The sequence below is a fragment of the Cannabis sativa genome, chromosome X, assembly GCF_029168945.1.
Source record: "Cannabis sativa cultivar Pink pepper isolate KNU-18-1 chromosome X, ASM2916894v1, whole genome shotgun sequence".
Lineage (NCBI taxonomy): Eukaryota > Viridiplantae > Streptophyta > Magnoliopsida > Rosales > Cannabaceae > Cannabis > Cannabis sativa.
In genome coordinates this window covers 30,538,255-30,610,343 of record NC_083610.1, presented here as the reverse complement: position 1 = coordinate 30,610,343, position 72,089 = coordinate 30,538,255, and the positions used below count along the sequence as shown (strand labels likewise).

General features: G+C 35.4%; 2 protein-coding genes across 2 annotated transcripts; both read left to right on the top strand.

Annotated features, from left to right (window-relative positions):
- Nucleotides 1-6,119: 6,119 nt before the first annotated feature.
- LOC115721998 (uncharacterized) lies at nucleotides 6,120-7,048 on the top strand. Its single transcript, XM_030651119.1, has 2 exons — nucleotides 6,120-6,302; nucleotides 6,362-7,048. Exons 1-2 carry the CDS (start codon nucleotides 6,120-6,122, stop codon nucleotides 7,046-7,048), a joined length of 870 nt encoding a protein of 289 aa, XP_030506979.1.
- Nucleotides 7,049-55,984: 48,936 nt separating this feature from the next.
- Nucleotides 55,985-59,434, top strand: LOC115702312 (uncharacterized). The gene is made up of 4 exons (XM_030629760.2): nucleotides 55,985-56,900; nucleotides 57,028-57,073; nucleotides 58,796-58,900; nucleotides 58,993-59,434. Exons 1-4 carry the CDS (start codon nucleotides 56,831-56,833, stop codon nucleotides 59,111-59,113), a joined length of 342 nt encoding a protein of 113 aa, XP_030485620.1. The 5' UTR covers nucleotides 55,985-56,830; the 3' UTR covers nucleotides 59,114-59,434.
- The last annotated feature ends 12,655 nt before the right edge of the window (nucleotides 59,435-72,089 follow it).

The following is a 72,089-nucleotide window of genomic DNA, read 5'->3' as shown; positions in this document are numbered from 1 at the left end:
TATTAATTCTACTTTAATACTAGGAAAATATTCTAAACTTAGATTGTACCAAAATTAATTTAAGAAACAATTAATTTCACAATCAATGATATTTTCTTATTTAATATTAGAAATAATAATTAGTACTAGAAATAACTATCTAGAATATATCATTAACTAAGTGTTTTTCTAAAATTAACTTTAAAATATTACAATAGAAAATAAATTTCATATATTTTAAAAGTTAATTATGTTGCTAATTCAATTTTAATTAGGTTAGACTAATATAATTAACCTAATACAATTATTTAAATAAGGCAAATGGGCCTTCACAATTGGGGTAGTTCATGTGAGGGGGAGCTGGGTTCAGTATGTCGTACCCACTTCTATGGCCCCCAACTCTCACACAAGGCCCAAAAGAGAGGAATTTAACTTTTAAATAAATAATTGTTATTCATTGAATAAGCCCAAATCTAATTGGACCTAAATAAATTTACTTATGTCAAAATTTATTTTAGCAACCTAGTCCATTTACTTAGTAAAAACTTAAATGGGCTTCCTATATGCATCTAAGCCCAAAAGCAAACATATGGGCTCACACAGGTCAAATGATTTGGATGGGCCCTATCATGTTACTAGGTTTACACAGATGAAAGAAGTAAAAAATTTACCTGTTACAAATTATTTATAAGATCTATCGTCAATTGGACTATGATTAAAATCAGATCATAGGATCTGTCAACAAGTTAATCATAGCAATTTAGATCAGATAAATAATAGGTTTGTTAAAAAAGTTTTTTGAATAAACAATATAAACAAACATTGTCCATGTAAGAGATGTGAAATAAGATATTAATATAATTAGATGATTATTCTTAAACTAACCAAATAAAAGAAACTAATTTTAAAATATCTAGGTTTATTTGAATCAAATTAAATTAAATATCTAATAAGATCAATGATTTGAAATGAAAGAATCTTCAATATCACTTTCAGATCTTATAATTTAATAAAATAAACCAATTTTAAAAATAGATTTGGTTAGATAATTATTATTTTAGAAATAAAATAATAAATGAATAATAATTTAAGATATGATTTATAAATTTCTAATAAGGAAAAAATGATATATATAGAAAAAAATATCATTTTTAAACTTATAATTTATAAATAATTAAATATTTAACAAAATAACAAATTTTGAATTTAAAAATATTATGGTAAGGATATCTATAAAAATATCTATGTTAATTTCAAATTTATTAATTATTTAATTTTCCATATAAGATAATTTTAATATAATATTTTAAATAAAAAGACAAAGTTATCTTTTAATTTAAAATATCTTAAATATCAAAATATATAATCTTATAATTAAATAATAAATAAATATTAAAGAACTTAACAAATTTTTAAATCTGACCATAATAGGAAATATTTAAAATTGGAAACATTCCAAAATAGAAATATTTAAAAATTGGAAAAATTCCAAATTGAAAATATTTAAAATTGGAAATATTTCAATTTAGAAATATTTAAAATTAGAAAAATGAATTTTGGGAAACAATCCCATGAAAAGATTGGATTTTTGGGGAAAAACCCACAAAATTCGCAATTTGTAGGGAACACCATTGAACCCTGATTTTCCAAAAATCATAACTCTTTCAATTTTTATCGGAATCGAGTTCCGTAAAAACAAAAATTGCTCAATTTTTCACAAGGAATCCAAATAAAATATTTTCAAAAATCGAAAAAATATGTTTCATGGAAAAACTTCGTACAACATTAACATTCATCACATAAGCACATAAACCAACATGAAACCATCCAAATCAATACAGAAACATACAAATCATCGTTTTAATTCATATTACATGAAAGTAAATCATTACCATGGCTCTGGTGCCAGTTGTTGGAAATTATTTTACCAGGATCTAGATTTACTAACAAGTATGTTGGATTAACAACCTAATATGAATTTTAAAACAATTAAAATAAACACATATAAAGTTAGAAAACCTTACAGTGGGTGCAGCGGAATAATATGACTCCTTCCGTTCAGATCTCTAGCACTTGATTCCTTTCTGTAGCAGAGCATCAACAAGATCTGAACCTGGATCTTCTTTTCTCCTTCTTTGATGCAGAAATTCCATAGTCTTACATACTATGACTGAGGTACCACTTGATGTGTGTGGGCACTACTCATCTCACAAGGATTTAAAAATTTTCTCTCTTTTTCTCTCTTGAATTTCGTGGCTTTTAGCATACATAAGCATACAAGAGAAGAGAACAAGGGTTGCTTTATATAGGGAAAAGGGAGAGCACAACTTTCCAAATAAAACAGTTTCCTCTTTTACTGTGTAATTGATTAACTGCCTTATTTAGTGTGATCCACCACTTTCTTATTTTAGCTAGGCTTTGATTAGCAATTACATGGAAATTAAAATTAAAAATAATAATTGGGAAACAAGCAAACCATGTGGCCGGCCATAGGGTGATATGGGCCTCACTTGGATTTTGCAGTTTCCTCAATTTTATTTCTATTTCTCCAAAAATGCCACTTTTTCAATTCTAATCATTTAAATGCCAAAACTAATTATTTAATAACTAAAATAGATTATTAAATAATATTGTCATTTAAAATAATTATTAATTAGACATACAAAGTCTCTTAATTAATAATTAAACCTAGAAACCCTTTTATTTACGATTTCATCCTTACTTAGTGATAATTCATAAAGTAGACATAGTCTAACTTTTAGAATTATAATTGATTAATTAAAATCAATTAACTGAGTCTGACAAGCAGTATGGTCTCAACTAGTATGGGGACCATGGGTCTATATAACCGAGCTTCCAATAAGTCGAACCGAATTTACCAAGTAAATTCCCTAACTTATTAATTCCTCATTGAATCCAGACTTAGAACTTAGAATTGCACTCTCAGTCATATATAACGCTCTATATGTTCCACGATATAGACACGTCATTAGTTATCCATTGTTATAACCCTAATGTGATCAATGATCCTCTATATAGATGATTTACATTGAAAAGGCACTACTGTTACCGCTACACCTTCAATGTATTTTATCCTTAAAACACTTAACCCTGTATAAATGATATTTCAACTAAGTGAAATGAGATCTCCACCATTTATCTTCGTTTGGTTAAGCTCGAAGGAAATCATCCTTTACTTCTATTTGCCAAATAGAAGCTATAGATTCCATATTTATGTTAGCGCTCCCACTCAATTGCACTACCGTGTTCCCAAAATGTCTGTATCACCCTGACCCAAAAGTAGGCTTAACTTAACAAATCAAAGAACACGAATAACACTCTTGAGATTGAGCCTAACCATATCAGGATTGAGATAATTTGATCTAGGATCAACAGGTGATATTGAATTGAATAGATTTTACGATAAGTTTTAATATATCTAATCAAAGTTCAATATCGGTCCCTTCCGATGTATACTCCATACATCCGATACTGGTAAACTTTGCCAATGTCCTGGAAAGGACATAACACTTTTCCAAGGTGTAAGAATACCTATCGCTGATTATACCATGTCAGTCTAAATCCAGTGTTCTGACAAATCAGGGAATAAACTTTTGAACATATAATAAAGATTATATTCCACTGTGCTGACAACACTGTAATCTTTAACAAACTCATATGTTCTGGACTTAAAAAGAATTCATACATTATAGACATATAATCATGAAATAAATCATGTGAACCATGCAACAAAAAATGTTATTTCTGATCTTTATTAATAAGTAAATCTGATTATATTGAAATGAGTTTTATTTAGGGCATAAAACCCAACACTTTTCTATTTTGAAAAAGTCTCTTGGGCCTTCCATATCCTCCAAAATTAGAGAAATTCAACACAATCTTAAGCAGGTGCACAATTGTGCTTTTCCTACAGATTCTCAGCTTCAACGTGGACGTCAGCTGGAACTCGAGCTTGATAATCTTTTATATGAGGAGGAATATTGGAAGCAACGATCTCGTATACAGTGGCTTAAACTGGGAGATAAAAATATGAGATATTTTCATCACTTTGCTTCCTCAAGACGAGCGTAAAACAAAATCACATCCCTTTCATGTCCTGACGGATCTCTAGTCACGGAAACTGAAGCCCTTGTGCGGATGATTGAACATCATTTTGAACAACTTTTCACCAGTCAAAATCCTGAGCAAGAGATCATTAACAGTGTCCTCTCTGGACTCACTAATCGCCTCTCTGAACCCGAATTTAATTCTCTTAGTATCCCTTATACTGATTCAGAAATCAAGAGAGCAGCTTTCCAACTTGCCAGTGACAAAGCCCCTGGGTCTGATGGCTACAAGGGTTCTTTCTTCCAAAAAAAATTGACATATTGTTAGGAATGATGTCCTAGAGGCTGCCAAAGGTTTTTTAAATGGGGATGCTAACATTGAGGCCATTAACCACACGGTCATAGTGCTAATTCCCAAACTTTCCCACCCTCAACTAGTGACTGATTATCGGCCCATCAGCCTCTGTTCGACTCTATAGAAAATCATCTCTAGAGTCCTTGTCAACCGTCTTAAACCTATCCTTAGCTGCATTATATCCCCTGCCAAAGTGCTTTCGTCCCTGACCGCTTAATTTCAGACAACATTATCATCGGGCAAGAAGTCTTTCATGCTTTATCACATCGGACATCTGGGCGATAAGGTTGGATGGCCATCAAATTGGATATGGCTAAAGCCTTCGATCGAGTTGAATGGAATTTTATCAATCAGATCATGGCAAAATTCAACTTCCGTCCTCGATTCATCAATTTGGTAATGGCCTGCATCTCAACAGTTTCTTTCTCTTTTTCTATTAATCAGCAGGTTCTAGGCAGTGTCACTCCTTCTAGAGGCATCCATCAAGGTGACCCTCTTTCACCCTATCTCTTCCTTCTCTGCTCGGAAGGCCTTTCATCCCTCATCTCCCAGAAGACTTTAGCCAATAATCCTCGCAACAATGGTCTTGGTCTCAAGATTGCTCGTACTGCCCCAATTATATCCCATCTATTCTTCGCGGACGACAGTCTCCTTTTCAGTCCAGCCTCTTCTAGCTCCGCCAATATTATCAAGGAAGTTCTGCATGATTATAGTTCTGCATCGGGGCAGATGGTTAATTATAATAAATCATCTCTCTTTTTCTCTCCCAATACTGATGAGAACACAAAATGTCATATCACTTCTGTCTCGGGCATCCCTGTTCGAAATTCCTTTGAGAAATACCTAGGGCTTCCCCAAACTTTAGGGAGAACTAAGAAAGAGATATTCAACTACCTTTCAGATCGTGCCTGGTCTCATCTGAACAAATGGAATTCAAAGCACTTCTCTAAAGGTGGAAAAGAAATTCTCTTGAAATCTGTGGTGCAGGCAATCCCATCCTATGCCATGTCCTGTTTTAAATTGCCTGTTTCCTTCCATTCAAAGATCGAATCCATGATGGCGCGGTTTTGGTGGGGAGGAACTGAATGTAGCAGGAAGATTCATTGGAAAAAATGGTCCTCTCTCAGTCGATCCAAGTTCCATGGGGGGCTTGGCTTTCGATCAATGAAGGCCTTCAATCAAGCGATGTTGGCAAAGCAAGATTGGCGTATTCTTCAGGCACCCTATTCTCTTGTTGCCACTTTACTCAAAGCCCGTTATTTCCCGCGAAACACCTTTCTCGAGGCTGCAAAAGGGCCCTGACCTTCATTTATTTGGACCAGCATCTCCTGGGGAAAAGAACTTCTAGTTTCAGGGCTTAGGAAATCTATAGGCAATGGTGCAAATACTTAAATATACCATGACGCTTGGATCCCTGGTTTTAACAAAGTCAATTACCTCAAACACCTCTCAGATGGTTGCTCAAATGTATCTGATTTAATCACCCCTGATCATCAACGGGATACCAATCGTATTAGAGCCATTTTCCCTGCTGATATTAGTAAAGCCATTGAAACTATCCCACTACTGCCCCCCAGTACCCCGACACCTATTATTGGCCTTACACAACACATGGAAACTACATAGTCAACTCAGGTTACCATAGAGCCCATGCACTATTATGTAAGAATGATCCCTCCTCTTCGGATACCTTGGTACAACAAACTTGGTGGAAAAAGATGTGGACTCAAGCCATACCACCGAAAGTTAAACACTTCATTTGGAGATCCTATCATGACATTCTTCCCACTAGCCACAATATGCACACAAGGAAAATCATTCCTTCTCCTAGTTACTGTCGTTGTCATCACCACATTGAGACCCTAGAGCATGCTGTTTTCAGGTGTTCAACTATCCAGAAGGTATGGAAATTAACTCAATTCTCCTCTTTCATTTTAAAATATATGGAACTAACTTGCAGGGAAATCTACATGCTGCTGCTTCCTCATTCACGGATAGAGATTATCAACTTTTCCTTTGTTTGGTTTGGAAGAGTTGGCATTGCAGGAATGAGTTTCTCCACCACCAGAAAAGAATCATCCCTGCTCTTATGATACAAACTACCTCTGACTACTTGGATTTATACAAACAAAACAACACGAAGTTGGCTACATCGGGGTCCCATCCTTCATCCTTAGCTGCTGCTTCTCATGAAAATATGCCCACCTTCAATCTAAAACTGTCAGTAGATGCAGCCCAGAACATAAATTCCAATATGACAGGTTTTGGTATGGCTCTATTCAACAACAAAGGCGATATGTTGCTGTCAGTTGCTACACCATGGACAGGCACTCATTTGGCTCTTCTAATGGAAGCTCATGCTCTCACCTATGCTCTGTCGTGGTGCCACCAGCGGAACATTCAACCAGATCTCATTGTTTCAGATTGCAAAGTGCTTGTGGATTACATCTGTAGTGAGGCATCACACCACCTGCTGCTAAACAAATTTGCCAAAGACATTACAAACTTCCTCTCTTACATTCCTAATGCTAAACTTATTCACATTTCCAGGGAGCAAAATGAAATGGCTCACACACTTGCAAAGTTTGCATTAGGCCTAGTTCATGAAGTTTATTGGAAAGACCATAATTTTATTTGTAACCTGTGATTTGTACCTCAAACTTTCTATTTTGAATGGAATTCAGGTTTTTTCAAAAAAAAAAAACATAATTTTTTTTAATTTTTTTTATTAACAATCTAATTATATTTTTTTTATTCATATATATATATATATATTATTGGGTAATTCTATAACACACCCCCTTAAAAGGGATGTATTGATTCACGTTTTACTTGTTTCAGCATCCAGAAGAATTTTTTAGTCTAATTTTTTTTTCATATTCATGTACGTTATAGCTATTTAAGATATCCTACAAAATTTTGAGAAATTCGAAAAAATTTACAATATAAAAAATAATGTTTAAACAATCTATTTTATACGCATATAAATAAAATAGTCACGCGTACAACACATTGTTTGAACGTAGTTTTTGGCGTGTTAAACTTTTCCGAATTTTTTAAAATTTTGCAGGATGTCTTAAATAACTATAATTTACATGACCATGAGAAAAAATTAGACTAAAAAATTATTTCGGATACTAAAACAAATAGAGAACCCCCTGGAATAACAACTGGCTCAACTCCAGTTCTACGCTGGAGAGACAGGCCCGGGAGTGGGCGAGCCAATAATTGGCAAGCCCCACCTAGACCTAGGACAAGATCTTGAGTTGGATAGACTCAGGGAGTTGTAGGCCGTGGAAGCGTAACTGAAGAACCACGTGCTACTGATTGCGATGTTTTTTGCTCAGCAAAATTAGATTACTGAAACTGAGAGGCCAGCGATCTAATAAGACAATTCAATTAGAGAACCGATAGAAGAGGCGAGGATCTCCTTAGGGATCAACTTCAAGGAGGACTGCCACCAAGTTCCTCAGGAACTAGGACAGATCTTCCCCTACCAGAGGGAGGACAAACCTTTCCAAAAAGGTCAAATCACAAGAACAGCCAGATCTCAGTAACCAGCGGCATGGGGGCCAGCCAGGGATCTCTGGCTCAGCAACACCCCTCATTGTGCAGCCATTAGCCAGCTATAAGGAGCTTTAAATTATGAGCTTTATTATAAGGATACTCGATCTCCATTGTTGGTTCTACATAGTTCTTATTTTAGTGAGATTCATCCCCAATAGATGGACATTCATTAGCAATTTAACACCGTTGAATCTTGAGAGAAAAGTATTATTGTAAGTGTTTTATTCTTAGTAACGTCCATCTAAATAGTGGCTGCTAAGAGTAGGACTTACAAAGTATGAAACAATGGTAGAAGCTCATCAAATAAGAATTACCTTGACTCTCGACTAAAACGAAGCAACGTAGGATTCTCTTTTTGATCGAGTATAAGGTTGCTAGAATGGTGTTCATTTTAGATGAGTTGATTGCTATATTCAATGAATAATATCTTTGACTCTCGCCTAATACGCAGCACTATATCAATTTGTTTGAAACCTTGTAAATTATTTAGGATTGTTTGTTTTTGTATTTTGACTAGTCATTCCTACTTGCTAAGTGCTTAATAATTTTTGAATGTTTATGATTTTGTATTTAACCTTACTTGATTTCTATTTATTGATATTTGTAGTACCCAATATGACTATGAACAACCCCATTGTCTCACTGTTAACTGACAACAAGCTCTTTGGAGCTAACTTTGTCAAATGGAAAGAGAACATTAATATTGCTCTCATAAGTGAAAATGCACTGTTTGTGTTTACTAAAGAAGCTCCTGAGCAGCCAGGTGAGAATGCAACCAAGGCAATTAAGGAAAAGTTTGAGCATTGGCAGAATGCTAACAACAAAGCTTGATACTTTATGCTGTCTAGCATGGTTGACACCTTGAAGACAAGGTTTGCTAATACTCTCATGGCTGTAGAGGTCATGAACCAGTTGACTAAACTGTTTGGGATGGCGTCAGATCAAGCTCGTTTTGAGGCGACCAAGAATTTTATCAATGCACGGATGAAACCTCATCAAACTTGAGTGATCACCTACTCCAAATGGCAAGTTACTTCTAGGAAGTTGAGAATCATTGAGCTATTATAGATCATGAAACTTAAGTGAGTTTGATCTTAAATAGTTTGACTCTAGCTTTTCTGCCCTTTACATCAAATTATGCCATGAACAAGTTGACTTTTGACTTCCATGAGTTAATCAACAACCTTCAGACATTGAAAATTTGATTAGAGATCCACATAAAAGAGGAAGCAAAGCTCCTAGTTCTAGTAATGCTACTAATGGTACGACCAAACTTGAGGAAAATATTGCCTCTACTTCAAAACCCAGCAAAAAGAATGAATGGAAGAATAGCAAGAAGCCTCTTAAAGTTGTTAACACAGCTAATAAGAAAAAGGTTGCTAATTCCAAGTCAAATGAAAAAGAAAAGTGCATCTATTGCAACAAAAAAGGCCACTAAAAACTCCAGTGTCCTAAGTTTTTGGCAAAGAAATAAGGTATTTCTAACTTTATTATAAATTCATGTGTTTTAGAGAATTATTATCCCCTTGGGTTATTAATTCTTGATCTACTAACCATGTTTATTTTCTTCTTATTTCAACTCTAGCTGCTTAAACTTGGATTGCTATCCTACCGTGTTGAGTCAGATGGTTGGATAGAAGGGTGGAGATTGTCCAAGTTGAAATTAAAGCTCGTCTTTTCTTTAATTTTTGAATTAATTGTTTTTAGTTAGTGAACAATTTAGTTTCAATTATTAGTTTGAGATTTTATTCTCTATTTCATATTTTGCAGACAATTTATTATAACATTTTTGAGAATATTAATAAATTTTTTCTCTTTAAGAGGATTTCATTATGAATTGCTTTTATAAAATTGAGCTTCATATTTACTTTAACTTGTATGCCAATACCGTATTGTATTTATATGTTTATCATGTTTTATGTGTTTTGTGTTTTATTATTGATACAAAGTCCATGGTATATTATTTTCTGAAAAGAGATAATACCAAATAAACTTACAATTTAAATTCAATGTTTTTGAATAATTGTCATTTCTTAAGCAATTATTAAGATTTTGTTTAATATAAAGATCTTTTGATCTGATAGGGGTGGAAGAAGTTAAGAAACAATATATGCAGTGCAAAGATCTTTTACATCTTTTGAACTCTAGACTATATTCATAACTCCATAAGATCTCTATAATACTTATGGGTGGAAGAAGTTATGGATATATGTAGTTCAAAACCTTTTAACTTTGAACTCTAGGCTATACTCAATACACCACAGAATCTCTATGGCACACATATTTTGATTGGACATGGATATAATATAATAAACGAACTAGCAAACCATTAGAACTTATTCTTCGTCCTATAAGTGTTCCATTTAACATGTTACTGTAGTAATAGAGATTGATACTAATGAAGTTCTTCGACATAGTATCACAGTACCTTATCTTAGTGGGAGAATTTTTAAACTCTAGCCCATTATTATTTGGATGACACTAGTGATAGCTTACTATATTATGATCATGATAGGACTTTAGAATAAAACAAAGAAAGTAAATCTAACCATTCATATGGATAGAAATGACTTATCAAAATTATAAGGATAAGATAGAAATACCATATGAATTATTTTATGGTATTTCTATTGATTACTTAATCTTAAGCAAGTATTTTACATTAATGTTTATACTAGAATACTATGTTCATGACTTGGTCTGGAAGAAACTTATTGTTTCAGACTAAGATAAAATGTCACAACAAGAGGTTCCTAAGCACCAATAGTAAGAGGTTAAGTCTACACTTGTGTACGAATTTAACCAGACTCCGACTATTGAGTGGGGGCCATCTAAGATGTAATCAAATAAGGAATATTAAGAGACAATCAAGAAAGAATTATGAAAGTGACCTATATGTTAAATGATAGGGGTGTATATTAAAATCCTTATATCTACATCAACTCAGAACTTAGTTAGAGATGGTGGTTACTCTGGGTGAAGGGATTATTCTAGAAGGATGTAAAAACCCATCTATAATAATTTAGTTCCACCAGTGAAGCTAAATAACTTAGTTATTTTGAAAAGCACTGGAAAGTTATTCAAACTGAAAAAAGTTCTTAACTATTTTTATCTCTATTCCATTTTGGATAGAATTAGGGACATGTCTTCTGTTTATTCAAATACACTTAATAAGCAATAAAGAATTCAGTATCCGTAGAGGAGTAATGCATATAGAAAAATGATATTGTATAATGTTTTATGAACACAAAAGAAGTAATAGTTGAGAAAGCAGTTGCTTACCATAGGCTTACAGTTCTTGTAATTTGGGTTTAGTCAAATACACTACACTTGATCTGGATATCAAGACAATGGATTTGTTAGAATGCACTTCTTGTTTTATGTTAGTGCAAGTGGATGTTTTTGGGATTTTATGCCCTAAATAAAACCCATTTCAATATAATTTGATTTGTTATCAATAGAATATTAGAAGTCATTTATGTTTACATGTAGTCTTCATGTTTATGGGTTATCTTATGTTGGGTTTTATGCCCTAAATAAAACTCATTTCAATATAATCAGATTTACTTATTAATGTAGATCAGAAATAACATTTAATGTTGCATGGTTCACATGATTTATTTCATGATTATATGTACATAATGTATGAATTCATCTGAAACCCTTTTCACATACTTGATCCTGTTTATTGTGCCGTCAACACATTGGAAAGTAAACATGACTATGTGAATAAAGTTTCCTAGATTTATCAGACATAGGGTTTTACTGATATCATAATCTACAACAGAGTTTACTTGCATTTGGAGAAATGCTATGTTCTTTCAAGAGCATTGGTTAAAGTAAAGCTCAGGTTGGATGCATGGAGTATGCATCGGAAGGGACCGATATTGAACTTTGACTTAGATTTATTAAACTTACCGTAATATCTATTCAAGTCAACATCGCCAAGTTGATCCTAGATCAAATGTTCTTAATCCTGTTATGATTAGGCTCAATCTTGAAAGGCTATTCGTGTTCTTTGATTTGTTAGTTAAGCCTACTTTTAGGTCAGGGTGATACGTACATTTTGGGAACACGGTAGTGCAATTGAGTGGGAGCGCTATCATAAACATGGAATCTATAGCTTCTATCTGGCGAATAGTAAGCAAAGGATGATCTCCTTCGAGCTTGACCAAACGAACATAAATGGTGGAGTACTCATTTCACATAAGCTGAAATATCATTTATACGGGGTCAAGTGTTTTAAGGAATAAATACATTGTAGGGTGTAACGGTAATTTAATCCCTTTTACAGTGTAGATCATTCATATAGAGGATCATTGATCACATTAGGATTATAACAATGGATAACTAATGATGTGTCTATATGGTGGAACATATAGAGCATTCTATATACTGAGAGTGCAATTCTAAGTTCTATGCGTGGATTCAACGAAGAATTAATAAGTTAGTGAATTTTAGTGCTAAATTCTTGATCTACTTATTGGAAGCTCGGTTATATAGACCCATGGTCCCCCCACTAGTTGAGATAATATTGCTTGTAAGACTCATGTAATTGGTTTTGATTAATCAATTATAATTCTCAAATTAGACTATGTCTATTTGTGAATTTTTCACTAAGTAAGGGCGAAATTGTAAAGAAAGAGTTTATAGGGGCATATTTATTAATTATGATACTTTGTATGGTTAAATTAATAAATATGATAAATGACAATATTATTTAATAATTATTTATAGTTATTAAATAGTTAGAATTGACATTTAAATGGTTGAATTAGAAAATTGGCGTTTTTGAGAAAATCAGATGCAGAAAAGATAAAACTGCAAAATTGCAAAAAGTGAGGCCCAAATCCACTTGTATAGGGCCAGCCACTTTTGTAGGAATTTAAACTGATTTTTTCATTATTTTAATGCCAAATAATTCAAACCTAACCCTAGTTGAATGCTATAAATAGATAGTGAAGGCTTCAGGAAAATTACACTTAAATTTTTCTATTTTTCCTTCAGAGAAAAACCTGAGCCTTTCTCTCTCCCTATCTTTAGCTGCCACTTCTTCTTTCTCTTCCCTCTTGAATTTCGAAATCCTTAGTGTATGAGTAGTGCCCACACACAGCAAGTGATACCTCATTCATAGGGAGGAAGATCGTGAAGAAAGATCATCAGCAAAGGAGTTTCAGCATCAAAGATTCAGAGAAAGAGATCTATGTTCAGATATTGATAATGCTCTGCTACAGAAAGGAATCAAGGGCTAGATATCTGAACGGAAGGAGTCATATTATTTCGCTGCACCCAATGTAAGGTTTCCTAAACTTTATATGTGTTTATTTCATCGTTTTAGAAAGTTCATATTTAGGGTGTTAATCAACATACTTGTGAGTAGATCTAAAAACCTGGTAAAATAATTCCAACAACTGGCCTCATAGCCATGGTAATTGATTTACTTGCAAGAAATTTGGACTTTAAAACGATTGTTTGTTTGTTTTTGGATGGTATCATGTTGTATTGAGTGTTATTTGATGATTGATTGATGTTTGTAAATTTTCGTGAAAAATAATTGCGATTCTGTTTCTGGAATTATTTTTATTGGATAGTATGGAAAAAATTAAGCAAGTTACTTTTTTACAGAACTCAATTTCGATTTTATTTGAATTAGTTATGAATTTTTGAAGATTTAAAAAAAACGGGGTTGTGCTGAAATTCTCCTCCGATCGCGGAAACTGTCCGTACAGCTCACAATTTTCTCGTTTTTCTTCGATTCTTCATGCTTTTTCATGGAATTAACTTCCGATTTTTTGTGTAGTTTTATATTTATACTATTACTATTCCTAATTCAATTCTGATTATCATTGTGAATTAATTTAATATTTTTTTAAATTTAATTCAAGATATTAGTGTAATTTGAATTTGAATAGAATTAGTATCTATATTCTTGCTTAAAAATCTATCATATTTTAAAATTTGATTATATCTTATCTTATTTTAAATTTAAAATAAGATAATTATAATCATGTAATTTTTAAATGATATAAGATATTTTGCTAATTTTTTAAATTTTGTTATTTTATTTATTTAAATTACATTTAAAATTTGAAAAAGATATTTATTTATCTTTTCTAATTTTTTATTTAATTTTTATTTCTAAAATAACATTTAAAATTTGAAAGTAGTTAGCAAATTTTGAAATGATATTTAGGTTGGTTGAAATCTAATTTTTCAAAAAAAATTGTAGGTTTAATTTTAAATTTAAATATTTAATTAAATTTCGAATTTTTTTTAATTTTTCATGTTTTTTTAAAATTTTCGAATTTTTTTTTAATAATTTTCGAAATTAATTATTTAATTTAAAATTAAATAAATCCTACATCCAACTATCCAGCTAACCTTGTTGCAGGAGTATGTGTTTTAGCTTGTGTGTAAGTGTTCAAAACCTATTATTACTTGATTGCAAATAGCCATGGTTACTTTTTGCCAGATCTAATGATCTGATGGCTCCCTTGGTCAAGATAATAATTTGTAACAGGTATATTTACAATCTTCTTTCATCTGTGTATGACCTAGCAACATGATAGGACCCATCCAAAGTGTGCCCGTGTGAGCCTATATGTTTAATTTTATTATAGATGCATATAGGTTGTTGTTGCTAAAATAAATTATCATAGTTCTTGATAGAATTTATTTAGGACCATTTAGTTTTTGGGCCTATTCAATTAATAACAGTTGTTCATTTTAAGGTTAAATTCCTCTCTTTTGGGCCTTGTGTGAGAGTTGGGAGCCATAGTAGTGGGTACGACATACTGAATCCAGCACCCTCTCACATGAACCACCCCAATTGTGAAGGCCCATTTGCCTGATTTGAATAACTGTACTAGGTTAATTAAACTAGTTTAACCTAATAAAATTGATTAGCAACATAATTAATTTCATTTATTTTGAAATTAATTTAAGAAAAATATAGTTTAAAGAATTTTTTATTCTAAGCTAAACTATATGTATTTTCTTGTATTTAATTAAATATAGAATTATAACCATCTAGATTCTTTCTGAAGCTTAATTTAAATTTTTCATTAAATATTCCTATTTAAGTTGATATTTAGTTATCTACAACTAACCAACTTAAATCTGAATATCTTTTGGATTTAAAATTTCAAAATTAAGTTGAGGAATTTTAGGCATTGGTTATTAAGATTCTTTAGATATTTTTTAAGTTAATATCTTTTCGAATATTAACTTAAAATGGAATATTTTTGAATTAAGTGGTTACAACTTAATTTTTGATATTTAATTAAATTTAAATTTGAAAATATTTAAGTTCTAGATTTTTTCTAATACAACTTAAATCAGATATTTTTTCAAATTTTGTGGAAAAGATACTTAGTCAAATAAGATATTTTCTAGATAATTATTTCTAGACTACTTATTATTTCTAATATTAAATAGAAAAATATTATACATTGTGAAATTAATTATTTATATAATTAATTTTGGTACAATTTATTTTAAGTATATTTTTCCTAGTATTAAACTAGAGATTAATAATTAAGCCTTCTCTACACTTAATTATTTATTTCTTGAATTTAATACATTTAATTAATTTGAAAATTAAATATCTAAGTTGATTTTTATAATCATACTTAAATATTTCTTTTTCATGACATTTAATTAAATAGAAAATTATTTTTAGTTGAAATTTATTTTTTCAACTAAATTTAAATAATTTTCAAAATATATTTTTTCTTTATTTTATTAATCAAATTTCGAAATTGCATTTCTTAAATGCTGGAATTTCAAATTTTATTTGAAAAATAGATTAAGTTGTAAATTAATTATTTATTTTAATTAATTCTTGGATCAACTTAAATCAATGATTTTTTTCATTTATTGATTAATTTAAAATAAATTGAATTAAAGTATATTATTAGAAATTGAATTAATTTAGTCAAAGGAAAATCTAGATAGATGATATTTTTGCTTGAAGTATTTTTCTAGTGTATTTAATAAATAGAAAATTAATATTTAAGTTGATTTTCATCATCATACTTAAATATTTGAAATTTTTCTTATATATTTAATTAAATAGGAAAATTATATTTTTTGTTGTAATTTAATTTTATTAATTAATTTTGGGCCAACATTAAATTAGAATAATTTTTTCGGGATTAATTTTTTATTTTAACATGCATTTTCGAAAATTGTATTCTTAAATACTTTAATTTTTCGAAATGCAATATATATTTATAGAAAATTAAATTTGAGTTGTAAATTAATTTATATTAATTTTGTAACAACTTAAATTGAATATTTTTCTAAATATTTATTGGAAATTATTACTAAGATGGAAGAAATTCATGTTATTTTCATATCCATCTAAGTAAAATTTATAAATATTAAATTAAAATTTATATTTGGAATTTTTCATTCTAAATTGGAAATTTTAATTAATAAATATATATATTTAAAATACATAGATTAAAAGAGAATCAAAGAAAATACAACTCACTTTAAATAATGAGCTTGATTATTATTGAGGTATTCGATCTCCATTGATGGTCTTACAAAAGTTAAATGTTTTCAATATAACCTCGAGACGCTAGACCTCGTCCCCCTATGGATGGTTATTCGTTGAACACATTTAACAACGTAAAATCTCATTTGATAAGTGTTTTGTAAGTTTTCGTCTCTATTAGACTCTCCCCTACGGTGACTACTTAGAGATAAACTTATGAAACATGAAACAATGGTGGAAGCTCATAAAATGAGAATAACCTTGACTCTCGCCTACCGGGACAACGTTGGATTCTTATTTTGATCGAATAAAAGGTTGCTAGAATGGTTTCTATTTTAGATGAGCTGACAACTCTATTCAATGAATGATACTTTGACTCTCGCCTACCGGGACACTGTATCAGTTTGTTGAAAACCTTGGAAATTATTTAGGATTGTATGTTTTAGTATTTTCACTGGTCATTCCTACTTGCTATATGTTTAATAATTTCTGAATTGTGTATGAATTTATATTGAACCATGTTAATTTCTGTTATTAAATTGTAGTTTAATTTCGAATCTTCATTGTTGGTCTAACATGTGTTGTTTATCTAATGAGATAAATCCCTAATGGATTTTCACCATTAGACATACATAATAGTGTAAGATCTCGAAAGATAAATATTGTATATGCAACATCTAGCTGTTCATCAATTGATGACACCTTAGACTAGTATTTTTACAATATGAAACAAGAAGATTACATAAATAAGATTACTTTGTCTTTCGCTAATCGAAGCATCGTTGGATTCTTATTTATAAACGAAATTATCCTAATTCCTCTTAGCTTATTCATTTCGAATTAGTTTCAAAACATATCATTGGATGAATGGTCTATAAATCATTTCATGTCATTCTATATTTTCTCTTAAGAAATTAAATGACGCATATGATTATAATCCCGAAATTCTATTCCCAATTGATATAAATCCTCAATCTTAGAAATCTCCTACTTGTATGGGCAAATCAGACTTAGAATTAAATTAGTAGTGGTGGTCCGAGAAAGAATTACTCATTATATTTGGTTGAATTTAAGTCTTTGACTTTAATTTTAGAATCCAAACAGAAATTTTCTTCTATTTCTAATTCCAGGATGCAATACAGTTACACCTTCACAAGGGTTTAATATCCATCTTCTATTAATGGATTCAAACTGTATGGAATATGAGTTAGGTATTGTGTGACCAGGATCCACTTGCACTATTCTAAGAATTCTTTTATAAACCTAAGTCATCAAAAGACACTACCATTTTTTTTAATCTATGGCATTTGTATCTTGTTCATAGTGGATTTGACAAGATCAATCTCTGCAAAGAGTTAATATGCCTATATCCACTGAAAGTAGTTCATCTCTTTCGCAGATGGATGTACATTCAGGGGTGGATATGAGTTTTTCGTTGTATTCTTAAAACGATAACTCTAGATTATACCTTTTAGCAAGAAATTTGAAATGTTTAAAAATTTCATTAATTTCTAGCAATGGTTAAAACCATTAAGGTAAGTGGTTAAAGATCTTGCGAACTGATAGGGGTGGAGAAATAGTTAGTAGATATGCAGTTCAAAGATCATTAAATTGATTTTTGAATTATATCCAAACTTACCTCCCTAGAAATTTCGAGTTGCATGTTGATGATTAGTTATTAGTCGTTGCCTAAATCCTTCTATGGTAATACAATTTCAGAATGATGTAATGGTTGTATACTTAATGTAAATCATTACTAGATTCATGGATGACCTAATCAAAATCTTAAGAAAAGCTAGAACTATTAACCATGGTTTGTTAGCTATTCTAAGTGATTAGGGGTGGACCATCCCATTGTCAATAGATAAGAAAGTGTTTGTTCAAACAAATACTACTTTTCTAAGATAATGACTAAGTCTGAAAACAAGTAGCAAATAAAGGAGATATTTTTCTTGATTCCAAAAGTGTTCTATCATCTTATATAACATATGATGATCCCACTGCCTCTGTTGTCTTGTCACAACCAAAGAGGTTAATACCATTTTCTTAGACATAATTCACGGTACCTTGTCGTAGTGGGAGAGTTTCTAGGAACTCACCTTCTTATGACTTGGGAGACACTAGTGATTAAAATCCATTGTGAGTTTAAACAAGTAATGGATTGTCAAGATAAGAAACTAAGAAGAAAGCCAATAGAACTATGGTTTAATCCATTCACATGGAGTAACCTAAAGTTTTCTATTACAAGGACATAAAAGAAAATTTTCGTATTATAGGTTTGAGTTTATCTAAACCTATGGCTTGTGGTATACCTGGTAATTACTTACTCTAATGCAAGCAACTTACTTTAGTAAGATGCTGAAGCATTTTCTTTCTAATGGCAATCTATAGAAGCTTCACAACTTATTAGGTATAGATTTTATTTATCTAAGGAAAAGTCTCAACTATTCCAGAAAAGATAAAGCCATGAAAGAATTTCTTAAATCAACAGTGAGAGGTCTTAGATATGCTTTTGTATGCCTTAGACCAGACACCTGCTGTTGAGTGGGAGTAATGAGTAGGTATCAGATTAATCCAGGAGAAGAACATTGGAAGACAATCAAGTAAATCTTAAGATAAAGAAGAGGAACTATATGTTAGTCTATAAGGGCGTGTTTAAAACTCTTAGACTACACCATATCAGATTTCGAAATTTGCCTTTGTGCTAGTAAATCTTTCTGATAAGATGGTGGTTACTCTGGGGGTGGAATAGTGATTTTGGAGAAGTGTAAAAACCTATCTGAATTCACTACGTCTACCAGATAGGGACTGAATGTTAAAGCTGCAGGAAAGGTACTTATTCAGTCTAAGGAAAGTTCTATACATCTTTGGCACCATTCCAAATTGCCTTAAACTACTAGTGTTAATTTCCTGATTAACCAAAAGTAGTTGGCAAAGATATAGAATCCAGTATCCCAAGAGAGTAGACATATAGAGAGGAATTTCACATTATCAATGATTTTGTGATTAAGGAAGAGTAATGGTGGAGAAAACGTTGTGGTAAATTCAACCTTTCAGATCCTATTACGATGAGTTTACTACTACTACACTTGATTTGTATATCAAGGTGTTGAGATTATCCGGGTTGGAAGGGCAAGTATCTTATATACATAATATTTTTTATTTATTAATTAAATCATTTTCTTATTGGGGTTCTTGATAGCTAAGCTAATAAGGGTGGAGAACGGATACACCTTGTATAGGTTGGGGAAAAGCCCCTTGTATAGGGTTCAAAACCAGCGCACCAGCTGAAGGAAGGGCTTCATAGCTCCAACCTAGTTTTGGGGCTTGAATGCTTACCTTATTATTATGAAAAGGCCTTTTCTCCTCATAAGCGTCAGTCCATGAACTAAAGGCGGTGTGTTAACCCGGAATTAACCTGTCGCGGGGTAGGGAGGTCCCTCTAGTTGCATTCCTTTGTTGAGAGTAGCATGTCTAGTATTCCTGGTTTCATTTTGACTTACTTTAGACGTTTGCGAGACTTCACTCCTCCGGTCATCTTTAGGAATAAAGCGCTTAATCTAGTTATATTACTGGTTAAGTTAAAGGCTAGGAAAAGATAATCTCTTGTAGCTAGTCTTTTTAATTCGCTTTCTGCTATCTTTCAAATTGAAGTTGAAGTCTGAGTTGCAGCACTAGTTCCAGCATAAACAACCTCTTGCAAGCAACCTGGTTATGTCATACCCATATCAAAAAGGTAACAAGGTTTTTGAACCCCTCGTAGCGTTAGCTATAGCTACTTTTGGCAAAGAAGCCATGCACTTTTTGTTTTATATTAGTGCAAGTGGGAGTTTGTTGGGTTTTATGCCCTAAATAAAACTCATTTCATTATAATCAGATTTACTTATTAATATAGATCAGAAATAACATTTAATGTTGCATGGTTCACATGATTTATTTCATGATTATATGTACATAATGTATGAATTCATCTGAAACCCTTTTCACATACTTGATCCTGTTTATTGTGCCGTCAACACATTGGAAAGTAAACATGACTATGTGAATAAAGTTTCCTAGATTTATCAGACATAGGGTTTTACTGATATCATAATCTACAACAGAGTTTACTTGCATTTGGAGAAATGCTATGTTCTTTCCAGAGCATTGGTTAAAGTAAAGCTCAGGTTGGATGCATGGAGTATGCATCGGAAGGGACCGATATTGAACTTTGACTTAGATTTATTAAACTTACCGTAATATCTATTCAAGTCAACATCGCCAAGTTGATCCTAGATCAAATGTTCTTAATCCTGTTATGATTAGGCTCAATCTTGAAAGGCTATTCTTGTTCTTTGATTTGTTAGTTAAGCCTACTTTTAGGTCAGGGTGATACGTACATTTTGGGAACACGGTAGTGCAATTGAGTGGGAGCGCTATCATAAACATGGAATCTATAGCTTCTATCTGGCGAATAGTAAGCAAAGGATGATCTCCTTCGAGCTTGACCAAACGAACATAAATGGTGGAGTACTCATTTCACATAAGCTGAAATATCATTTATACGGGGTCAAGTGTTTTAAGGAATAAATACATTGTAGGGTGTAACGGTAATTTAATCCCTTTTACAGTGTAGATCATTCATATAGAGGATCATTGATCACATTAGGATTATAACAATGGATAACTAATGATGTGTCTATATGGTGGAACATATAGAGCATTCTATATACTGAGAGTGCAATTCTAAGTTCTATGCGTGGATTCAACGAAGAATTAATAAGTTAGTGAATTTTAGTGCTAAATTCTTGATCTACTTATTGGAAGCTCGGTTATATAGACCCATGGTCCGCCCACTAGTTGAGATAATATTGCTTGTAAGACTCATGTAATTGGTTTTGATTAATCAATTATAATTCTCAAATTAGACTATGTCTATTTGTGAATTTTTCACTAAGTAAGGGCGAAATTGTAAAGAAAGAGTTTATAGGGGCATATTTGTTAATTATGATACTTTGTATGGTTCAATTAATAAATATGATAAATGACAATACTATTTAATAATTATTTATAGTTATTAAATAGTTAGAATTGGCATTTAAATGGTTGAATTAGAAAATTGGCGTTTTTGAGAAAATCAGATGCAGAAAAGATAAAACTGCAAAATTGCAAAAAGTGAGGCCCAAATCCACTTGTATAGGGCCAGCCACTTTTGTAGGAATTTAAACTGATTTTTTCATTATTTTAATGCCAAATAATTCAAACCTAACCCTAGGGCAATGCTATAAATAGATAGTGAAGGCTTCAGGAAAATTACACTTAAATTTTTCTATTTTTCCTTCAGAGAAAAACCTGAGCCTTTCTCTCTCCCTATCTTTAGCTGCCACTTCTTCTTTCTCTTCCCTCTTGAATTGCAAAATCCTTAGTGTATGAGTAGTGCCCACACACAACAAGTGATACCTCAATCATAGTGAGGAAGATCGTGAAGAAAGATCATCAGCAAAGGAGTTTCAGCATCAAAGATTCAGAGAAAGAGATCCAGGTTCAGATATTGATAATGCTCTGCTACAGAAAGGAATCAAGGGCTAGATATCTGAACGGAAGGAGTCATATTATTCCGCTGCACCCAATGTAAGGTTTCCTAAACTTTATATGTGTTTATTTCATCGTTTTAGAAAGTTCATATTTAGGGTGTTAATCAACATACTTGTGAGTAGATCTAAGATCCTGGTAAAATAATTCCAACATCTTATACCCAAAATTTTACTACCATTTCATTGGAGGACACGTGTCAAATTAAGTAGAATATGGATCAATGCGTGTAACGGTGATTACATTTAATGGAATAACTCAATAAATGTGGGCGTTGACATAGTATATTTTCAACTTGCAAACTATGAGGTCTTATGGGAGATAAAGATATACAAACTGTTACCTCATGTATTAATGAGAAACCATATGGCATTAGACGCACAAGGCGAGACATCAACCTCGTTACACCTGGATACACGTAAGTGATGCATAATAGCTGTGAAAACACTTAGCGTATAATATACAGTATACAAACTAAGTACAACGGTCGAGTGAACCCAAGAAACTAATAGCGAGGTGCTTATCTCACTATAGGAAGGCACGCTCCTAGTACTTTCACCAATCAACTTCAGATATTTTTTAGTGAGATCGGTAGTCTTGATGAGTCAGTTCTCTCGAGCAGAAGCTGACATTCAGATGACGTTAACTGCTGAAGTACTCCTTGTAATAAGAACTGGGATGGTCAAAATGAAATGTTGTACCTTCAAGCGAAGAAGCGACGAGGCGTACATTATCAACCTCGGAGAGATAGGGGAAAAGCTCCAGCTCGCTATCAAGGTCATTGGTATTGGGTTCCTGTCGAGACATACCAGAACGTTATGATTTAAAATGTGTTTAATACATGATTATCTTGACCCAATAAAAGCGGACTAATCACAGCTAAGTAATATTCAAATATTAACCGCATTTATATTACGTGATATGTAATCAAACCCCACGATTTCAGGTGATAATTGTTGTAAAGATTACAGTCAACTCTGTAATTAACTTCCTGACTATGTAATTATAAATAGAGGCAAGTTAGACTAAAATATGTGATGAAAAATTCACAAGAGAAGAAAGGCCCAAAAACAGTATCAGAAAGCTAATAAGATTGACTCGTGAACAATGTAGAATTTTAACTGCAAAGCCACGTAAAAAAACCTTCGTGTTCATTCTTTTTTTTCTATTTCTCTGCTATTTTTATTTTTCTGTGCAAGTTTATCACTATTCAGACTCAAATTTGGTTAACAAAAATCTGCGTTAACAGTTTAATATATACAATTTCTGTTAAATTCAGAACATATAGTTATTTACAATTATAGTGATGTCAATACAATGGAAGGTAATTGTGATTATATGCTTCAAAAAATAATGTCCCATGATTCATTAGTGCACTGGATTTACACTGATGTGATAGTCAGCGATAAAGCTTACTTACACCTTGGATAAGTGTTATGTTCTTTCCAGGACATGGGCAAAGTATGCTAGTATCGGATGTATGAAGTATAGATTGGACTGGGACCGATATTGATCTTGGTAAAGATATTATAATCTTACCGTTGTATCTTTCTAAGTCAACATCAGTGGTTGATCTTAGATCAAAAGATCTTAATCGTGACATGGTTAGGTTTGATCTCAAAAGTATTATTTATGTTCTTAGAGTTATTAGTTAAAGCCTACCATTTAGTTCGGGTCACACGTACAGCTTGGGAACATGATAGTACAATTGAGTGGGAGCGCTAATCAGATATGGAATCTAGAGCTTCTATCTGGACATAGAAGTGAATGATGATTTCCTTCGAGCTTAGCTTAATAGAGATAAATAAAAGAGCTCTTATTTTAGTGATTATATTAGTTTACTGAAATATCATTTATAGGAAGTTAAGTGTTTTAAGGATAAAATACATTGAGGGGTGAAACGGTAAATTTGTCCCTACTCGAGGTAAATCATCTATAGAGGATCTTTGATTATTGGGATTAGAACGATGGTTAAATTTCACAGCGTATCTATATCATGGAACATATAGAGCATTCTATATAATTGAGAGTGCAATTCCAAATCTATAGTGGTGCAAGGAGGAATTTATAAGTTAGAGAATTTACTTGGTAAATTTTAGATCGGCTTATTGGAAACTCGATTATATAGGCCCATGGTCCCCATACTAGTTGAGACAAGACTACTTGTATGACTCAATTAATTGATTTTAATTAATCAATTATAATTCTAAAATTAGACTATGTCTTAATGATTAATTTTTTATTAAGCTAGGGTTTAATTGTGAAGAAAAGAGATCTTAGGGTCTATTTGTTAATGAATTTTCACTGAGCTAAGACTTAATTGTGAAGAAAAGAGATTTTAGGATCTATTTGTAAATTAAGAGACTTTATTAAGTTTAATGAATATATATATATTGAATAGAAATTTTATTTGATAATTAATTTTAATTATTAAATAAATAGTTTTGATATTTAAGTGGTTGAATTGGAAAATATGCCATTTATGAAAGAAAAGGATAAATAATTGAGAAAAATAGAAAAATTATAAATGGGGGGCCCACATCCTAATGGCCGGCCACTTAAGGTCTTTTTACCATTTATTTATCAATTTTTTAATGTCAAATAATTTAAAACCTAAACCTAGAAGGATTCCTATAAATAGATAGTGAAAGACTCAAAACTTACAGTTGCTGCAACTTAAGCTTTCAGTGAAATTTGAGCCTTCTCTGTTCTCTCTATTTCGAATCCTTCTCTCTCTCTTTCTCTTCAAATTTTCATCTCTTATAGTGATATAGTACATTCCCACACATAGCTAGTAAGTACTCAATCATAGTGTGTAAGACTGTGAAGAATCTAACTCCTGAAGGAGAATCGGGCTCAGATCTTGATAATACTCTGTGACGGAAAGGAACAAGGGTTAGAGATTTGAGTGGAATGAGTCATTTAATTCTGCTGCAACAAATGTAAGGTTTCTTCAACTTTATATGTGTTTAAATTGTATTGTTTTAAAAATTCATATTTAGGATGCTAAACAATGTACATGGTAGTAAATCTAGATCCTGGTAAAATAATCCCCAACACTACCTTATCAGGTTACTAGCTTCCCTGTTACGGCACTCCAGCTCTGCCTGATGAGCCTGGAGGATAACCTCCTGGTCATCCATTAACCTCAAGAATATGCGTCTCTATTAGGCAAAAGCATCAGAACCAACAACGGGTGGCTCTTCAGTTTGGTCAACTTGGCCTACAGCCTCTCTAAGTCTGGCAAATTCAAAGTCTTCTCCTAGGTCTACATGAGGCTCACCAATTCCTAGTCCTATTTTCCCTGCATAGTACCGGGGAATAGAGTCACTTGTGGTGCATGGGGGCTGTTCCACATTGGCAAAACCTTCTGTTTGAGGTGCCAATGGTGGATCTACCCTCGGCAGCAGAGGCTGTTCATTGGGATCAACCAGATTAGCAGGGTCAACTGGACTAGTTATGATGGTCGATTTTGTTAGGCCTGTCGGGTTGGCAGGGTTGGCAGGATTGGCTACATCCGTCGGGTTCGTGGAAACTCTAGTGGTGGCTGGAACATGAACATTAGGATCAACAGTCATGGGGTCTCGAGGAAGACCCAATGAAGTAGAAATTGTAACTGGAGTTCTCCTTTTTACAGCCATGGTGATTGATTAGATTTGATTAATAACATTCTCAATGAAAGCACCCAAATGTTGACCTCATATTTGGTCAACTAACAGCAGAGCCTTATTTATGATCGACCCACCAGAGAAATATAGTCTCCCACTTGAAATTCAATATCCATATGCTTCCGATCGACGTAGCTTTTCTGTCTACATTTGTGAAGCGAGCGTACGAGATCGAATCTTTTCAATGGCTTCACTGGTCCTTTGGACCAATTTAGGTATGTTATCCCAATTTTTATCCTCTTAATGTGGCATGCTTACCTAGACAAAATTAGTGTCACGCAGCAGTATAGCTCACCAAAAGAAAGGCCATGTCAGCACCTGAACAAACAAAGACCCCGACACTCAAACAGGCATCAAGTGACATTCTAGCTCCGTCGTAGGAGCTAGGTGGCCACCCCTGGCCCACCCTATGGCCGATTATCCTTGGGACTGCACTATGGCCGACCAGCCTGGCCTCCACAGGGGCCTGGTCAGCCAAGGAGTGCACTGCAGGCTTTCCTGGACAATTCTACATGTAGATAAGAGGCTATAGGCTGCGAATTGGGCCATAAAAGCCCAATAGAAGGGTTGAATAATATATTGAATCAAGGGCACTTTGGTCTTTTGTAAATATCTAACAAACTATGCATAAGTTAAGGGATTTGAATTGTAAACCTAGGGTTTGAGGCTTCCTATATAAAGGCTTTAACCTTAAGCTAAAAACCTAAGTTGCCTCTAAGCCAGAAACTTGCTCCTAACTCTAAGTGTCTGTTAAACTCTCTCTCTTCCTCACTTCCTCTCTCTCACATGCCTACCCTAGCACATCTCAACACTTGAGTTTTGCCAGTATCGATTCATACCTTGTAATCCTAAGGGTACCATATGAGATCCCACCTATAGCGATTTGGATTGTATTTCCCTCGGTATAAATACATTTAAAAGGGGCGCAGTTCATTACTTGCTATCACAAGGGGGCCGAACCTATATAACAAATCTTGTTATTTATTGCTTTTTATTGTTATTCGTGCAAACACGTGGCAAGCATCAGATCGGTACGACCCCACTGTCAGTTGATCAGTTTTTGAGGTCAGCAGTTTGGTACTTTCATTGAGAGGGTGGATATCGTAATCTGATTAAATGCCATGGTGAGCACAAGAAGAATTCATGTCGCACCATCTACCTCTTCAGGTGTCCCTCAAGAACCGCAGATAGTTGATCCAGGCACTCAGGTTCCAGTCACAACTGGAATCTCTATGAATACTACAGATGTGGTGAATCTTGTCACCACAACAAGCGCTACAAGTCTGGCCACTACAGTTGGCCCAACTGACACGAGCACCCCAGTGGATCCAAGTGGTAGGCCCGTGCCTCTGAGATTAGACCCACCATTGGCACCAAATATGAGGTCAACATTTGGGTGCTACGGATACTAAAAAATTATTGAAAAGATTCGATCTCGTACGCTCGCTTCACAATGTAGACAGAAAATCTACGTCGATCCGAAGCATATGGATATTGAATTTCAAGTGGGAGACTATATTTCTCTGAGTATCACATATGAAAGGGATGCGTAGATTTGGGATGAAAGGGAAGTTGATCCCTAGATTTATCGATCCTTTGGAGATACTGGATCGAATAGGCTAGGTGGCCTATCGGTTAGGTTTACCACCCGTATTGTCTAGTCTACATAATGTCTTTCATATCTCTACGATGACATTGAACTCTAGGCATACCTATCTTATGAAGAATAGTATGTTCAGATTCTAGACTGAAAAGAGAAAGTACTCTGGAATAAAATGATCCTCCTAGTTAAAGTACTGTGGAGGAACAGTAAAGTTGAGGAAGTGACTTGGGAATTAGAGTTGTCGATGCAAGAACTGTATCTCGAATTATTCAGGTAAATTTTGAAGACAAAATTTCTATAAGGAATGCATGGCTGTAGTATCCCGATAAGCCTAGTGGTAAATAATTAGGGTTTAATATATATATATTATGGGCTAATCAGGTTATGAGTGAGATTAGATCCTACTAATCTATTTCAACATAAATCCTAAGTTTTGTCATAAGTAGATAAATAAGTGTAATTTATTAATTATAGAGATTTATATAGCATGTGTGAATATAATATGACCTATTTCTGGAATAAATTATTTTTTAGGTTTGGTGACCTTGGAGACTCGATTGGGAGCCAAAAATATCATAACAATGTTAAATTAGTGACTTTTATGGGAGTATTATGATAAATTGATGCTATATTTATCTGGGTAATCAGAGGTATTTGGAATTTGACCTAGTACCCTTAAAGTAGCGATTTCTTAGTGGCTAAGAAATTGTAAAATAAGTTTTATGAATAAAGTGTTTTTTTTATTATTATTATTAAAAAGTTTTTATACTTATCAGATTATATATATTAAGTTTTAAAAACTTAAGAAACACAGAACAAAACCCTCCCCTATCCTCCGTAGGACAAAACCCTCACCTCCACCATCTATTTTTCTTCAATTTTCAACTAGAAACTTAGTGATTCAAGCCCTGATAGTAATTGGATAGTCAACCATTGAAGAGGGAGAGCTTAAGGTAATGATTGATTTTCATTTAAAGTTGAAAAAGTTTGGTTCTATATGTTGACTTTGTGTTTTAGAGTAGTTATGGGATCTGTGACTTCATGACTTTGTTTATGAGTTGCTATGGGATTAGTTTTGATGTTCACTTGCTGAATTTGAGGTAGAAATCGAGTTTGAGCTTTAAAGCATTAATAGAATTTTTCATTTAAGGACTCTGTTTTATTTTATGTTACGTTAGGACTGTTGTATGGATGATATATATGTGTCCTGTGATGTTTAGAATGATTTGGATAGGTTTCGGAAGTTGCAAAATTTGAGATTCCCATTTCCTACAGAAAATGATCCACCGTTTGGAGCAAACGGTTAACCATTTCCTGCCAGGAAACCCTGGGAAAAAAGGTTAACCATTTCCCAAACAGCAGACTGCTTTTGATGGTGATTTTGAACCCCATTTTTCATATTTTCTAGAAGTTTGAGGTAGGGATAGCCTAGTGACCTTTGGGGATCCTTGGGAATTCATTTTTGGACCTGGAATAGGTTAGATTACTTGGTTAATTATTCTTTTATTGTTATGACTTAGGGCTCAAGATCATTGATCATTCTCCAAGTAGGTCGGCCAACATACTTGAACCAAAACTTGAGGTAAGAAAAGTATAATGTACCACATGGCATGGCAAGTTTCTTGATTGTTAATTTTTTAATTAGGTAATGGCAATGTGATATACGGGCTTGCCTGATTATGCGATGTGATATATAGGTGCCAGATTTTAGCACAGGCTTGCTTGATTAGGTAATGTGATATATGAATGTCAGGTTATGGCAAGGGCTCACCTAATTAGGTGATAAAATATATGGGTGCCAAGTTATGGTTAAGGTTTTCCTGATTAGGCAATGCAATATATGGTTACCGAATTAAAACATTGACTTGCCTGATCAGGCAATATGATATAATGAAGATGGTTACTTCTCATTTCCATACATATGGTTGATTATATTATATAATCTTTGGAATGTTATTGTTTAATTATTTTATGATGGTAAAATAAATAATTAATTATTAAATGTATTTCCTTTATTACTTTTCTTGTTGAGTCCTTATGACTCACGAGTGGTCTGTGGTGCACGTAAGGGCAAGGAAAAGTTAGAGGATCCAGTAGGCGACGATCTTCTTCAGAAAATGTACATATTGACCCTTTTGGCCTATGTGCCAAGGTACCCGAAGTTGTTTCTGGTTGTATCAGTTGTTTGACTTATTACTGTTTATAAGTACTTTTGTAAAACTTTTATAATAGAGATCCCCAGAACAAGGTTTTAGTATTGTTATGTTGTTCATTACTAGGATTTTATTTCAGTGAAGTTTTTAATATCATCACAAATTTTAACAATTAATTAATCTATTATTACTAAACTAGTTTATAAAATCACACACGTGGAGTCCCTATAGATTAAGGCATTACAAATAGCTTCGAACTTTTCCTTGCCAAAGTCTTGGGGAAGAAGAGCACTTCAACAAGTCTTCTCCTCTTTCTAAGTTTCTTCTTCGAAGAAGAAGAAGCAGCAGGGATACCTTCAATAACCTCCATGACTGGAGGTTCGGTCTCCTTTGGCACCAGAATCTTCCTCTTTGATTTCGAACAAGATGCTATAGCAACCAAGAAGCTCATGTTGTCTAGAAAGAAAAAATACAAGTTGTTAGTACAACAAAATAAAAGCAAAACAACGAAGTACCACTACGAAGCATGAAGCGTCAGCGACCTGCTAATTCCCCAACCTTTTCTGGAGCGGATCGAGTGGAGATAACTTCTCCAGGTTCTTGGTCTAAGAACATAAATATTCTCCCTGAATATTCTTTGTCATTTCGAACTAAGCTCTCATCCTCCGACACTATCCTAAACAAGATGACAGTTGCACTCTGAGCATTGTCTTCATCTTGTTCGATTGGCATCATCCAAGAATCATCAAAAAAGTGAGTATCAACATACACTTGCTGACAAGATATTACCAGAAATACTTTTCAAAGATTCTTAGTGGTAAATAAGGTCCTCCCTGTTGGGTTTTATGCCCTAAATAAAACTCCATTTCAATGTAATCCATTTTATTCAACATCAATAAAGAAACAGAAGTATCTTTCATTCATTTGTGTATGTTTTGGTTCATCTTATCAATTGCTTGCCTATTTGATTTATAAATTCATCTGAAATCCTGTTCACATACTTGATCCCGTTTCTTGTGTTGTCAACAAATTGGAAAGTAAACATGACTATGTGAATAAAGATTCCTAGATTTATCAGACACAGGGTTTTACTGATATGATAATCTACAACAGAGTTTACTTGCATTTGGAGAAACGCTATGTTCTTTCTAGAGCATTGGTTAAATTAAAGCTCAGGTTGGGTGCATGGAGTATGCATCGGAAGGGACCGATATTGAACTTTGACATAGATTTATCAAACTTACCGTAATATCTATTCAAGTCAATATTGCCTAGTTGATCCTAGATCAAATGATCTTAATCCTGTTATGATTAGGCTCAATCTCAAGAGTGTTATTCGTGTTCTTTGATTTGTTAGTTAAGCCTACTTTTGGGTCAGGGTGATACGTACATTTTGGGAACACGGTAGTGCAATTGAGTGGGAGCGCTAACATAAATATGGAATCTATAGCTTCTATCTGGCGAATAGAAAGTAAAGGATGATCTCCTTCGAGCTTGACCAAACGAAAATAAATGGTGGAGTACTCATTTCACATAGCTGAAATATCATTTATACGGGGTTAAGTGTTTTAAGGATAAAACACATTGTAGGGTGTTACGGTAATCTAATCCCTTTACAGTGTAGATCATTCATATAGAGGGTCATTGATCAAATTAGGATTATAACAATGGATAACTAATGACGTGTCTATATGGTGGAAAATATAGAGTGTTCTATATACTGAGAGTGCAATTCTAATTTCTATGCGTGGATTCAACGAAGAATTAATAAGTGAGTGAATTTAGGTTATAAATTCTTGATCTGCTTATTGGAAGCTCGGTTATATAGACCCATGGTCCCCCCCACTAGTTGAGACAATATTACTTGTAAGACTCATTTAATTGGTTTTGATTAATCAATTATAATTCTCAAATTAGACTATGTCTATTTGTGAATTTTTCACTAAGTAAGGGCGAAATTGTAAAGAAAGAGTTTATAGGGGCATATTTGTTAATTATGATACTTTGTATGGTTCAATTAATAAATATGATAAATGAAAATATTATTTAATAATTATTTATAGTTATTAAATAGTTAGAATTGACAATTAAATGGTTGAATTTAAAAATTGGCGTTTTTGAGAAAATGAGATGCAGAAATGATAAAACTGCAAAATTGCAAAAAGTGAGGCCCAAATCCATGTAGCCATGGCGGGTCACTTTTATAGGCTTTATCATCTGATATTTTCATTATTTTAATGCCAAATAATTCAAACCTAACCCTATGTGGAATGCTATAAATAGATAGTGAAGGCTTCAGGAAATTGACACTTTTACTTCTGGTTTCCTTCAGAGAAAAACCTGAGCCTTCTCTTTCTAAACCCTAGCCGCCACCTTCATACTCTTCTTCTTCCTTGAATAATTTCGAACCTCTTTGTAACACCCTAACTAACATAGGCGTATGACGTGATTTTTAAACATGCTGTGCAGCTCGTTGCTAATCAACGAGGTTTATGGAAAAACGTGATTAATTAAAATTTTTGCTTTTTAATTAAACTTATAAAATAATATTACAAAAGACTCGGGATCCCGATTATAAAATTATTTACAAAAAGATTTAACTGTTTAACTGATACAAAAAATAAATGTCGCCTAGCGACCAGTTACAAAATCAGCCTCGCTGTCCCGAGGATCGTACTCTCCAGGCCTAACCGCTCCGACATGTACAACCTTCATAAGCTCGCTCACGGTCCATCAGCTTTAGCCTTGCCTTTACCTACACATAAACGTAGAACTATGAGTCGCCAGACTCAGTAAGAAAAGCATAATAATACTCATACATAAATCCCGGTCATGATCAGACGCCCATACCCCTGATCATAACCCTAACTGCCGTGTCCAACACGATACTGAGTCCCGCTACTGCCGTGTCCAACACGGTACTGAGCCACTACTGCTATGTCCAACATGGTACTGAGTTCTGAACGTTCATAGGGACGGTACTATTGACACGTAACAGCCTGATCGGTCGAACCGGTCATACTCCGGCTGCTGGTCATACTCCAGCCTGTACCGACGTGTTACTATATCCACCTGATCGGTCGAACCGGTCATACTCCGGCTGCTGGTCATACTCCAGCCTGTACCGACGGGATACGTCAATAGTACGGAACCACCAACCAAGTGTCAGCCTGATCGGTCGAACCGGTCATACTCCGGCTGCTGGTCATACTCCAGCCTGTACCGACGTGATAGGGTTGGATGGTTTGAAGCCAACATACATAACTAATGTAATCTAACAGGCTTCCTACATGCATGCTAAACATGTAATCTACATATGCATATTGTTATACTAATCTTACCTGGATTCCGAATTCAGGTGTGCTATCAACCCGTTGGAACTTTAGCTGAGCGGCGGATTATAGGCTCCTAAACCATAAAAATCACAACACTATAAGTGACACGCTAAATCACTTCCCGGGGACTAAAACTAGGAACTAAAAGTTTTCCTATCGATAAAAAGCATTGCAATACCCCCTAAAACATAAAAACGAGGAAAACACGGGTTCTGAAAATTTCCCAACCGGTAGACCGGTTCTGCAACCGGAATTCCGGTTCTGGGAATTACTGGACCCTCATCCGGAATTCCGGTTGCACAACCGGAATTCTGGTTCCTCGCAGGAATTTTTCAAAAATCCCTAACTCAATCAAATCAAACCCAATTCATACCAAACCTTCCAGACCTGTTCTAAATACCCCAAAGAACATTTTCAAAGCATTAAAATAACCCAGAAATCAAAGATACGAAAATTGCCATTAAAGCTTCAAGCTTTGAGTTCAAAACTCAGGCTTGGCTAAATCCCTCTAACATGCATTCAAACCTGATCAAACCTACATAATCATGCATAACTAAGCCTCTGAAAATGAAAACAACCAACTACAGCAAGTAATAACAGATTCCACATATATTTTCAAAATCAAAGCTTTTGAACAAAAACTCATAAACTTGAACCAAGTAACTAGCATGCATAAAACCTACTTAATTCCAATCAATTCAAACATAGAAAATCATAGAAAACAACCCTAAACTACAGCAGTAACAAACTCAAAAACATCATGCATTACTCAACTTTTTCATTAAAAATCTCAAGAAAACAAGGCAAGGAAATAAATAAAGAAATACCTCAACAAAAGATTACTTGAATTTAGGTTGAAACTAGCTGAAAATCAAAGGAAAAATCCAACTCCATGCACACCCAAACCCAACCGAAAAGAGAGAGAGCTTGAGAGCTTTTTCTTTGAAAATTTCTAACTTTTTCTAACTTGTGATTTTTTATAAAATGAAAAGAATGAGATAAAAGCCACCTATTAACATTTCATTTCAGCCAATATTAATAAAATAAACCTTTATTTTCCATTTAATAAACTCACTAAAAGACAAAACATTATTGGGGCAAAAAGACCAATTTGCCCCTCCACACTAAAACCACATAATAATCACTAAAGGGGTATTTTTGGGAAATTCTAAATTCCCGGCCATTCCCGACATTCCCAATGTCTAATAAAAACCGCCCCAGACTACTAACATACTAAGTTGTGATTTCTACTGAGCCAAACACCGAGTTCCAAAATACCGGGCACCGGAAATGCAAAATATGAAAACTACTGAATGACATAGCAATGCATTTCTGAATTCCATAAATAACAGTATAATAAATTATTTAAATAGCTATAAATAATTTTCATAATTAATCATAATTAACTGCTAATTTCCAAATTAAACTAAGCGGTTTTTACAATTATCCCCCCCTTAAATGGATTTCGTCCCCGAAATCTAACCTGAATAACTCTGGATATTGAGCTCTCATATCTTACTCTAGTTCCCAGGTGGCTTCCTCCACCTTGCTGTTTCTCCAGAGAACCTTGACCAACGCTATGGTCTTATTCCGAAGGACTTTATCCTTTCTATCCAGGATTTGCACTGGCTGTTCCTCATAAGTCATGTATGGCTGTAGCTCAAGACTCTCATAACTGAGTATATGAGAGGGATCTGAAACGTATTTTGTAAAGCCCGCTTAGTTAATTTGGAAATTAGCAGTTAATCATGATTATTTATGAAATTATTTATAGCTATTTAAATAATTTATTATACTGTTATTTATGGAATTCAGAAACGCATGGTTATGTTATTCAGTAGTTTTCATATTTTGCATTTCCGGTGCCCGGTATTTTAGAACTCGGCGTTTGGCTCAGTAGAAATCACAATTTAGTATGTTAGTAGTTTGGGACGGTTTATTAGACATTTGGAATGTCGGGAATGGCCGGGAATTTAGAATGTCCCAAAAATACCCCTTTAGTAATTTTTATGTGATTTTAGTATGGAGGGGCAAAATGGTCTTTTTGCCCCAATGACTTTTTGTCTTTTAGTGAATTGATTATTTGAAAAATAAATATTTATTTGAGTGTTATTTTTGGCTGAAATGAGTATATGTTAAGTGGCTTTATTCATTAATTCATTTTTACAAAAGATTACACTTAGAAAATTTGAGAAAAGCTTTCAAAAGCCCTCTCTTTTCCTCCTCTCTTTTCGGCTGGGTGCATGTAATTCAAGGGCTGGATTTTCTTCAATTTTCAGGCTAGATTCATCATAGTTTTGTGAACTCTTGATTGTGGTAGGTGTTTCTTAATTTTCCTCCTTTATTTTCTTGATTAAAATGGTGAAAAGTTGAGTAAATGCATGCTTTTTGTGGCTGTTGTTATTGCTGTGTTTTGTTGTTGATTTCTGAGGTTTAAAGCATGTTTAATTGAAGTTAATTGAGCTGTTTTGAAGCATGTTAGCTAGGTTGTGTGAAGCTTTGAGTTTTCCATGCAAAAAGTTATGATTTTTGAAAGAAATGGTTTAATTTGTTGCTGTGAAGTTGCTGGATGTTCTTAGTTGTTTTCTGAGGGTTAGATATGCTTGTTTATGTGGATTTAAGCTAGTGGAATGCATGATTAGGTGGTTTTGCTCAAGTTTGAGTTTGGAACTCAAAGCTTGACCTCCAATGGCATTTTTCGTGTTTGAGGTTTCTGGGTTGTTTTGATGCCTTGGATATGTTCTAGGGAAGGTATAGAACATGTCTGGAAAGTTTGAATCAATTTGGGGTTGATTTGAGCAAGATATGAAAATTTGATTGTTGCTGCCTGCGAGGAACCGGAATTCCGGTTGTGCATCCGGAATTCCGGATGGGCTTCGAAAATTCCCAGAACCGGAATTCCGGTTGGGCAACCGGTCTGCCGGTTGGGGAATTTTCAGAACCCGTGTTTTTCCTTGTTTTTATGTTTTAAGGGGTACTGCCATGCTTTTTATCGATAGGGAAACTTTTAGTTCCTAGTTTAAGTCCCCGGGAAGTGATTTAGCGTGTCACTTATAGCGTTGTGATTTTTATGGTTTAGGAGCCTGTAATCCGCCGCTCAGCTAAAGTTCCAGTCAGGTTGACCGGCACACCTGAATTCGGAATCCAGGTAAGATTAGTATAATAGTATGCATATGTAGATTACATGTTTATCGTGCATGTAGGAAGCCTGCTAGATTACATTAGACATGTATGTTGGCTTCGAACCATCCAACCCTGTCACGTCGGTACAGGCTGGAGTATGACCAGCAGCCGGAGTATGACCGGTTCGACCGATCAGGCTGACACTTGGTTGGTGGTTCCGTACTATTGACGTATCCCGTCGGTACAGGCTGGAGTATGACCAGCAGCCGGAGTATGACCGGTTCGACCGATCAGGAGGATATAGTAACACGTCGGTACAGGCTGGAGTATGACCAGCAGCCGGAGTATGACCGGTTTGACCGATCAGGTTGTTACGTGTCAATAGTACCGTCCCTATGAATGTTCAGAACTCAGTACCATGTTGGACATGGTAGTAGTGGCTCAGTATCGTGTTGGACACGGCAGTAGCGGGACTCAGTATCGTGTTGGACACGGCAGTTAGAATTATGTATGAGTATTATTATGCTTTCTTATTGAGTCTGTCGACTCACAGTTCTACGTCTATGTGTAGGTAAAGGCAAGGCTAAAGCTGATGGACCGTGAGCGAGCTTGTGAAGATTGTACATGTCGGGGCGGTTAGGCCTGGAGCGTACGATCATCGGGACAGCGAGGCTGATTTTTGTAATTGGTCGTTAGACGACATTTATTTTATGTATCAGTTAAATCTTTTGTAAATGATTTTATAATCGGGATCCCGAGTCTTTTGTAATATTGTTTATAAGTTTAATTAAAAAAGAAAAATTTTAATTAATCACGTTTTTCCATAAACCTCGTTGATTAGCAATGAGCTGCACAGCATGTTTAAAAATCACGTAATACGCCTATGTTAGTTAGGGCGTTACATATTTTCTCAACATCGAGACATGGAATACGTTGTGAACTGCTGATAAGGCTGGAGGCAATGCTAACCGATATGCCACTGGACCTATCTTCTCGAGAATCTCGAAAGGTCCTGTAAATCTAGGGCATAACTTGCCTCTTTTCCCGAAACGTTTGATCCCCTTCATCGGAGATACCCGTAAGAACACATGGTCCCCTACTTGGAACTTAATATCTCTGCGCTTCGGATCTGCGTAACTCTTCTGTCTGCTCTGTGAGGCAAGCATTCTAGCTTTTATCTTCTCTATTGCCTCATTGGTCCGCTGCACTGACTCTGGACCAAGGTATTTCCTCTCCCCTGTCTCATCCCAGTGGATGGGAGATCTACATTTCCTACCGTATAACAGTTCGTAGGGAGCCATCCCTATCGTACTCTAGTAACTGTTGTTGTAAGAAAATTCTATCAACGGTAGATACTTATTCCATGAGCCTTCAAAGTCAATAACACAGGCTCTCAACATGTCCTCCAATATCTGAATTGTCCTTTCGGACTGACCATCTGTCTTAGGATGGAATGCTGTACTGAATTTCAGCTTTGTACCCATTGCTCGTTGCAAACTTTGCCAAAATTTGGAGGTGAACTTCGGATCCCTGTCCGAAACTATAGACTTCGGTACCCCGTGAAGTCTTACTATCTCTCTGACATACAACTCTGCCAACTGATCCACTGTAAATGTTGTTCTAACCGGCAGAAAATGAGCAGATTTCGTAAACCGATCCACCACTACCCAGATGGAATCATACAAACCCGTGGTCCTAGGTAAGCCGACCACAAAATCTATCGTGATATCTTCCCATTTCCATTCTGGTAGGGTTAGAGGCTGCAACAACCCTGCTGGTCTCTGATGTTCAGCCTTAATCTGCTGACAGGTGAGGCATCTCGATACGAATTCTACCAAATTCTTCTTCATACCGCTCCACCAGAAGTACGGTTTAAGATCTTGGTACGTCTTAGTGGTGCCGGGATGCAGAGAATACGGGGTAGAATGAGCCTCCTCAAAGATCTCATTCTTAAGTTCCACACTATTCGGAACATAAACCCTGGCTTTATACAAAAGCATCCCACTGTCTGACACTGAAAAGTCCTTGGCTTGACCGGCCAACACCTCATCTCGGATCTTCACTAACTCTGGATCCGTCATCTGAGCGACTTTTATTCTTTCCAACAGATCAGATTGCAGCGTTAAGTTGTGAAGCTGACCTACCACAAACTCAATGTTGGATCTAACCATATCCTCTGCTAGCTGAGGTGAGATCTGAACCATACTAGCTACTTGCCCGGGACCCTTTCTGCTCAGGGCATCGCCACTACATTGGCTTTTCCGGGGTGATAGAGGATCTCACAGTCGTAATCTTTCACTAATTCCAACCAACGTCTCTGTCTCATGTTCAAATCCTTCTGAGTAAAGAAATACTTGAGACTTTTATGGTCGGTGTAGATTTCACACTTTTCCCCGTAAAGATAATGCCGCCAAATCTTCAATGCAAAAACCACTGCGGCCAACTCTAGGTCATGAGTCGGGTATCGCTGCTCATAATCCTTTAACTGACGGGAGCCATAAGCGATAACCCAATCAGCTTGCATCAATACACACCCCAAACCCTGTTTGGATGCGTCACAATAAACTACGAACTTCTCTTTGTCCGAAGGCAAAGCTAGCACTGGAGCGGTAATCAACCTCTGTTTTAGCTCCTGAAAACTAGCTTCGCACTTATCTAACCAGATAAACCGCTGATTCTTCTTTGTAAGTTCGGTTAGGGGCATTGATATTTTTGAAAACCCTTCCACGAACCTACGGTAGTACCCAGCTAAACCCAAGAAGCTTCTAATCTATGTCACTGTCTTCGGTCTCGGCCAGTCCCTGACGGATTCAATCTTCCCGGGATCCACCTTGATCCCATCTTTGCTCACAATGTGCCCTAGGAAAGACACCTGAGATAGCCAGAACTCACATTTCTTGAACTTGGCATAAAGCTTATGTTCCCGAAGCCGTTGCAGTACCATCTGAAGATGTAACTCATGCTCTTCTTCTGATTGAGAGTACACGAGGATGTCGTCGATAAACACAATCACATAGATATCGAGGAAATCCTTGAATACTCTATTCATCAAGTCCATGAATGCTGCAGGAGCATTGGTTAGTCCGAATGACATAACCAGAAATTCGTAATGTCCATACCTAGTGCGGAAAGCCGTCTTTGGAATGTCCTCCTCTCGGATTCTCAACTGATGATAACCCGAACGGAGATTGATCTTAGAAAAGACCGTCTTCCCCTGAAGCTGATCGAATAAATCATCGATCCTAGGTAATGGATATTTATTCTTCACCGTCAGCTTGTTCAATTCCCTGTAGTCGATGCACATTCTCATAGATCCATCCTTCTTCTTGACGAATAAAACCGGGGCTCCCCAGGGTGACACACTGGGCCGAATGAACCCAATGTTAAGCAACCCTTGGAGCTGAATCTTTAATTCCTTAAGTTCAGCTGGAGCTATTCTTTACGGGGCTTTGGAAACCGGTTCCACCCCTGGTGCCAAGTCTATCACGAAGTCAATCTCTCGCTGAGGTGGTAACCCTGGAAGTTCTTCGGGAAAAACATCCAAAAATTCCCGAACCACCTTGATGTCCTCTGGCCGAATGGTATCTAGCCGAGTTGTGTCCACCACCACGGCCAGAAACCCTAAACAACCGCCATGCAATAAATCTCTAGCTGACATGGCCGAAATCACCGGGATCCGGGATCCCTGAACTGAACCAATAAACACAAATTGTTCTTCACTTTCCGGTTGGAAGATCACCATCTTCCTTTTACAATCTATACTCGCCGAATATTTAGATAGGAAATCCATTCCTAAAATAATATCGAATTCGACTAAACTCATCTCTATCAGATTAGCACTTAACTCTCTACCATCTATCCTGATCGGCACAGACCTAATCCACCTATTGGAGATAACCAATTCTCCGCCAGGTAAAAGGGTTCCAAACCCTGATTCATATCTATCGTGCGGTCTATCCAATTTACTAAAGACTCTGGCTGCCACATAAGAATGTGTAGGCCCAGAATCAAACAGCACTGAATATAGCGAGTTATTAATAGAAAGCTGACCTGTGACAACTGATGGGCTCGCATCTGCAACAGCCTGAGTGATAGCGAACTCCCTGGCTGGAGTGGGTGCCGCTGGAGCTCTCGGTGCCTCTGATCGAAGCTGGGGACAGTCCCTCTTGAAGTGTCCGGGCATGCCACAGTGAAAGCATCCCTGACCTTTGCACTCACCCCGATGGTGCCTCTTGCAGCTAGGGCACTCGGGATAGGAGAATCGGGTCTCAGTACCACCAGGACGACTGCCTCTGTTCTGGTTCCCCCGGAACCTCTTGTTCTGACTCGAGCCACCGGAAGCAGTGGGTGCTCTCTTCCTCTGATCAACGGCCGAACCACTACTCCCCCTGCTAAAGCCTGATGTAGGAGGGGTAGGAGCCCCGCCACTCACCGGAGTACTAGCTGACTCCGACATACACCCAACTGCGCCCTCAGCTCGCAGTGCCTTCTCCACCATCTGAGCATAGGTGGTGCTGTCATCCGTGGTGATCATCAAGTCATGCCTGATCTTGGCATTCAACCAGTCCAGATACTTCTCCTTCTTGCTGAAGTCGGTCGGCACAATTCCCGAGGCTAACCTCGCCAACCGATCAAACTGAGTAGTATACTCAGTGACGCTCATATTCTCGCGCTGGGTCAAGTGAGCGAACTCTTTCCTCTTGGCGCTTCTGACTGCCTCATTGTAGTACTTCGCGTTGAAGAGTTCCTGGAACCTTTCCCAGGTCATGGTGGTGACGTCATAGATCTGAGACACCATGTCCCACCAGACCAGAGCGTCCTCCTGGAACTGGAAAGTGGCACACACCACTCTGTCGTTACCGGTGACACCCATGAAGTTCAAAAATCTTGGTAATCACCGTCAGCCACTGCTCGACTTTCATCACGTCCAGACCTCCCAGGAAAACCGGAGGTGCTTGCTTCCGGAACCGCTCGTACAAAGGTTCCAATCTATGGGCCGCCACCACTATCTCGGCCTGGGCAGCAGGGGTAGGTGCCACTGGAACTACGGGCACTGGAACTGCAGGAGCACCTTGTTGTCTCAACCTCTGAATCTCGAGGTCTTGCTCTTCAATCCGGGCTTGCATTTCTACAAACCGAACCTCCCAATTCTGGGCTCCCTGATCGGCTGGGGGAGCCTGGGAAACCTGTGGCAGGTTCTCATCACCCCGACCACGAGCCCTGCCTCGGGGACCTCTACCTCGGCCCCTAACAGGCGGGGGAAACTGAGCTCCTTGTCCTTGGTTTGACCCCACTGAGTTGCCCTGACTCCTGGCGGTCCGCCTGGCATCCATTTGATTAGAACCGCCTGCGAAACCAAGAGTTGGCATATCAGGTCGTATTCAAGGAGAGCTTACTAATGGCGCTTAATTTGGAAATTAAAAACGAAACATGCGCCTATTCTACTATCAGGCTACTAACATGCTTCCTAACAGGCTTTTCTTTTTCATGACTGAATAAAATAAACTACTAAAGCAATAAAGGCTTACTGAACCGTGAAACGAGCTAACTGCTGATGATGATTGTACATGTCGTGACGATCTTCGGAAGACAACCTGGCGGCTCTGATACCAAATTGTAACACCCTAACTAACATAGGCGTATTACGTGATTTTTAAACATGTTGTGCAGCTCGTTGCTAATCAACGAGGTTTATGGAAAAACGTGATTAATTAAAATTTTTGCTTTTTAATTAAACTTATAAAATAATATTACAAAAGACTCGGGATCCCGATTATAAAATCATTTACAAAAAGAGTCCCGCTACTGCCGTGTCCAACACGGTACTGAGCCACTACTGCCATGTCCAACATGGTACTGAGTTCTGAACGTTCATAGGGACGGTACTATTGACACGTAACAGCCTGATCGGTCGAACCGGTCATACTCCGGCTGCTGGTCATACTCCAGCCTGTACCGACGTGTTAGTATATCCACCTGATCGGTCGAACCGGTCATACTCCCGTGCTGGTCATACTCCGGCCTGTACCGACGGGATACGTCAATAGTACGGAACCACCAACCAAGTGTCAGCCTGATCGGTCGAACCGGTCATACTCCGGCTGCTGGTCATACTCCAGCCTGTACCGACGTGACAGGGTTGGATGGTTCGAAGCCAACATACATAACTAATGTAATCTAACAGGCTTCCTACATGCACGCTAAACATGTAATCTACATATGCATACTGTTATACTAATCTTACCTGGATTCCAAATTCAGGTGTGCAGGTCAACCTGACTGGAACTTTAGCTGAGCGGCGGATTACAGGCTCCTAAACCATAAAAATCACAACACTATAAGTGACACGCTAAATCACTTCCCGGGGACTAAAACTAGGAACTAAAAGTTTTCCTATCGATAAAAAGCATGGCAATACCCCCTAAAACATAAAAACGAGGAAAACACGGGTTCTGAAAATTCCCCAACCGGTAGACCGGTTCTGCAACTGGAATTCCGGTTCTGGGAATTACTGGACCCTCAGCCGGAATTCCGGTTCCTCGCAGGAATTTTTCAAAAATTCCTAACTCAATCAAATCAAACCCAATTCATACAAAAACCTTCCAGACCTGTTCTAAATACCCCAAAGAACATTTTCAAAGCATTAAAATAACCCAGAAATCACAGATACGAAAATTGCCATTAAAGCTTCAAGCTTTGAGTTCAAAACTCAAGCTTGGCTAAATCCCTCTAACATGCATTCAAACCTGATCAAACCTACATAATCATGCATAACTAAGTCTCTGAAAATGAAAATAACCAACTACAGTAAGTAATAACAGATTCCACATATATTTTCAAAATCAAAGCTTTTGAACAAAAACTCATAAACTTGAACCAAGTAACTAGCATGCATAAAACCTACTTAATTCCAATCAATTCAAACATAGAAAATCATAGAAAACAACCCTAAACTACAGCAGCAACGAACTCAAAAACATCATGCATTACTCAACTTTTTCATTAAAAATCTCAAGAAAACAAGGCAAAGAAATCAATAAAGAAATACCTCAACAAAAGATTACTTGAATTTAGGTTGAAACTAGCTGAAAATCAAAGGAAAAATCCAACTCCATGCACACCCAAACCCAGCCGAAAAGAGAGAGAGCTTGAGAGCTTTTTCTTTGAAAATTTCTAACTTTTTCTAACTTGTGATTTTTTATAAAATGAAAAGAATGAGATAAAAGCCACCTATTAACATTTCATTTCAGCCAATATTAATAAAATAAACCTTTATTTTCCATTTAATAAACTCACTAAAAGACAAAACATTATTGGGGCAAAAAGACCAATTTGCCCCTCCACACTAAAACCACATAATAATCACGAAAGGGGTATTTTTGCAAAATTCTAAATTCCCGGCCATTCCCGACATTCCCAATGTCTAATAAAAACCGCCCCAGACTATTAACTTACTAAGTTGTAATTTCTACTGAGCCAAACACCGAGTTCCAAAATACCGGGCACCGGAAATGCAAAATATGAAAACTACTGAATGACATAGCAATGCATTTCTGAATTCCATAAATAACAGTATAATAAATTATTTAAATAGCTATAAATAATTTTCATAATTAATTATAATTAACTGCTAATTTCCAAATTAAACTAAGCGGGCTTTACACTCTTAGTGTTAGAGTAGTGCCCACACACAGAAAGTGATACCTCAATCATAGTGAGGAAGATCGTGAAGAAAGATATTCAACAAGAAGGAGTTTCAGCACTAAAGAAAGGAGAGAAAGAGATCAAGGTTCAGATCTTGATAATACTCTGCGACAGAAAGGATACAAGGGTTAGAGATCTGAATGGAAGGAGACATAATATTCCGCGGCACCCAATGTAAGGTTTCTCATACTTTATATGTGTTTATTTTATAATCGTTTTAGAAGTTCATATTTAGGCTGTTAATCAACATACTTGTGAGTAGATCTAAGATCCTGGTAAAATAATTTCCAACACTCCCATCTCTTTCCTGTGCATCAATCTCAAAAAGCATGGTGTTTGCTCTCTTCTTCATGTCAATCAAGGTGCAGAAGTATTCCTGGTATTAAAGGCCACAATTACTTTCGGTAATGTTCTCTATGTATGGGTTAAAATGATGGAAGTGATAGAATCCTTCCTCCTTTCGAGTTGGACTTCTATTAAAGTCACAAAGGAAGTTTATTTCATGAGGGGTTGGGATAGGCCAATTTCTCAAGTGGTAAAAGAAGAAGAAGGTGGCAAGGATCCTATAGCCATTTGGATTTATTTGGTAGGGACAAACTCTAAGGAAATCTGCAATTGAAATAAACCACGGGTGCGAAGGAAAATAAGCACCCGCATTCATATGCAACCTCAACTAGGCACTACAACAATAATTTTGGGAGCCAGTAGGACCCTCAGATCGTGGATTCTAGACAATAGTTTCTCGAAGGAGATCATCATCTCTAATCAATTGTGTTTTGTGTTCAGTTTTGTTACTAAATACCAAAGGTCTCTACTTGAAACTCCGATCTCTAGGGTCTTCACTCTCAGTGGCAGCTTTGAGGAGTTCAGTTTCCATCACCTTCCCACCACATGGCTTGTATAAGGTCTTAGACTTAGGCACAGTCAGGTTATCTCTAATTAATTGAGCCACATGGGGCAACGATAGTGAAATACATAGCTCGTGTTTACAGAGTGGTAAGGGTACTTTATGAAGTACCGAGATTTTGTGATTACAATGTTGAGAAATTGATTAAGCATGTATTATGTGATAGGTTGTAATCAAATACGTTTTGTTATAGTGTTACTAGACAAACCTTATACTGCTTATGAAGTTAGTCACTTTTCTTGTAGAATCTCAAAGACTCACGAAGGGTAAGTATACGTGTTCATAGAGATGTAAGGTTAGAGTGCTTTATGAAGCATTGAGATTATGTGGTTATGGTAATGTCTGAATTAAAGTGCTTTATGAAGCACTGAAGGTGGGTATTTATAATGTTGTTTGTTTAGCGTGTTGTATGAAACTCTGAGATTGTTGATTATGAATAGTTATAAATATTCTTGTTTATGTAATAAGTGCGCTCGCATAGACGTTAAGTTATTTATGCACCTTGAATGTGTATGGCCTATTGGTACGTATGTTATATTGTAATAAAATTTGCTAGCACATTCTATGATTTTATCTACTAGCCCTTTTCTTGCTGAGTCATTGTGACTCACGGGTGCTTTGTGATGCAGGTAAGGAAGTTAGAAGTTGTGTTCGGCCATGAGTCAGAGGTCTTCTAGCAATATAGATATCAGTCGTAGTGTCTTAGCTTTAGGGAAGCAGGATCGACTTCTTTTCTACGTTCGGATATATAACTTTATTTTCGTAACAGTGATTTGTAACCAATTGTAAAAGAAATTTATAAACAGGGGATCACCATATTATGGTGTATTTAGTATGAAATTTTTATTTCAACTTTGTTTTTTTTTTAAAAAAAAAGAGTTTTAATTAAACCACACTTTTCTAAACTAAAAGATTAGTAAGAAATAAGTTTGTAACAGCAGACACGTGGCATCTCTGAGGGTTAGGGCATTACAACATGGTATCAGAGTGACAAGGTTTCAACATCCTGAAGACGGGCTCGATATGTACATTGGCTATAAAGACTCGTTTGACTCATGGCTTAGTATGTGCTAAATATTAGTTGATTAACATACTATTTGTTGATTATTTGAATTGCTTACTTATCTTAAATGTGTGAGTTAATAGAGAAGCATGATGTATTTTGATATAAAACTGTTAAATACGTTTATGCATGGGCGGTAATGCTTATTAGCATTAATTCTAGTGGGAAAGTTTCTAACCACGAAAAGGAACGGTTGCAAGTGTACTAGAAGGTGTACCTGAGGCGATCTAGTAAGAATAATTGCGAGCCTATTAGGCTAGGGGTAGGTGGTGTGGGTATGAATCTTCCACTACCATAAGACTGAGAGCAAATGCATGCTATGAAGTAAGAGATTACTTGAGTGACAAGGTTGTAGAACCTGTATGGTTGATCTCGAGCATCGCATTGATGAAAAATGACACTAAGTTTTGTTTTAATTAAGCGGCTGCTAAGGCTGCTAGGAAGGCTTTAAGGTCGAACGAGTATATCACTCGGAATGTAAATAATATGGCTAAATAACTAGGAGATGTCGGTCTTATGCTTAGATGGTTGAGCTAATCCTTATTGCTGAGGGTGAAGGACTAAGTCACAAAAGAAATATTATGAAGAGAGATTCATGAAAATAAATGTCCAGTGTTGGATCGGGTAAAGGGTGTTGACTCTAATGATCGTAAGGAAAAGACTAACAACCCATTGGTTACGGGTCCTAGTAAGAGAATGGTTGGTTGTTTAGTTGAGCTAAATTTAGATGATTTGAGGTAATGTTGAGGCTTGGATTGACTTGTAAAGTATAGTGCAAATATTGATTGGGAAGGAAAGATGGTAACTTTTAAATCAGAAGGTGAGGACCTTCATGTTTTTGGGCAAGGTTCAAAGGTCCCAAAATCTATTGATCATGGAGTTTAAGGCAGAAGGATTATTATAAGATGGATGTACCAACCTTTTACTTAGTGTGGCAAATATTGCAAAGGGAACATCAGTGGGACTGGGACACAAACTTGTGGCTCAAGGGTTTCTAGATGCCTTTTCAGAAGAGCTACCAAGATTATTGGTGAAACGGGAAATTGATTTTCAATTGAATTGATACTGGGAGTAAAACATGTATTTAAAGTTCTGAATTGGATGGTAACTATAGAATTGAAAGGGGTGAAGATTCCGTTGTAGGAAATATTAGGCTTGAAATTGCTAGCTTGAGTATTTCGTCCTGGAGTACGCCGATTTTACTTATGAGAAAGAAGGACAAAACCTTATGAGTGTGTATTGACTGCTGGGAGATTGAATCAATTAACGGTGAATAATGAGTATCCTTTGTCAACGATAGATGTTATGTTGATTAATTTTAGGAAAGGACCATCTTCTCTAAGATCGCTCTTCAATCTGGTTATTACCAGTTGAAGGCTTGAAAGAAGGATATTCCCAAAATAGCTTTTTGTACTCGATGACTTCGTAGCTGTTTTCATTAAACGTATTGTGATTTCTTTCAACTCAAAGGAGGCATATGAGAGGCATCTTTTGATGGTGTTGCAACGTCCTTGGAAGTATAAGCTTTATGCTAAATATAAGAAACACGAGTTTTACTAACCCCAAATTTACTGAGAAGGTTTAGAGGTTCTCTAGAATTAACATGGTGCTACGAGATAGTTGTTGAGGGATGTCTATGTCCTTAATGGAATTAAGTTGAAAGAATTGAAATAGAAGTTACCTATAGCAACAGTGCTAACGTTGCCAGTCAGTAAGGAGAAATTTGTGAATTAATGCGACACTTCTAAACAAGGATTATATTATGTTTTGATACAGTCCAGGAGGGTTACTGCCTGTGCACCTGGACAATTGAGGGAGTGTGAATAATGGTGTTCTAATCATGATATTAAATTGACAGCAATTGTTCATGCACTGAAAGTTTGGCGTTATTACTTATCTGGTGAAAAGTGCAAAGTTTATACGGATCATAAGGGCCTCAAACCTCTCTTCACTTAGAAGGATTTAAGTGTGAGGCCGCAATAATGGTTAAAGTTAGTTGAAGATGATAACTGTAAGATTTTCTAGCACCCTTGGAAAGCAATTGATAGTGGATGCTTTAGGTCGAAGAGGTGTAGATGTAACTAGAAAGAGATATCACCAAAGTTTGCTGGAAATATAACCAGAGCACAGATTGAGTTCGTGACAGGAGCACTTGTTGGTATCATGTTGTAGTTTGATCTATTGGAAAGAATCAAAAATGGTTCAGTAGGGTGACTCTGAATTACAGGGGTACAAAGAAAGATTTGGAGCAGGTTCGGTAAAGGACTTTTTGATTTTGTCTGAAGGAATTTTATGATATAAAGAAAGGGTACGTGTACCAGTCAATAAAGTTAACGAACAGAAAGTTCTAAATGGGTCTTATACTACTCTATACATTTTATACTCGGGAACAACTAAGATATATCATGATGTGAAAGTCCTTTGTTAGGTATCAAGATAATATTGCAAAGTATGAATTAGATGCCCAACTTGTCAGCAAGTCAAGGTATGGTAGGGCTTTATGAATTTATCTGAGTAAGTAGGAACAGGTGTACAAAGTCAGTAGAGTTTTCTATATCAAAGCAGAATATGATTAAATTTAATTAGTGTGCTAATCTATTTGTCAAGGAAATAGTTCAAACTTGTGATGCTTTAAAAGTAATTATCTCAGATTGAGATTTAAGTTTACATCTAAATGCTGAGAGAGTCTGTGACAAGTATGTGTGATTGATTTTGAGAGTTCCTGAAATAAGTATAATCTACTGAATGAGTTTCATATAATAACGATTATTAGAGTATTGTTAAATATGGTACTGATGTAGTTTAAAGATTCAAGTTCGTATGTTGCTTATATAAGGGATGGAAGAGCTATGCTGATCCAAAGTGTAGAGATATTAAATTCCAAGTTGGGAATTTCATCTTTCTTCAGGTGGTTCCAATGAAAGGGAAATTCAAAAATTGGAAAGAAAGGGAAGTTAAGTCCTTGGTTAATCGGTTCGTTTGAGTTTCTAGAAAGGGTAGGTCGGGTAGCTTATCAGCTAGTCATACTCCCTGTTTTATCTGGAGTTTACAACATATTCTTTAATGTTTTATAAGTATGAGGTAGAAGCAATCTATATACAGAGTTATGGGAATATTGAGTTTCAAACAGACTTGTTATATGAGGAACAATCGAAATGGATTTTGAACAGAAAAGAGAAAGTGGTGTGGAACCAAGACCACATTGCTAATTATAGTGCTGTGAAACAACAACAAGATTGAAAGGCAATTTGAAAGTTAAAGTCCCAGTTGCGGGAGCTGTATCCCAAGTTATTTGAATAAATTTCGAGGATGAAATTTTTGTAAGGAGGGGATAGTTGTAATATCCTGGAAAATATACTAATATTTTAATTGGATATATTTTATTAAATATGTGATTAAGTGAGTATTAGAGTAAGATTATAATCATACTTAAACTAAATACGAGTTGATTAGGGAAATAAGAATAAATAAAGTGTAATTTATTAATTAGGGAGATTATATCAGAATATGTGGGTATCATAGATACTATAATTTGAATAAAATATTTTTGGGCTAGGCAACAGTGGAACTCGACGGGGTGGTCAAAGATGTCATGACGGTATAAGATGAATTATTTGGAATTGGAATTATACCAGGCTAGTTTGGAATTTTAAATTTTCAGTTTGGTAGATTAGTTAAATTACCAAAATGCCCTAGGTTATTTTATAACTTAAGTTCTATGGGGAAGGGCAAAATAGTCATTATACCCTATTTTATTTTTTTATGTATCTTTCTAGTAACAAGCTGATTATTGAGTTAATATTAATATGTATATAGTTTTAGGTTATCAATTGATATATGTAATTAAGGATAAAGTTCAAAGAAAGAAGAAAGTCTTCCCCTTCCTCCTTCTATCCTTCGAAACCCTAAGGGGCAGCCACAACCAGGGAGTTTTTCCACCATAGTTCAACTGGGATTTATCAAGGTTAGGAGTGCTTGCTCAAGAGGTAAGTCCTTGGTGTTTTCCTTTGAATTTCCTTATACTTAGATTAGCTTTTAGAGTAAGGTTTCAAGACTTTTGGGATTAAAAGATAATTGAGACTAACACTTTTTTTTAGGTTCAACTTAAAGGTTGTTTAAGTTAGGCTTGGATAGAAAAGGGACTGTTGGTTTTAGGTTGGAGAATGGTAGGTTTGATAAGGTGATTTCTATGTTATTGTGCTTTTGATCTTTAATTTGATGAATTGATGTGATCTGGTGTTTTGTAAATATTGTTTGTATCTTATTCATCTATTTTGGAGCTGTTGCGCAGGTTTTGAGTAGGATTGGTATGAATTTTTGGGAAGAAAACTCGAATTTTCTGGTCTACCAGAACGGGTCGACCGATTGGTTCTGGTGCACGAGGACCGGTCGACCAGTTGCCTAGGGGGAATTTTTCGGGTTTTCTTTAGGTTCTGTTTTTGCTCGGGATTTTGTGTAGTATCTGTTTCAAGATGTTTTTATGTTGTGTAGCCTAATTGGGGATTTTTGGAAGTTAGGTTATGTCCAGTTTAAGATTAGGATTTTGTTTTCGGATTTTAGTTTACGGTAGTTATTGAATATTGTTGTCGTGACATAAGACCCGGGATCTTCAAGCTTTATTTTTCACTTAGGCTGGCATGCATGCTTAATATCTGGACTGAGGTAAGAAAAGTTTTGAGCCCAGCTAAGTGAATAAATACGAATCAGTTATGGTCGATAGTGCCACGATTAAGATCGAGATTAATAATATGTATTTGTTATGACTCGATTATGATCGAGCAGCTAAGTGAATAAATACGAATCAGTTATGGTCGATAGTGCCACGATTATGATCGAGGGAGATAATAGGAAACGATTATCATCGTTGTGACTCGATTATGATCGAGAGAAATAATAGGAAACGATTATCATCGTTGTGAGTGGATTATGATCCAGGGAAATAATAGGAAACGATTATCATTGTTGTGACTCGATAACGATCGAGGTGAATAATATGAAATGATTATTATCGTTGTGACTCGATTATGATTGAGGGAAATGATATGAAACGATTATTATCGTTGTGACTCGATTATGATCGAGTAAGAAAAACGGTCATTACCGTTATGAGTAATTACTCCTGAAACCGCGAATAGGTTTCTTACTTATCGTTTACTGTATCGGGCAACAATAGTGACATACATAGCTTGTAGTTAGCGAGTGGTAAGGGTACTTTTTAAAGTACCAGGATTGTGTGATTGCAATGTTAAGAAATTGACTAAGCATGTATTATGTGATAGGTTGTAATCAAATTCGTTTTGTTATAGTGACTAGACAAACCTTATACTGCTTATGAAGTTAGTCACTTTTCTTGCAGAATCTCAGAGACTCACGGAGGGTAAGTATACGTGTTCATAGATATGTAAGGTTAGAGTGCTTTAAGAAGCACTGAGATTATTTGGTTATGGTAATGTGTGAATTAGAGTACTTTATGAAGCACTAAAGGTGGGTATTTATAATGTTGTTTGTTTAGGGTGTTGTGTGAAACACTGAGATTGTTGATTATGAATAGTTATAAATATTCTTGATTATGTAATAAGTGCACTCGCATAGACGTTAAGTTATTTATGTACCTTGAATGTGTATGACCCTTGGTACGTATATTATATTGTAATGAAATTTGCTAGCACATTCTATGATTTTATCTAGTAGCCCTTTTCTTGCTAAGTCATTGTGACTCACGGGTGCTTCGTGATGCATGTAAGAAACTTAGAAGCTGTGTTCGGCCATGAGTTAGAGGTCTTCCAGCGATGTACATATCAGTCGTAGTGTCTTGGCTTCCGGGAAGCAGGATCGACTTCTTTTCTATGTTTTGAAATATAACTTTATTTTTGTAACAGTGATTTGTAACCAATTGTAAAAGAAATTTATAAACAAGGAATCCCCGTATTATGGTGCATTTAGTATGAAAGTTTTATTTCAACTTTGTTTTTTAAAAAAAAAGAGTCTTAATTAAACCATACTTTTCTAAACTTAGTAAGAAATAAGTTTGTAACAGCACACACGTGGCGTTCCTTAGGCTCAGGGCGTTACAATGTTAGAAAAGTCAAATTTAAAAATTTGAATTTCTCATTTCCAACATGGTAAACTACTCGAAAATGGATAGTTTTGAGTCTCTCATTTCTACAGAACATCAATATCTTCGAGAACTGGTGACCAACTTTGCTAGAACATTGAAGTGGACTAAATGATGTCAAAATATCACTTAGGCATTAAAAAATATATTCTCGGGATGTGTTCCCACTCACCCAGCGTCCAAGTTAACGTCATACATCAACCTAGGCGCTGGATGTTAACCTAAGTACTGGGCCTAGAACACCCTTCAGTAAAATGGCCAATAACTCACTCAATATTGATATGATTTACGCGATTGAACTTGTGTTTCAAAGCTAATTTAATGCTGTATCAAGTCATGTCTCACACTTCAATTGTAATTTTAAAGTTATCGACTCCAAATTTCATCCCCAATGGAGTTATGAAAATAAGCCACAACTTACTAGGAGTGAGTCCCGTCGTCGCGACCCAGGCTCCAAAAATTGACGATCAATCTCAGAAGTTAATTTTTACCGTTATATCATCATCTATGATCAAAAGTAGCCAATTTTTATTTTTTTTCTTCATATTTTTGGATTATTTTATTCCTATTTTCAAGGACCTCCTTCATTTATAAAAGGAGAGCTCATCTAGCTCATTTTTCATATTAAGAAAAGTAGCCATAAGGTCGGAGCATCTCTCTCTAGTTTCCCTCTCTAGAAATTAGAACTTAAACACTTAGCCATTTTTCTATAATTCTATCTCGTGAGAATAAAAACTCGAAGTAGACGTAGCTTTATTACTGACGCAATACAGGGAGTAAACTATTATAAATTGTTGTGTCTCTCTATCTATACTTACAAATATTTTATTTTTGCCAATTTAGTGAGCGGGTATGGTTTGAAAATCTCTGTTCAAATTTTCGAGTCAACAGTGAGTCAAGGTGAGGCGGTGGCCCAATACACGTTAATAGTACGTTGCAATTTAACAACAATACCTAATAGAATTGTGGATACCAAAACAGATGTGCGGTTTGGAGAGTTTTAACCCCAAAAAATTAGTTTATTCGGTTAAGTGTTATTAAATGTATAGTTCAGTATTGGTGACAATATCCCATTAATAGTTTTTTATGTAATATTAATTCCAAGGTATAAAACATGCTCCAGTTCAAAATGAAAAAAAAAAATAATAAAAAAAGGTAATTGACAGCGAAACCCTTATGATTCAATTTTTATACACTTAGGTGTCGTTTGGTTGTTTTTAAATTTGTTAATCACAAAATGAAAGTAATTTTTTTTTTTTCAATTTTAAGAAGAGAAAATAAAAGTGTATTCTGTAAAATCTATTTTTATTTTTATTTTTTGATTTTATTTAAGTCGGGTCTAGGTTCGGGGTCGAATTTGGGTTTGGGTCAGAGGTCGGGTTCAGCGCTAAGGCTGTGGAAGGGTTTGGGTTTGGGTCTAGTCGAAGTCAAAAATATTGATTAAGAAAAAAAATTGTTTTAAAATATATTGAAAGTGACTTTTTTTTTGTTTTTAAAATTTTTATTCTTAAAAAAATGAAAAGTAAAAACAGTTTTATAGAACATATTTTTGAAAAATATTTTCACTTTTTCAATTATAAAAAAAAAAAATTGATTAAAAAAGTGTACCAAACAGTACCTTAATCTCTTATTTTTTTTTATGGTACTACCCCCTTAAGTATACTAATTAATGTTTGTAAATTTGAGATTCTAATTAAATTCTAATGTTAAATGCCAAACTGAAATTGCCACTGTGAACACAAGTATATTCATGACGCTAAAACTTCCAATCTAATGAAAATATGTCACGAATGTATTGGTGTACACAGTAAAAATCCAATTGACATTTATCTGTAAAATTTAACTGACGACTCAAATTTATAAACAAAAGTATATTTAAGGAATAATAGCCAAAAAAAAAAAAAAAATCAAAAAATTAAGGTGCCGTTTGATAACATTTTTGTGTTTTAATTTTTTAATCACAAAATGAAAGTAAAATTTTTATTTTTAAAAATTTTATTTTTGAAAAATAAAAATGCCTTCTATAAATTTTTGTTTTTCAATTTTAAAAACAGAAAACAAAAGTGTGTTCTGTAAAATTTATTTTTATTTTTATTTTTTGATTTTATTTAAGTCGGGTCTAGATCCTGGTTCGGGTCAGAAACCGAGTTTAGTGCCAGGGTCGTGGGGAGGTGATTTGGGTCCGGGTTTAGTAAGAGTCTAAAATATTGATTAAAAAAAAATAAACTATTTAAAAAAATATTGAAAGTGATTATTTTCTTTTTAAAATTTTGATTTCTAATTAAAAATTTTAAAAGTGAAAACAGATCTATAGAAAGTGTTTTTAAAAAATATTTTCATTTTTTTAATTTTAAAAACAAAAAATTAATTAAAAAAGTATTAACACCCATTACACTGAAACATATAAAGCTTCTACCTACCATAATTTGTTTCTCATGCATGAGTCAGAGTCAGTCCTGAATAAACATGTTCGAACTTTTTAATTAAAAAGTAAAACATAACATGTTGGAAATAATAATGGATGAGCGATATTGCAGATTACTTTTCTTTTCATATGAGTCCACCGAGTCACCGACACTAGCACAAAAAGCAAACCCATTAAAACGTAAATATATCTATATTATATAATATATAAATATACATACATTACGTATACACATTAACGCTTCTTATTGTAACAAACACAATTACATTATTTTTTTTAATGAACAAACACAAATTCAGGACGATCGTAAAAGCAGGCATATTTCAATAAAGTTAGCACTACCTGTATATTAATGTAATGTGAAGGCTTGCTTGAGGCATCAACGTGTTACGCATGTGTATCAAGAAAATAAAATTTAATTAGGAAATTTATATATATATATATATGTATATTTTTACTGAGTCAGTGCAGAACATGAAAATACGTAATGACAATATCAATATCAACTCCCAATAAAGCCTAAATATAATCCAAGTATGAAATGATTATTTAATTAGTTAATTAGATATTTCGATAGTATAATTCTCTACAATTATATTAATTTTAATTTGCAAATCGATAATATTAATTCTCTACAATTATTATGGATATTGTGATACTTTCAGTTATTACCACCAATAATATTATACTATAATAGTATAAAAACAATGACAATATGAGATTTACCATGAATTAGTGTTAAATATTAGACATCATTAACATTTTTCATAAAAAAATTTATTTTTTATATTTGGAAAAATAAAATCATTAAAATATCCCGAGTAAATCTCGTGAGAAAAACTATTCACCAATCAGTTTCACTTTGAAAGAATAAAATAAAATAAAAACACACTTTGGGCTACAATACGAAGTTTAAAGTAGGAGCACACTTTGGCTAGGTGAGACCCATTGGCTTTTTCTTTTGTATAAAGACAATAAATTCCAAAGTGCAATACAACTTTAGTCAATCACTTATCCTGACGTTGAGATCACTGCGTCGTATATTATAATAATTCGAATGTTTTGATTACAATTATTGAGATAAAAGAACAGGAAAACTTACATGAGAAGTTGCCGAAGTTACAATAATATATAGGAATGATTGCGGTAAAAGTCACTACAAATTTAAAGTTGATGCAGATGAATCTCTGTTAAGTAAAAATTTCACATTTAGAATATTAAAAAATAAATGCAAAATATAATTTCACCTATACTAAAGTTATAGTATAAGAATTTATTAATTTAAGTTTGACTCATCCAAGATTATAAGAATAATCTCTTAATTACGATTCTTTTATTTAAAGAAAACACCATTTCATTCCAATTACGATAATATTAGAGGATTTAAAATGATTTAAGGAAATTTGGGATAAATTTGGAATTGTAGCTGAACTAAGTCAATTTAATTAACCGAGCTGCCTACATACCTTCTTTGTGAAGGATCAAACCACTTGTAGTTCAGAATACAGTATTTTCGAATTTGGGTATAAGGATTCCGGCAGATAACCACTTTCAGAAATCCTTTACTATTTTAAAAATTTAGAAAAATTCCTAAGTAGATGATCTTTTATGGAATTTTGAGATTTGTATTTTATACTATTTTGCGGTATCAACGACTGTACTTAGTCTTAACAACTAAGTTACCTACGTTACTTTTTATAGGAATCAAGTCAAACGTAGTTCCAATGAGGTGTTTTGATAATTATGAGGTGAATAACCTCTTTTTAGAATGCCATTTTTTATGGCCTTGAAATTGAATTTTAGTGCACATTTGAAATTTGAGGTAATATTACCATTTTGAGATTTTTATGAGGTTAATGACCCCTTTGAAATTTTGTGAGATGAATAACCTCTTTAATATTTCAAGATTGATTTTGATGAGTTCATTCGGAATTTTGTGCCATTTTGTATGACTTTAGAATTTTATCACTTTTTCTGACTAATTTTTTGTCTTGAAATCTTTATTGTTATTTAAAAAAAATAAAAAAAAATAGGAGATTATCTGGCAGATATTTCAATTATTTATTCTAAAATTTGGGGAATAATAACTTATCTTTCATTAGATACCATTTCAAATTAAATTGGTCAATTAAAATTTAAGATAGTATATAAGATATTTATAATTCAGACTTAGATTCCTATTTGAATTATATGTTTGAAAACCGCCATTTAACTTTTTACACTGATGTAGTATATATATATTATGAGTACATGTTACATGTACTATATATATAGGGACCCGATTTTGTCCCATTATTGTACTTTTACGGATTGTAATCTGTGATGTACGGCAACCGTAGGATAGGGTAGTTAATTTGATCTAAGGGTTGGGGTTAATCTAGGGGTATTTAGAGTTACAAAAATGACAACCAGTTAAATTTTTAAATTTTAAATTTATTAAATTTGGAAAAGTTAAAACTAATCATCCATCAATCACATCAACCGTCGTCCTCCACTCTTCCATTTCCTTCTTCACTTTCTTTTTGTTTTTCATTTTTTATTTTCTCCTTCAATTTTCCATTTTCGTCTCTGCTAGGGCAAAACACTCTTCTTCATTTTCTATTTTCGTTTTCATTTTCCATTTACGTTTCAACTTTAGGTAAAACCCATATTATACATTTTCTTCACTTTTCATACTTCGTTCTTCACTGTGATGTACATTATTCGTCTTCTGCTATTATTTGGGTTGTTACAGTCGTGGGTGTCGACGCTGGGTTGCAAAAGTAAGTTTTTCCGTTCTACTTTACATACATTTCGTTCTTCACTGTGGGTATTAAAAAAATATATTTTTTTGAAGGGAGTGTGGTGTTAGTCCATTTTCGTGTACTTAATAGTCCCATTTTGTCTCAGGTGTCGGCGGTGAGGTGTTGAAGGTAGTTTCCATTTCTGTGTTGAGGTATTTCTCTCTCTCTCTCTCTCTCTCTCTCTCTCTCTCTCTCTCTCTCTCTTTCTCTTTCTCTCTCTTTCTCTCTCTTTGTCTCCCCCCGTGCATGTGTTCTGATTCTTAGTGTGAAATATATTGTAATTTGTTTTGGGTTTTTCGTTTTAGTTTTTTTGGAATCTGTCATTTGGTATTTTGATTTAGGTTGTTGCAATAAAGAGTTGCATTGTTTAAATGGAATTGGTTGCATGGTACTGTAATTTAGGTATTTTGATTTAGGTATTTTTGGAATGTGTTAGTTGATTTGGTTGGATTTTGATTTTTTGGAGATTGGATAAATGGAGATGGTTTGAGCAATATTTGGTTGAAAAATCTGTGTTGTCAATTTGTATATTTAAAACTTGTTTGTCATCTATATTTGTTGCTGCATTTCTGGAAACGAATGATTAAGATTTTGTTTATAAAAATAGTTAATAATTATTAATGTTAAGTACTTTTAAAATTTGTTTTGAAAAAGATTCATACACAACAATGATTAAAACCTTATTTTAACTACACTGTTAGTTTTAGTAAAAGAAAAAAGATTTGCTTGATTTAATTTTTATGAGATAGAAAGATTGAATTATCTTTTTAAGATATATTTTTAAAAAAAGGTGCACACAAATTGACAACAATTTGTTGCTGCATTTGTTGTTTAAGTGTAATTTTTGTGATATATATCTATGTGGACTTGCCGACTTGGTATATTGTTGAATAATTGTAATTTGGAAATATCATGGTAAATTATCACAGTGAAAGGAGAGACATTGGTTCATGGTTGCATAGTTTGAGGGGATGAACATTCATTTATTTAGAAATACAGTAGAAGAAAAGTCAAAGATAAGACATGTCCACCTTGAACCCAAAGTTAAGGGATTTAACATAACCACTTTAATAGTGTTACAGTTTTCTATTAGATTTAGATTCAATAGTTTGACAGTTTATTTCGATTTTTTAATTACTTTGTCATATGCAAATATCATACTCATAGTAAAATGTGTTTTCATTCTATGACCCAATGAAATGTGAAGAGAACACAAATTATTGGAATAGGTTAGCTCCCTAAGAAGTCCTTATTCATGAAATCTAAATAAAGTTTGTGACCTATATGGCTGATCTATTTATTTTTGAATATTGTTCGAATTTATTGTCATATTTATTCATGTAGTTTCCGTTCATGATATCCGAAGTCTGTTATAGTATTCAAAATTTGAAATTCGAATGTCAACAAGTATTCCATGAAATTAATTTGTATTGTACGAGTGGTTAATTTGTATTGTACGAGTGGTTTTTGTTTTGTTTCATTTTTATATATTGGAATTATTTCAAAAGTAAATGAGATTGTCATCATTTTAAAGTACTTGATTGTGTAACATGTAATAAGAATTAAAAATGGTACTCTTAAAAGAAACATGTTAGTGGTTCAGAATCCTTTTTTTAGGCGAATCGCTCCATTGTATTTAACAATTACACTATAGTACATTTAACAATCAGACTATAGTGCAAATAATGAAATGATGTTATATATAGGAAGAGATGCTTACCTGTTATTGGAAACATACAGGAAAATAAGTGTAGGGATGTCATGAATACACTGAAATTTTAAAGAATTGCAATGAATTATTTAAGAAATTTGTCTTCCAACATTTTAGTGTTTTAAATTTTTGTTAATTTAAGATATTTTGTCTTGTGTAATAGGTTTTTACAATGGTGTATAAACGGAAGAGGGGTACTGCTACAGAAAAAAAAGGATGCAACTGAGATAAAAAAGAAGGATTCGAAGGAAGCTTGGGCGAAATATTAGTAAGTTATTTGTCGCAGTTTTTTTTCGCGCTAATATTTTTTGGTTTTGAAAATAATATTTGTAATTCCCTTCCTTTATTTAATTGATGCAGCCAAGCCAATTTCAAAGCTTATGTTGCTACACATGCAGATAAATCAAAAGCAGATGTGGGTGACTTGGAGTGTGTCATGGATCATTTATTTTTAATCTTTTATTTAGCGTTCTTTACTTAATAATTATTTATGTTGTTATTATTGAATTCTGAAATGCATTTTATGTCATTTATGATTTTCATAATTTTGCATTTCCGGTGCCCGGCAACATGGAACTCGGTGTTTGGCTCAGTAAAATCACAACTTAGTATGTTAGTATTGTGGGACGGTTAATTAGACATTGGGAATGTCGAGAGTGGTCGGGAATTTAGAATTTCCCAAAAATACACTTTAGTACCCTTGTATGTTATTTTATCCTTTAGTGGACTTTATATGGTGAAATTATGTGATTTACTACGTTAATTGTTGGCTGAAATAAAGAGTTATATTTTGCCTCTTTTATTTAAAAATTTCAAAACTTAGAAAATTAGAAAATCTCACGCTCTCTCTCTCTCTCTCTCTCTCTCTCTCTCTCTCTCTCTCTCTCTCTCTCTCTCTCTCTCTCTCTCTCTCTCCCTCTCCCCTTTCGGCCCACCTTGAGCACCAAGGAAGTGGGGGTTTTTCTTGGTGATTCAAGCTTCTTTTTGCAAGATTTAGTGTTCCTAAGTTGTTGGTATGATTTCTTTAACTTTCTTTTAAGTTTCTTGGAAATTTTGGGAAGAAAATGATGTTTTGCATGCTTAGATTAGGTTGATATTGTTGTTGTGATTTTGTTGTTGTTTCTGAGGTTTAAAGCATAATTATTTGAGTAGCTTGGAGCTGTTTATGATGCATGGTTGATGCTTTGATTCAAGCTTGGAAACTTTTACTCAAAACTATGGTTTTTCAAGAGAAATTGTTGAAATCTGTTGCTGTTGTTTTGTTGATGCTTGTTGTAGTTTTCAGAGGTTATATTATGCATGTTTAAGTATGTTTGAACTGATTTGAATGCATGATAGTGTTGTTTAATCAAGTTTGAGTTTGGACCTCAAAGCTTGATGCTTTAATGGTGATTTTGGATTGTTTGCTTGAAGCTCGGTTTTGATGCTTTAGAAATGTTCCTTAGGGTCTAAATAGCAGGTCTGGAAGTTTTGGGGTGAATTGGATTTGATTTAAGTGAGTTATGAATTTTTGGTTGAATCCTGCGAGGAAACGGAATTTCGGTTGTGCATCCGGAATTCCGGATGGGGTTCTAAAATTCCCAGAACCGGAATTCCGGTTGTGCAACCGGTCTGCCGGTTGGAAGATTTTCAAGAACCCTAGTTTTTCTTGTTTTTATGTTATTTGGGGTATTGCCATGCTTTTTATCAATAGGGAAAATTTTAGTTTCTAGTTTAAGTCCCCGGGATGTGATTTAGCGTATCACTTATTAGTGTTGTGATTGTTATGGTTTAGGAGCCTGTAAACCGCCGCGCAGTTCGTTCACGTCACGTTGACCGGCACACCTGAATTCAGAATTGAGGTAAGATTAGTATAACAGTATGCATATGTATTACATGTTTAGCATGCATGTTAGGAAGCCTGTTAGATTACGTTAGATACGTATGTTGGCTTCGTACCATCCGACCATATCACATCGGTTAGGCTAGAGTATGACTAGCAACTGAAGTATGACCAGTATACCGAGTATAGGCTTATACTAGGGTTGGTGGTACAGTGTTATGTGACCGTATCACATCGGTTGGGCTAGGTATGACTAGCAGCTAGAGTATGACCAGTGAACCGAGTATAGGTTGATACTGTAACACATCGGTTAGGCTAGAGTATGACTAGCAGCTGGAGTATGACCAGTGAACCGAGTATAGGTTGTTACTTGTCAATAGTACCGTCTTATGAAATTTCGGGACTCAGTATCGTGCGGGACACGGCAGTTATGGTTATGGTCAGGGGTATGGGCATCTGATCATAACTCGGGATTTATGTATGATTATGATTTATGCTTTTCTTTCTGAGTCTGTCGACTCACAGTGCTATGTTTATGTGTAGGTAAGGGCAAGGCCAAGGCTGAGGAACCGTGAGAGCGAGCCGGTGAAGATTGTACATGTCGGGGCGGTTAGGCCTGGAGCGTACGATCCTCGGGACAGCAGTGCTTTTTGTAATTAGTCGCTAGGCGACAAGTATTTTGTATTAGACAGTAACTTTTGTAAAGCTTTTTGTAAATGGGATCCCACAGTATTTTGTATGAAATATTTTATAAGTTTAATTAAAAAGAAAAAATTTTAATTAATCACGATTTCCATAAACCTCGTTGATTAGCAACGAGCTGCACAGTACGTTTAAAAATCACGTAATACGCCTATGCTAGTTAGGGTGTTACAATTTGGTATCAGAGACGCCAGGTTGTCTTCCGAAGATCGTCACGACATGTACAATCATCATCAGCAGTTAGCTTGTTCTACGGTTCAGTAAGCTTTTATTGCTTTAGTAGTTTATTTAATTTTTATGAAATGAGAAAAGCCTGATAGGAAGCATGTTAGTAGCCTGATAGTAGAATAGGCGCATGTTTTTAATTTCCAAATTAAGCGGCATTAGTAAGCTCTCTTTGATCATGACCTGATGTGCCAACTCTTGGTTTCGCAGGCTGTTCAGACTAGATGGACGCCAGGCGGAACACCAGGAGTCAGGGCAACTCGGTAGGGTCAAATCAGGGTCAAGGAGCTCAGTTTTCCCCGCATGTTAGGGGCCGTGGTAGAGGTCCTAGGGGCAGGGCTCGTGGTCGGGGTGATGATAACCCGCCACAGGCTGCCCAAGCCGATCAGGAAGCCCAGAATTGGGAGACTAGGTTTGTTGAAATGCAAGCCAGAATAGAGGAGCAAGATCAGGAGATTCAGAGATTGAGGCAGCAGGGTGCTCCTGCAGTGCCGGTGCTAGAAGCTCCTGTGGCACCTGCCCCTGTTGCTCAGGCCGAGATAGTGGTAGCGGCAAACAGAATGGAACCCTTGTATAAAAGGTTCCGGAAGCAAGCACCTCCAGTTTTTCTGGGAGGTCTAGATGTCATGAAAGCCGAACAGTGGCTAACGGTGATCACCAGGATATTGAATTTTATGGGTGTCACCGGGAATGACAGGGTGGTGTGTGCCACCTTTCAGTTTTAAGAGGACGCGTTAGTTTGGTGGAACATGGTGTTCCAGATTCATGATGTCACCACCATGACCTGGGAAAGGTTCCAGGAACTCTTCAACGCGAAATATTACAATGAGGCCGTTAGAAGTGCCAACAGAAAAGAGTTCGCACACCTGACCTAGCAGGAAAACATGAGCGTGACTGAGTATACCACCGAGTTTGATCGGTTGGCGAGGTTGGCCTCGAGAATTGTGCCAACCGATTTCAGTAAGAAAGAAAAATATCTTGATGGACTTAATGTGAAGATCAAGCATGACCTTATGATCACTACAGACGACAAGACCACCTATGCTGAGATGGTGGAGAAAGCACTGCGAGCTGAGGGCGCAGTTGGATGTATGTCGGAGTCAGTTAGGACTCCAGCGAGTGGCGGGGCTCCTACCCCTCCTGCATCAGGCTTTAGCAGGGGAGGTAGTGGTTCGGCCATGGACCAGAAGAGGAGAACATCCACTGCATCCGGTGGCTCAGGGCAGAACAAGAGATTCCGGGGGAACCAGAGTAGAGACAGTCGTCAAGGTTGTGCTGAGACCCGGTTTTCTTACCCAGAGTGCCCCAGTTGTAAAAGGCACCATCTGGGTGAGTGCAGAGGTCAGTGATGCTTTCAGTGTGGCATGCCCGGACACTACAAGAGGGAATGTCCCCAGCTTAGATCAGAGGCACCAAGGGCTCCGACGAGACCCACTCCAGCTAGGGTGTTCGCCATTACTCAGGCTGATGCAGAAGCCACCCCCTCAGTTGTAACAGGTCAGCTCTCAGTTAATAACTCATTTTACTCAGTGCTGTTTGATTCTGGGGCCACACATTCTTATGTGGCAGCCAGAATCTTTAGTAAATTGGATAGACCGTGTGATAGTTATGAATCAGGGTTGGGAACCCTATGACCTGGCGGAGAGTTAGTTATCTCCAAAAGGTGGATTAGGTCTATGCCGATCAGAATAGATGGTAGAGAGTTAAGTGCTGACTTGATAGAGATGAGCTTAGTAGATTTTGAAATTATTTTAGGAATTGATTTCCTATCTAAATACTCAGCTAGTATTGATTGCAAGAGGAAGATGGTGATCTTCCAACCGGAAAGTGAAGAACCATTTGTGTTTGTTGGTTCAGCTCAAGGATCTCGGATCCCGGTGATTTCGGCCATGTCAGCTAAGGAATTACTGCATGGCGGTTGTTTAGGGTTTCTGGCCGTGGTGATGGACACCACTCGGCCAGATACCATTCAGCCAGGGGACATTAAGGTGGTTCGGGAATTTCTAGATGTTTTTCCCGAAGAACTTCCAGGGTTACCACCTCAGCGGGAGATTGATTTCGTTATAGATTTGGCACCAGGAGTGGAACCAGTTTCCAAGGCTCCGTATAGAATGGCTCCAGCTGAACTTAAGGAATTAAAGATTCAGCTTCCGGGGTTGCTTGACATAGGGTTTATTCGGCCTAGTGTGTCACCCTGGGGAGCTCCGATTTTATTCGTCAAGAAGAAGGATGGAACTATGAGGATGTGTATCGATTATCGGGAGTTAAACAAGCTAACAATGAAGAATAAATATCCACTACCTAGGATCGATGATCTGTTCGATCAACTTCAGGGGAAGACGGACTTTTCCAAGATTGATCTCCGATCGGGTTATCATAAGTTGAAAATCCGAGAGGAGGACATTCAAAAGACGACTTTCCGTACTACGTATGGACATTACGAATTCTTGGTTATGTCGTTTGGACTAACAATTGCTCCCGCAACATTTATGGATCTGATGAATACAATATTCAAGGATTTCCTCGATATCTGTGTAATTGTGTTTATCGACGACATCCTTGTGTACTCTCAATGAGAAGAGGAGCATGAGTTACATCTTCAGATGGTTTTGCAACGGCTTCGAGAACACACGCTTTATGCCAAATTCAAGAAATGTGAATTTTGGCTATCTCAGGTGTCTTTCTTAGGGCACATTGTTAGCAAAGATGGGATCAAGGTGGATCCCGGGAAAATAGAATCCGTTAGGGATTGGCCAAGACCAAAGACATTGACAGAAATTAGAAGCTTCTTGGGTTTAGCGGGGTAAAATTGTAGGTTCGTGGAAGGGTTTTCTAAGATTTCAACACCCTTAACCGAACTTATGAAGAAGAATCAGCGGTTTGTCTGGTCAGATAAGTGCGAAGCTAGTTTTCAGGAGCTGAAGCAGAGGTTGATTACAGCTCCAGTGCTAGCTTTGCCCTCAGACAAAGAGAAATTCGTAGTTTATTGCGATGCATCCAGGCAGGGTCTGGGGTGTGTGCTGATGCAAGCCGATAGGGTTATCGCTTATGCCTCCCGTCAGTTAAAGGAATATGAACAGCGATACCTGACTCATGATCTAGAGTTGGCCGCGGTAGTTTTTGCATTGAAGATCTGGCGACATTACCTTTACGGAGAAAGGTGTGAAATCTATACCGACCATAAAAGTCTCAAATACTTCTTTACTCAGAAAGATTTGAATATGAGACAGAGGCGTTGGTTGGAACTAGTGAAAGATTATGACTGTGAGATTCTCTATCACCCTGGGAAGGCCAATGTAGTGGCCGATGTCCTGAGCAGGAAGGGTCCCGGGCAGGTAGCCAGCATGATTAAGATCTCACCTCAGTTAGCAGAAGACATGGTTAGATCCAGCATTGAGTTTGTGGTTGGTCAGCTTCACAACTTGACGCTGCAATCTGATCTGTTGGAAAGAATTAAAGCCGCTCAGATGACTGATCTAGAGTTAGTGAAAATCAAAGAGGAGGTTTCCGCTGGTCAAGCCAGGGATTTTTCAATGTTAGACAACGGGATGCTTCTGTATAAAGCTAGGGTTTGTGTTCCGAGTAGTGTGGAACTTAGGAATGAGATCTTTGAAGAGGCTCATTCTACCCCTTATTCTCTGCATCCCGGCACCACCAAGATGTACCAAGATCTTAAACCGTACTTCTGGTGGAGCGGTATGAAGAAGAATTTGGTAGAATTCGTATCGAGATGCCACACATGTCAGCAGATTAAGGCTGAACATCAGAGATCAGCAGGGTTGTTGCAACCTTTAACCCTACCTGAGTGGAAGTGGGAGGATATCACGATGGATTTCGTGGTTGGGTTACCGAGAACCACGGGTTTGTTCGATTCCATCTGGGTAGTGGGGGATCGATTCACAAAATCTGCTCATTTTCTGCCTGTTAGAACAACCTATTCAGTGGATCAGTTGGCAGAATTGTACGTTAGAGAGATTGTAAGACTTCACGGGGTACCGAAGTCTATAGTTTCGGATAGAGATCCAAAGTTCACCTCCAAGTTTTGGCAGAGTTTGCAACGAGCAATGGGTACAAAACTGAAATTCAATACAACATTCCATCCTTAGACAGATGGGCGGTCCGAAAGGACAATTCAGATATTGGAGGACATGTTACGAGCCTGTGTTATGGATTTTGAAGGCTCTTGGAATAAATATCTACCGTTGATAGAATTTTCTTACAACAACAGTTATCAGAGTACGATAGGGATGGCTTCCTATGAACTGTTATACGGTAGGAAGTGTAGATCTCCCATCCATTGGGATGAGACAGGGGAGAGGAAATATCTAGGTTCGGAGTCAGTGCAGCGGACCTATGAGGCAATTGAGAAAATAAAAGCTAGAATGCTTGCCTCACAGAGTAGACAGAAAAGTTACGCAAATCCAAAACGCAGGGATGTTGAGTTCCAAGTAGGGGACCATGTGTTTTTACGGGTGTCTCAAATGAAGGGGATCAAACGTTTCAGGAAAAGAGGCAAGTTATGCCCTAGATTTACAGGACCTTCGAGATTCTCGAGAAGATAGGTCAAGTGGCATACCGATTAGCGTTGCCTCCACCTTTATCAGCAGTTCCCAACGTATTCCATGTCTCTATGTTGAGAAAATACATTCCAGATTCTTCTCATATACTCAGTTATGAGAACCTTGAACTGCAGCCAGATATATCATATGAAGAACAGCCAGTGCAGATCCTGGATAGAAAGGATAAAGTCCTTCGGAATAAGACCATAGCATTGGTCAAAGTACTCTGGAGAAACAGCAAGGTGGAGGAAGCCACCTGGGAGCTAGAGTTAGATATGAGAGCTCAATATCCAGAGTTATTCAGGTTAGATTTCGGGGACGAAATCCTTTTAAGGGGGGAATAGTTTTAAAGACCGCTTAGTTTAATTTGGGAATTAGCAGTTAATTATGTTTAATTATGGAAAATTATTTATAGATATTTAAATAATTATTTATGCTGTTATTATTGAATTCTGAAATGTATTTTATGTCATTTAGTGATTTTCATAATTTTGCATTTCCGGTGCCCGGCAACATGAAACTCGGTGTTTGGCTCAGTAAAATCACAACTTAGTATGTTAGTATTGTGGGACGGTTTATTAGACTTTGGGAATGTCGGGAGTGGTCAGGAATTTAGAATTTCCCAAAACTACCCTTTAGTACCCTTGTATGTTATTTTAGTGTGGAGGGGCAAAATGGTCATTTTGCCCCATTGTTATTTTGTCCTTTAGTGGACTTTATATGGTGAAATTATGTGATTTACTATGTTAATTATTTGCTGAAATAAAGAGTTATATTTTGCATTTCACTCTCATTTATTCAAAAATTTCAAAACTTAGAAAATTAGAAAATCTCAAGCTCTCTCTCTCTCTCTCCTTTCGGCCCACCTTGAGCAGCAAGGAAGTGGGGGTTTTTCTTGGTGATTCAAGCTTCTTTTTGCAAGATTTAGTGTTCCTAAGTTGTTGGTATGATTTCTTTAACTTTCTTTTAAGTTTCTTGGAAATTTTGGGAAGAAAATGATGTTTTGCCTGCTTAGTTTAGGTTGATGTTGTTGCTGTGATTTTGTTGTTGTTTCTGAGGTTTAAAGCATGATTATTTGAGTAGCTTGGATCTGTTTATGATGCATGGTTGATGCTTTGATTCAAGCTTGGAAACTTTTACTCAAAACTATGGTTTTTCAAGAGAAATTGTTTAAATCTGTTGCTGTTGTTTTGTTGATGCTTGTTGTAGTTTTCAGAGGTTATATTATGCATGTTTAAGTAGGTTTGAACTGATTTGAATGCATGATAGTGTTGTTTAATCAAGTTTCAGTTTGGAACTCAAAGCTTGATGCTTTAATGGTGATTTTGGATTGTTTGCTTGAAGCTCGGTTTTGATGCTTTAGAAATGTTCCTTAGGGTCTAAATAGCAGGTGTGGAAGGTTTGGGGTGAATTGGATTTGATTTAAGTGAGTTATGAATTTTTGGTTGAATCCTGCGAGGAACCGAAATTCTGGTTGTGCATCCGGAATTCCAGATGGGGTTCTGAAATTCCCAGAACCGGAATTCCAGTTGTGCAACCGGTCTGCCGGTTGGAAGATTTTCAGGAACCCTAGTTTTTCTTGTTTTTATGTTATTTGGGGTATTGCCATGCTTTTTATCGATAGGGAAACTTTGAGTTTCTAGTTTAAGTTCCCGGGAAGTGATTTAGTGTATCACTTATTAGTGTTGTGATTGTTATGGTTTAGGAGCCTGTAAACCGCCGCGCAGTTCGTTCCAGTCAGGTTGACCGGCACACCTGAATTCAGAATTGAGGTAAGATTAGTATAACAGTATGCATATCTATTACATGTTTAGCGTGCATGTTAGGAAGCCTGTTATATTACATTAGATATGTATGTTGGCTTCGTACCATCCGACCATATCACATCGGTTAGGCTAGAGTATGACTAGCAACTGGAGTATGACCAGTATACCGAGTATAGGCTGATACTAGGGTTGGTGGTACAGTGCTTGTGTAATAGGTTTTTACAATGGTGTATAAACGGAAGAGGGGTACTGCTGCAGAAAAAAAAAGGATGCAACTGAGATAAAAAAGAAGGATTCGAAGGAAACTTGGGCGAAATATTAGTAAGTTATTTGTTGCAGTTTTTTTTCGCGCTAATATTTGTTGGTTTTGAAAATAATATTTGTAATTCCCTTCCTTTATTTAATTGATGCAGCCAAGCCAATTTCAAAGCTTATGTTGCTGCACATGCAGATAAATCAAAAGCAGATGTGGGTGACTTGGAGTGTGTCATGGATCTTTTATTTTTAATGTTTTATTTAGCGTTCTTTACTTAATAATCGAGAGTCTTAATATTACAGGTCCTTGCTAGTTTTAAAGTGTAATTTAAGCTTCTTAGTGAGGAAGAGATTGAGAAGTGGGCTTCATATGAAGTTGAGGCTTCCCCTTTGAAGGTTGGTGTTAGAGGGAAAGGGAAGAAGTTAAAGGAGACATTATCTGCTGAGCTAGGAATTGAGAACAATGAACGGGTAGGGGATGTTCAAGTATCTGGTTGTTGCTCCTTCGAACGTTTGGGTAGAATAGTCCCACTTCTCAACGACGCTCAAAAAGAAAGGGTCAGAAATGCCGGTTTTACTACAATCTTAAGGGAGGATGGCCCGTAAATCGATGCTAAGATAGTTAGTTGGCTTATCGATCACGTGGATCCAACCACTTCTCTGTTGGAATTTATTTTACCAGGATCTTAGATCTACTCACAAGTATGTTGTTTAACACCCTAAATATGAACTTTCTAAAACGATAAATAAACACATATAAAGTTAAGAAAACCTTACATTGATGTAGCGGAATTAATGTCTCCTTCCACTCAGATCTCTAACCCTTGTATCCTTTATGTCACAGAGTATTATCAAGATCTGAGCCCGAATGTCCTTCTCTTTGTGTGTGATCCTTCACAGTCTTCCAATCTATGATTGAGTTACCACTTGCTGTGTGTGGGCACTTAATCTATCACTAGGGTTCGAAATTTATAAGAAGAAAAGATAGAGGGATGATTTCGGCTATAGAAGAGAAAGGGAAGGCTCAGTTTTTCTGAAGAGAAAATTTTCTGACAGAAAGCTTATGAAAACTTATGATTTGATTGAGCCATCACTTTCTATTTATAGGCAACTACTAGGTTTAGGTTAGGAATTATTTGGCATTAACATAATGAAAATATCAATTTGAAAAACCACTTTAAGTGGTCGGCCATGGTGTGTAATGGGCCCCACTTGGATTTTGCAGTTTTCACAAATTTTATTTCTATTTTCTCAAAAACACTAATTTTCCAATTCTAACCATTTAAATGCCAAAACTAATTATTTAATAACTAAAATAGATTATTAAATAATATTGTCATTTAATTTAATTATTAATTAGACATATAAAGTCTATTAATAAATAAATAAACCTAGAATCTCTTTTTTTTACAATTTCGCCTTTACTTAGTGAAAATTCACAAATCAGACATAGTCTAACTTTAGAATTATAATTGATTAATCACAAATCAATTATTGAGTCTTACAAGCAGTATAGTCTCAACTAGGATGGGGACCATGGATCTATATGCTGAGCTTCCAATAAGTGAACCGAATTTACTAAGTAAATTCCTACTTATTAATTCTTCGTTGAATCCACTCTTAGAACTTAGAATTGCACTCTCAGACTTATATAGAGCATATTATATGTTCCACGATATAGATATGCTATCTCATTTAACCATTGTGATAATCTTATTGTGATCAAAGATCCTCTATATAGATGATTTACATCGAGATGAGATAATTTTACCGTTCTCACCCCCTCAATGTATTTTGCCCCTTAAAACACTTTGCTACCTACATCCATTTACATCTATTTAGCTAAGCTCGAAGGGAATTATCACTTGACTTCTATACACCAGTAGAAGCCATAGATTCCATATTTATGTTCAGCACTCCCACTCAATCATACTATCATGTTCCCAAAATATACGTATCACCCTGACCTAAAAGTAGGCTTAACTAATAAATCAAAGAACATGAATAGTACTCCTGAGTTGAGCCTAAGCATATCAAGATTTAGATTCTTTTAATCTTAAGATCAACTACTGATATTGACTTGGAAAGATATAACGGTAAGTTTATAATATCTTAACTAAGTTGCAATATCGGTCCAGTCCAATGTATACTCCATACATTCGAAACTAGTATACTTTACTAATGTCCTTGAAAGAACATAACACTTACTCCAAGTGTAAGTACACATCATCGCTGATTATCACATTAGTGTAAATCCAAAACACTAATGAAACAGGGACTTAGTCGTTTGATTCATATGATCACAATCACATTCCACTGTGTTGACAATACTTTAACTGTGAATAAACATATGATCTGGACTTAACTGATTTTGTGTGTAAATGTAATAAACATATTAAACCATTAGCATGTAAAATTCATGCAAATATAAATCATTTAAAATTTCTTATATTGATAACTAATCATATTGTAAAGGGTTTTATTTAGGGCACAAAACTTAACAAACTCCCACTTGCACTAACATAAAACAAACTGTGCAAATAAATCAATCTGATGTCTTGATCTTCAGATCAAGTGTAGTATATTTGAATCCACCCAAACTTCTGGAAACTAGTTCATAAATACATTTATGAAACATCCTTTACTATATGCTTTACTCATCAAGGGATACTGAAATCCTTACTGTTTTAAAGTACATCTGAATAAACAGAAGACATATCTCTCATATTTTAAAATATGGAATTGAGATAATACAGCGTAGACTTTTCTTCAGTAATATAACTTTCTGGTAATTTCGAATTTACAAAGTTATAATTCTTCTCTGGTAGAGCTTGAATTATTATAGAATAACTCCTCCACCCCTAAAGTAACCACTATCTCATAATTTCGAATGAGTTGGTGAAGATACTAGGATAACTGATATACAGTTCCTTAATATCTAACATATAGATCACTTTCATAAATCTTTCTTGAATATCTTCTAATGTTCCTTATTCGATTATATCTCAGATAGCTCCCACTCAATAGCAGATGTCTAGTTAAATAATTCTTTTCACCTCTTTATTGTTTGGAGAGTTATCTAGTTGTGACTTATTGTATTAGTCTAAACTTTAAGTTTCTTTGAAGACTAAATCATCAACATAGCAGACTAGTATTTGAAGTGAAAAATACTTGCTAGAGATTAAGTAATCAAAATTAAGATTCCATAAAATTTTTATGAGGATTAAGAATTCTTGGTTCAAGTCATTCGAATAGACTGAACTAGAATTCTTTTATCTTATTCTCATAATTCTGATAAGTTATATCTATCCACATGAATGGTTAGATTTGCTTTTCATTAGTGTTCTTAAGTTCCTATCACAAGTGTCAACCTAATGAAGATGGGTAAAGAATTTTAAAATTCTCCCACTCAATTAAGGTAGTGTGAAACATTATCAAAGAACTTTTATAGGTATCAATTTTACTACAACAGTAAAACTAAATTGGAACATACAATCAAGATCAAGGATTTATATTGATAATAGCTAAGTCATTATATTACTACCATGTTTAAAGAAAATATGTGTTACATAGGGTATTCTGGAAAAAATTCCCCCCTAAGTCTATAGAGATTATGATCCACCCCTAAAGGTTGTAAAGATCATGATTCTCTAAGTGTGATAGAGTTTATGTGGAGTTGAATACAATCCAGAGTTCATTAGATATAAAAGATCGTTGAACTGCATAGTTTTCTTAACTTTTCTCCACCCCTATCAGATCAAAAGATCCTTTTATTAAATAAATTCTTAATAATTGTATTAGAATTAACAATTATTAATAAACATAGAAATAGTTTCTAGTGTTTATTTAATATAACTCTATGAAGAGTTGTAAATATTATAGAATTTGCATCAATAATAAAAACACTTACACATACAAACATATAAATATAATGTGGTAATTGTTGTTTAAGATAAAGTAAATGAAGCTCAATCTCATAAATTGCAATTTGTTTGAATAGAAAATAAAATAAACTTTATTAATAATAAAAAAAATATTGCAACAACATGAGAAAAACAGTGATTAATATCCCTAACTAAAATTCGAAATTCAAATTGTCTTTAAACTAAAGCAATTAATTCAAAAAAT

Coding starts and splice junctions, on each gene's coding strand:
- LOC115721998 (XM_030651119.1), top strand. CDS start 6,120: ATGTGGACTCAAGCCATACCACCGAAAGTTAAACACTTCATTTGGAGA. Junction 6,303..6,361: donor GGTGTTCAACTATCCAGAAG/GTATGGAAATTA, acceptor ACTAACTTGCAG/GGAAATCTACATGCTGCTGC.
- LOC115702312 (XM_030629760.2), top strand. CDS start 56,831: ATGTACATTATTCGTCTTCTGCTATTATTTGGGTTGTTACAGTCGTGG. Junction 56,901..57,027: donor GTCGACGCTGGGTTGCAAAA/GTAAGTTTTTCC, acceptor ATTTTGTCTCAG/GTGTCGGCGGTGAGGTGTTG. Junction 57,074..58,795: donor GTTTCCATTTCTGTGTTGAG/GTATTTCTCTCT, acceptor CTTGTGTAATAG/GTTTTTACAATGGTGTATAA.